The sequence below is a fragment of the Lolium rigidum genome, chromosome 2 (genome assembly GCF_022539505.1).
Source record: "Lolium rigidum isolate FL_2022 chromosome 2, APGP_CSIRO_Lrig_0.1, whole genome shotgun sequence".
Classification (NCBI taxonomy): domain Eukaryota; kingdom Viridiplantae; phylum Streptophyta; class Magnoliopsida; order Poales; family Poaceae; genus Lolium; species Lolium rigidum.
The window spans coordinates 99,883,053-99,955,141 of record NC_061509.1 but is presented as its reverse complement, the minus strand read 5'-3'; the positions used below and the strand labels follow the sequence as shown (position 1 = coordinate 99,955,141).

The 72,089-nt window shown below is 43.4% G+C and overlaps 2 protein-coding genes across 3 annotated transcripts; both read right to left on the bottom strand.

Annotated features, from left to right (window-relative positions):
* Positions 1–50,530: 50,530 nt before the first annotated feature.
* LOC124692129 lies at positions 50,531–54,522 on the bottom strand. 2 transcript variants are annotated; one of them, XM_047225429.1, is made up of 6 exons: positions 54,022–54,522; positions 53,819–53,893; positions 53,051–53,115; positions 52,748–52,950; positions 52,441–52,667; positions 50,531–52,049 (listed from the first exon to the last, which is right to left on the bottom strand). In XM_047225429.1, the coding sequence occupies exons 1-6, from the start codon at positions 54,241–54,243 to the stop codon at positions 50,730–50,732; spliced, it is 2,112 nt and encodes a 703-aa protein (XP_047081385.1). In that variant the 5' UTR covers positions 54,244–54,522; the 3' UTR covers positions 50,531–50,729. The 2 variants fall into 2 exon arrangements, with proteins under 2 accessions (XP_047081385.1, XP_047081386.1); XM_047225430.1 differs by lacking the exon at positions 53,819–53,893.
* Positions 54,523–57,547: 3,025 nt separating this feature from the next.
* LOC124692128 (myosin-6-like) lies at positions 57,548–70,666 on the bottom strand. Its single transcript, XM_047225428.1, has 39 exons — positions 70,567–70,666; positions 70,017–70,145; positions 69,699–69,842; positions 69,421–69,566; positions 69,130–69,286; positions 68,986–69,044; positions 68,734–68,893; positions 68,213–68,362; positions 67,973–68,109; positions 67,748–67,894; positions 67,528–67,629; positions 66,702–66,759; positions 66,493–66,594; positions 65,712–65,749; positions 65,476–65,602; positions 65,233–65,403; positions 64,999–65,130; positions 64,816–64,925; positions 64,661–64,721; positions 63,296–63,473; positions 62,993–63,198; positions 62,590–62,709; positions 62,174–62,272; positions 61,513–61,725; positions 61,186–61,325; positions 60,954–61,068; positions 60,816–60,854; positions 60,645–60,728; positions 60,404–60,574; positions 60,073–60,228; positions 59,796–59,981; positions 59,537–59,665; positions 59,380–59,450; positions 59,203–59,302; positions 59,072–59,128; positions 58,779–58,835; positions 58,578–58,658; positions 58,140–58,222; positions 57,548–58,043 (listed from the first exon to the last, which is right to left on the bottom strand). The coding sequence occupies exons 1-39, from the start codon at positions 70,567–70,569 to the stop codon at positions 57,929–57,931; spliced, it is 4,533 nt and encodes a 1,510-aa protein (XP_047081384.1). The 5' UTR covers positions 70,570–70,666; the 3' UTR covers positions 57,548–57,928.
* Positions 70,667–72,089: the final 1,423 nt, after the last annotated feature.

Here is a 72,089-nt window from a genome sequence, read left to right as displayed (position 1 = left end):
TGGAAGGTCTGTTTGGCAAGGGGGTTAGAGTGCCCACTACCATTCGTTGACAACAACAAACACCTCTCAAAACCTTACTTTTATTGCTCTTTATATGATTTCAAAACTGAAAAGCTCTAGCACATGATTTAATCCCTGCTTCCCTCTGCGAAGGGCCTTTCTTTTACTTTTATGTTGAGTCAGTAAACCTATTTCCCTCCATCTCAAGCAAGCAATTGAGTTGTTGTGATCCAACCATTTATATTATGATCTATTTAATCATGCCTTTTATTCTTCCTTGTTTGGTACAAATTTTATCTGAATGAATATGAATTTGAAGGCTATCAATGATTATGAGGAGATTGTTATGATTAAGGATGTAAGCTCTGCCATATAAGTTCTAATATAAAGGCTTTGCTCGGAAGATAAGTACAATCGTTAATAGTTCTTTGACCAAGAACAAAGTTTGCCATAACCAATTGTGATTTCCTATGCACCTTTATTTGTGATTTCTCTTTACTTATTTCAAGTTGAGTTATATGAGGAAGATGTTTACTAGAATGTCTTGTGTGAATTAATAAATGTGATGCTTCTTGTCCGTATTTTATTTATCAACTCTTCACTCCATAAACATGTGGTCTTGTTTACTGAGCTCAGTTTCGCTTGGGGACAAGCGAGGTCTAAGCTTGGGGGGAGTTGATACGTCCATTTTGCATCACTATTTTATATCATAATTTACTGTTATTCATTGATATATTTCATATTTAGAGATGATACTTATGTTATTTCACTTACTTTGCATGTTTCATGATTATTGGAGAATTATTCACCGGAGTCAGAATTCTGCTGGAAAAAGCACCGTCAGGATACCATATTTCTGAAGATCAACAATTGACGGAAAATACACCGAAGTTCTTATTTTCTTCCCAGATGACGGAGCCAACCAAAAGGAGAGGCTGAGGAGGGCCGCCATGCCCCCCCATAGGCCGGCGCGGGCCCTGCCCTGGCCGCGCCGCCATGTGGGGAGGGGGCCCACGGCCCCCCTCGGCCGTCTCTCTTTCGTGTACTTCATCTACCCGAAAACCTAAGGTGCTGAGAGGCATCGAGAATAGACACAGCCGCCTTTGCGGGGCGGAAAAACACCAGAGAGAAAGAGCTCTCCGGCGGGCAGGAATCCCCCGGGGAAATTCCCTCCCGGAGGGGGAAATCGTCGCCATCGCCACCGTCATCGAGCTGGACTTCATTGGGACCATCATCATCTCCACCATCAACACCGCCATCTCCACCGCTGCACCTCGTCTCCGCTGTAACATCTAGGGTTGAATCTTAGGTATTTCATAGGGGAAACTCTCCCGGTATTGATTACTACTTGTTATTGATGCTATTGAGTGAAACCATTGGATCAAGGTTTATGTTCAGATTGTTATCCATCATCATATCACCTCTGATTATGTTCCATATGATGTCTCGTGAGTAGTTTGTTTAGTTCTTGAGGACATGGGTGAAGTCTAAATGTTAGTAGTGAACTATGTTGAGTAATATTTAATGGTTTGATATTTAAGTTGTGGTGTTATTCTTCTAGTGGTGTCATGTGAACGTCGACTACATGATACTTCACCTTTATGGGCCTAGGGGAATACATCTTGTATTCGTTTGCTAATTGTGGGGTTGCCGGAGTGACGAGCAACCTGAACCCCCGTTGGTATATCGATGCGGGAGGGATAGCGGGATCTCGAGTTTAAGGGCTGTGGTTAGATTTATCTTAATTACTTGCTTGTATTTGCGGATGCTTGCAAGGGGTTTAATCACAAGTATGTATTAGTCCTAGGAAGGGCGGTGCATTAGCATAGGTTCACCCACACAACACTTATCAAAACAATGAAGATTAATCAACTATATGAAGCGAAAGCACTAGACTAAATTCCCGTGTGTCCTCAAGAACGTTTGGTCTTTATAAGTAAACAAACCGGCTTGTACTTTGTCCTAAAAAGGATTGGGCCACTCGCTGCAATTATTACTCTCGCATTTTACTTACTTGTACTTTATTTATCTTTTATATCAAAACCCCCTGAAAACTTGTCTGTGAGCATTTACAGTGAATCCTTCATCGAAACTGCTTGTCAACACCTTCTGCTCCTCGTTGGGTTCGACACTCTTATTTATCGAAAGTACTACGATACACCCCCTATACTTGTGGGTCATCAAGACTATTTTATGGCGCCGTTGCTGGGGAGTGAAGCGCTATTGGTAAGTGGAATTGGTAAGGAAAACTTTTACTGTCCGTGCTGATTTTGTTTCTGCCTGCTGCTATAAGTCATTATGGAGAGATCCTCCCTTGAATTTCTATTTGGGAAATCTACTACTACTGCAAAGGTAGTGGATGAGGCGCCAGGTGAGGAAGTAATTCCGTATAAAATACCTATGAAGATTATCGAACGTGTTGTGGATAACCGCTATGAAGGGGATGGAAGCTGTTCATCCTGGAGATCATTTATTGTTTTTACATGAATTATGCGGGTTATTCAAGTGTGCGGGTATTTCAATGGATGAAGTTAGGAAGAAATTATTCGCTATGTCGCTGTCTGGTAAAGCGGCGCATTGGTATAAACTGCTGAAGGATGGGCCTTCTCTTGATTGGAAGGATATTGTGCCTCTATTTTATTCTAAATTCTATCCTCCAAGTGAAATTCACAAAGACCAAAACCGCATATATAATTTCTGGCATCATGATGGAGAGAGTATTGCCCAAGCATGGGGGAGATTGAAGTCTTTAATGCTCAAATGTCCCATTCATGAGCTTCCTGGTAATATCATCGTTGATAATTTCTATGCAAGACTTTCTTTTCAAGATAAAACCTTGCTGGATACTACTTGTTCTGGATCATTCACACGCAATAAAGAAGAGTTTAAATGGGACCTTCTTGATCGGATCCAAGAAAATGCTGAAGGATGGGAGAAAGACAAAGGTAGAGTGTCAGGTATAAATTTTGATTATGAATGCATTGAAACTTTTATGGATACTGATAAATTTCGTAATATGAGTGCTACATATGGTCTTGACTCTCAAGTTGTTGCAAATTTTTATAAAGCTTTTGCCTCTCATTTTGAATTTCCTAGGAAGAATTTTGATAAGTTTCATGAACCTTATAAAGATAAAACTGATTCACCTATGGGTAAATGTGTTGAAATTAAAACTGTTGATCATATTCTTCCTGAAGCTTATATTGAAAAAACTCTTTTTCCTGCTAAAATGAAGGAGTATTCTGTTATAACTATTGTGGTTAATAAAAGTGCAAAGAAACCTATAGAACCTGAGGAGCAAATAAAGGTTGAACCTGCTATTGCAATAGTTAAAGATCTTGTGACTGAAAATGTAGAAGATGGTTATATCATTTTCTGTGAAGATGCATCTAATATTGTTTCGCATCCTAATAAGTCTAGGAAAGCCAGTGTTCATGTGCTCTCTGTTAGAGTTGGTGATCATTGTTATTATGGTTTATGCGATATTGGTGCAAGTATTAGTGTCATTCCTTATGAGCTTTACACGGAAATCATGCATGAAATTGGTTCTTGTGAACTTGAAGATATTGATGTGGTTATTCAGCTAGCTAATAGAGAAACTATCTCTCCTATTGGTATTGTTCGAGATGTGGAAGTTCTATGTGGTAAGATTAAATATCCTGCTGACTTTTTGGTACTTGGTTCTGCTGCTAGTAAGTCTTGCCCTATTATTTTTGGTAGACCTTTTCTAAATACTTGTGGAGCTGTTATAGATTGCAAGAAGGAGAAAATTGTAACTAAATTTGCTGGTGAATCTTATGAGTTTAATTTCTCTAAATTTGCCAAAACTCCTTATAAAGCTGATTTGCCTAATAATGATTTTAGAGTTGAACAGTGTGCATCTATTGCTCTTGCTCCTAATAATCCTTTGGAGCAACATTTGGAGGATAGTGAGAGTGAAGTCTTTAGGGAAGAAAGGAATGAGCTTGATGAAATTTTCCTTCGTCAACCTATTCTTAAACATGACTTGCCGGTTGAAGATCTAGGTACAACACCACCACCAAAGGAGGATCCTGTTTTTGATTTGAAACCATTACCTGATAATCTTAAGTATGCTTATATTGATGATAAGAAAACATGTCCTGTTATTATTAGTGCTAAGCTTTCAAATTTTGAGGAAGAAAGATTATTGGAAATATTGAAGAAACACGGAGGAGCTATTGGCTACACTCTTGATGACTTGAAGGGGATTTCTCCCTCTATTTGCCAACATGCCATCAACATGGAAGATGATGCAAAGCCTGTTGTTGAACATCAGCGTCGTCTAATTCCTAAGATGAAGGATGTGGTAAGGAATGAGGTATTAAAACTCCTTGAAGCTAGTATTATATATCCTATTGCGAATAGTAGATGGGTTAGTCCTGTACATTGTGTTCCTAAGAAAGGAGGAATAACTGTTGTACCTAATGATAATGATGAGCTCATCCCTCAAAGAGTAGTTGTAGGGTATAGAATGTGCATTGATTATTGAAAAGTTAATAAAGTTACTAAGAAAGATCATTACCCTTTACCATTTATTGATCAAATGCTAGAAAGGTTATCTAAAAATACTCATTTCTGCTTTCTTGATGGTTATTCTGGGTTTTCACAAATTGCTGTTAGAGCTAAAGATCAAGAGAAAACCACTTTCACTTGTCCCTATGGAACTTAGGCGTATGCCTTTAGGTTTATGTAATGCTCCTGCTACTTTTCAAAGATGTATGTATGCTATTTTTCATGGTTTTTGTGAAAAGATTGTAGAGGTTTTCATGGATGATTTTTCTGTCTATGGGAATTATTTTGATAATTGTTTGCGAAACCTTGATAAAGTTTTGCAGAGATGTGAAGAAACTAACCTTGTTCTTAATTGGGAGAAATGCCATTTTATGGTTAATGAAGGAATTGTATTGGGACATAAAATTTCTGAGAGAGGTATTAAAGTTGATAGAGCTAAAGTTGAAGCAATTGAGAAGATGCCCTATCCGAGGGATGTTAAAGGTATTCGTAGTGTTCTTGGTCATGCTGGGTTTTATAGGAGATTTATTAAAGATTTCTCTAAAATTTCAAAGCCTCTTACTAATCTTCTTCAAAAAGATGTACCTTTTGTTTTTGATGATGATTGTAAGGAAGCCTTTGAAACTCTGAAGAAAGCCTTAACAACTGCTCCTGTAGTCGAACCTCCTGATTGGAATTTACCTTTTGAAATTATGTGTGATGCTAGTGATTTTCTTTGTAGGTGTTGTTCTTGGACAGCGAGTAGATAAAAAATTGAATGTTATTCATTATTCTAGTAAGACTCTAGATGTTGCTCAAAGAAATTATGCTACAACTGAAAAAGAGTTATTAGCCGTAGTTTTTGCATGTGACAAGTTTAGACCTTATATTGTTGATTCAAAAGTCACAGTTCATACTGATCATGCTGCAATTAGGTACCTTATGGAAAAGAAAGATGCTAAGCCAAGGCTTATTAGATGGGTGCTTCTTTTGCAAGAATTTGATTTACATATTGTAGATAGGAAAGGTGCTGATAATCCTGTTGCTGATAATTTTTCTAGATTGGAAAATATTACTTATGATCCTGTTCCTGTTAATGATAGTTTTCCAAATGAACAATTAGCTGTAATAAAGGTGAGCTCGCGAGATAGTCCTTGGTATGCTGATTATGCTAACTTTATTGTTTCGAAGTATTTGCCTCCAACCTTTTTAGCTCAGCAAAGGAGGAAATTCTTTTATGACTTGAGACATTATTTTTGGGATGACCCACACTTATATAAAGAAGGAGTGGATGGTATTATGCGAAGATGTGTCCCCAAATATGAACAACAAGATATATTGAGTAAGTGTCATGGTAGTGTTTATGGAGGACATCACGCCGGAGATAGAACCGCACAAAAGGTTCTACAGTCAGGTTTTTATTGGCCAACGCTCTTTAAAGATGCAAGGAAGTTTATCTTATCTTGTGATGAATGTCAAAGAGTTGGTAATATCTCTAGACGCAATGAAATGCCTATGAATTATACTCTTGCTATTGAACCATTTGATTTTTGGGGATTTGACTTCATGGGTCCTTTCCGTTCTTCAGAAGGTAACACTCATATACTTGTCCTTGTTGATTATGTTACTAAATGGGTGGAAGCCATACCTACAAAAAGTGCTGATGGTGAGACCTCTTTAAAAATGCTTTTAGATGTTATTTTTCCTAAATTTGGAGTACCTAGATATATTATGACTGATGGAGGTTCTCACTTTATTCATGGTGGTTTTAGAAAAACTCTTGATAAATATGGTATTAATCATAGAATTGCTTCAGCTTATCATCCTCAAACTAGTGGGCAAGTAGAATTATCAAATAGAGAAATTAAATCTATCTTGGGAAAGACTGTTAATAAATCTCGAAAAAATTGGGCTAGTAAGTTAAAGGAAGCATTGTGGGCTTATAGGACTGCTTATAAAAATCCTATGGGAATGTCTCCTTATAAAATGGTTTATGGAAAAGCTTGTCATTTACCTTTAGAATTAGAGCACAAAGCTTATTGGGCATGTAAGAGAACTTAATAAAGATTTTAAACTTGCCAGGTAAGAAAAGGTTGCTACAATTGAGTTCTTTAGATGAATGGAGAAGTGAAGCTTATGAAAATGCTAAACTTTTTAAGGAGAAAGTTAAGAAATGGCATGATAGAAGAATTATTAAAAGAGAATTTAATGTTGGAGATAAAGTCCTCTTGTATCGGTCTCGTCTCAGATTTTTGGCAGGGAAATTACTCTCAAAATGGGAAGGACCATATGTCATTGAGGAGGTATATCGTTCAGGGGCAATAAAAATTGCTTCGCTGAAAGATGATGCCACACAAGTGGTGAATGGACAAAGACTCAAACATTATATTTCTAGAGATTCTTATAATGAAGATGTTGATGTTATTGAAGTGGTGACTCCGGAAGCTTTCATCAAAGACCAAATTGACAGTTCTGCAGAGTTCGACTTTGAATAGGTAACGGTTTTAGTAGTAAAAAGTCCGCGTTTAACTTTCCGAACAATATTTCTGCTATTTTTGGAAAATATGAAAAATTGCGAGATCGAAATGGAGTGGAGGAGACGCGCGAGGGCACGTCCCCACGTGGGGGCGCGGGCCCCAGCCTGGCCGCGCCGCCCTATGGGGACGGCCCCTCGGCGTCCCGTTTCCACTCGTTTTCGACCTGGTACTTTCCTTTTGTCGTGAAATTTTTTGCTATATAATCCCCCGGACCCTCCGAGATCCGTATATCGTTTTCTCGTCGTGTTTTGTTTCGAGCTGTTTCTGCCAGGATCTGTTTTTGCTCTAGAAGCACCATGGTCTCCAACAACAAGGACAAGGGGCCTTTGGAAGAAGATATTCAAGACCCCGATTTGATAGAAGAAGCTAAGAGCAAGGATGAAGGAGAAGTATAGGAAGATCCGCGAGTATAATAGCGCACCATCGTCGCAAGCATCGGGGTGGTAGAGAATCCATCCAACCTCAAGAGAAGCGCACGGATAAGCACTAGAGGGAAAGTTCCACGTCACTTCCTAGCTCCAAGGACATCTTCTCCAGGCATCAACAACCCTTTCCACACTCTAATTCATAAGAGGCAAATTGAAAGGACTCCTAAGGCAAAATTGCCTAGTAAATGGGATATGGATCGTACTAACAATGCAGGAAAGATGAAACCTGAAGCTGAGGAGTGGGGAAACAACTCTAAGAGTTGGGACTCGCCGTCTGACATACTCATTAACCGCGTCGAGCATAACTCAGAGCTGATCCGCAACCTCACCTACGAGATCGATGAGCTAAAGGAGCTCGTTAAGAAGCTTATCGACAAGAGTTCGCCATCACCACCGAAGGAGTAATTCATCATTGGTATTGGCATCCCCTTGGTTTGTTCCAAGCTTGGGGGAGTGTCGCGGTATCACATCATCACTATCTTTACCTTTTTACTATCAAGTAGTGTCATATCATGAGTAGGGAAGTTATCATATAAGATGGTTTGCAGTGTGGAAGTATCTCTCTCTTAGTTGGTTATCTATGTATCCCTTGGTGTGAGTTATCGTTATGGAATATTAATGAGAAGTCTTATCATTTACTTTTTGCACACCTTATTTTAGTTTGCAATTTCTGTTATATGATTACTCTTGTCATTATTATTGATATCACTTTGGGAGCATCAAGTAAATCTATTTGGTTTTGGCAAACTTAGCATTGGTCAATAGCAACAATACTTTGATGTTTAAGTAGAAAAGAGGGAAGTACATGTAGATATATTATTTCATTATCTTTCTTTCTTGTTAGCTAATGAGTTTAGTATTCTGAAGTTAAAATTGCTTGTGCTTAAAAGGAAGATGCATGATTGTTTCTATCACATGTATATTTGTTTGTTTCCCTCAACTCTTATGCTTGCTAATCAACCTTGCTAGCCAAAGACCTGTGCGAGAGGGAATGCTTCTCGTGCATCCAAAACCTTAAACCAAACCCATGCCATTTGTGTCCACCATAACTACCTACTATGTGGTATTTTGCGCCACTCCAAGTAAATATTTCATGTGTTACCTTTAAACGATTCAAACTCTGTTACTCCTTAATTGTGTCAATGTTTTATAGCTCATGAGGAAGTATGTGGTGTTTTATCTTTCAATCTTGTTGGGCGGATTTTCACCAATGGACTAGTGGCACATCCAGCTTATCCAATAATTTTGCAAAAAGAGCGGCAATGGGGTTCCCGGCCCCAATTAATTAACCTTCACTAATAATTCTCTTCACATGTTTTGCCCTGATTTATCAGTAAGCAACTTAATTTTGCAATAGACACTCCTCCATGGTATGTGAAATGTTGGAAGGCACCCGAGGATTCGGTTAGCCATGGCTTGTGAAAGCAAAGGTTGGGGGAGTGTCATCCATAAATAAAACTAAAATACATGTGTAAACAAAAGAGAAGATGGATGATCTACCTTGCTGGTAGAGATAACATCCTTCATGGGAGCCGCTCTTGGAAGGTCTGTTTGGCAAGGGGGTTAGAGTGCCCACTACCATTCGTTGACAACAACAAACACCTCTCAAAACCTTACTTTTATTGCTCTTTATATGATTTCAAAACTGAAAAGCTCTAGCACATGATTTAATCCACTGCTTCCCTCTGCGAAGGGCCTTTCTTTTACTTTTATGTTGAGTCAGTAAACCTATTTCCCTCCATCTCAAGCAAGCAATTGAGTTGTTGTGATCCAACCATTTATATTATGATCTATTTAATCATGCCTTTTATTCTTCCTTGTTTGGTACAAATTTTATCTGAATGAATATGAATTTGAAGGCTATCAATGATTATGAGGAGATTGTTATGATTAAGGATGTAAGCTCTGCCATATAAGTTCTAATATAAAGGCTTTGCTCGGAAGATAAGTACAATCTGTTAATAGTTCTTTGACCAAGAACAAAGTTTGCCATAACCAATTGTGATTTCCTATGCACCTTTATTTGTGATTTCTCTTTACTTATTTCAAGTTGAGTTATATGAGGAAGATGTTTACTAGAATGTCTTGTGTGAATTAATAAATGTGATGCTTCTTGTCCGTATTTTATTTATCAACTCTTCACTCCATAAACATGTGGTCTTGTTTACTGAGCTCAGTTTCGCTTGGGGACAAGCGAGGTCTAAGCTTGGGGGGGTTGATACGTCCATTTTGCATCACTATTTTATATCATAATTTACTTGTTATTCATTGATATATTTCATATTTAGAGATGATACTTATGTTATTTCACTTACTTTGCATGTTTCATGATTATTGGAGAATTATTCACCGGAGTCGGAATTCTCTTGGAAAAAGCACCGTCGGGATACCATATTTACGAAGATCAACAATTGACGGAAAATACACCGAAGTTCTTATTTTCTTCCCAGATGACGGAGCCAACCAAAAGGAGAGGCTGAGGAGGGCCGCCATGCCCCCCCATAGGCCGGCGCGGGCCCTGCCCTGGCCGCGCCGCCATGTGGGGAGGGGGCCCACGGCCCCCCTCGGCCGTCTCTCTTTCGTGTACTTCATCTACCCGAAAACCTAAGGTGCTGAGAGGCATCGAGAATAGACACAGCCGCCTTTGCGGGGCGGAAAAACACCAGAGAGAAAGAGCTCTCCGGCGGGCAGGAATCCCCCGGGGAAATTCCCTCCCGGAGGGGGAAATCGTCGCCATCGCCACCGTCATCGAGCTGGACTTCATTGGGACCATCATCATCATCATCTCCACCATCAACACCGCCATCTCCACCGCTGCACCTCGTCTCCGCTGTAACATCTAGGGTTGAATCTTGAGTATTTCATAGGGGAAACTCTCCCGGTATTGATTACTACTTATTATTGATGCTATTGAGTGAAACCATTGGATCAAGGTTTATGTTCAGATTGTTATCCATCATCATATCACCTCTGATTATGTTCCATATGATGTCTCGTGAGTAGTTCGTTTAGTTCTTGAGGACATGGGTGAAGTCTAAATGTTAGTAGTGAACTATGTTGAGTAATATTTAATGGTTTGATATTTAAGTTGTGGTGTTATTCTTCTAGTGGTGTCATGTGAACGTCGACTACATGATACTTCACCTTTATGGGCCTAGGGGAATACATCTTGTATTCGTTTGCTAATTGTGGGGTTGCCGGAGTGACAGCAACCTGAACCCTCGTTTGTATATCGATGCAGGAGGGATAGCGGGATCTCGGAGTTTAAGGCTGTGGTTACATTTATCTTAATTACTTTCTTGTATTTGCGGATGCTTGCAAGGGGTTTAATCACAAGTATGTATTAGTCCTAGGAAGGGCGGTGCATTAGCATAGGTTCACCCACACAACACTTATCAAAACAATGAAGATTAATCAACTATATGAAGCGAAAGCACTAGACTAAATTCCCGTGTGTCCTCAAGTACGTTTGGTGTTTATAAGTAAACAAACCGGCTTGTCCTTTGTGCTAAAAAGGATTGGACCACTCGCTGCAATTATTACTCTCGCATTTTACTTACTTGTACTTTATTTATGTTCTATATCAAAACCCCCTGAAAACTTATCTATGAGCATTTACAGTGAATCCTTCATCGAAACTGCTTGTCAACACCTTCTGCTCCTCGTTGGGTTCGACACTCTTATTTATCGAAAGTACTACGATACACCCCCTATACTTGTGGGTCATCAGCGTGTCGCGAACGGTCCATGGGGCATGAAACACGGGTCGTTTGGTAGCCTGTGCGGCCTTTTGCGCGCCGGAGAAGGAAGCCATGCCTCATCGTTTGGTTATCCGTTTCCAGCCCAACTTGCACGCAGGAAAATAGGAATCAGCTGTTTGGTTGCTCAAATCGCAGTTTCATATCCTTACCATAATTCAAATATGGTGAGATTACCATGCCATGGCTTGTTACATACGATCACAGACCACTCAGAAGAACAAGATCTTCACGGTCACCACGATGAGGAAGACGATGATGTAATCTTTTACCCGACTGGTGTACCTCCGGCGGTGCTCCTTTTAGGGCATGTACTTCCTTCGGCGGTAGCTGCGCTAATGGCACTGCCTCATCCATGGCCTGATTCAAATGGGCATATAATTTTGAAAAAAAAACAAAAAAATGAAAACCAAAGCATATAGTATTCTTATGTCATATACAAACGATTTCAGTTGATAAACATGGTATAAATACATTGAGTCGAAAAAATCATGTTTGTGATGTGATATCTCGAAGACTGTGGTATGAAGTCGAGGGTGAAGAGAATGGGTATTTTCTGGTTTTATGAAATGACTCCATATTGGTCAAGGACACTATATTAGTGCACTATATGCTAATCCTAGAGTTTGAGGTCATTTGGAGAAGGTCGAAAAATGCTAAAATTAGAAATGGGGTTGTTTGGGCTATCTTTGGGGTTCTTTTCTAGCTTATTTGGACAACCGGTTGCTTGTTGGAGTTGTTGCCCTAGCAAAAGGGCTAGGATTGTTCACAAAACAACCATAACATCTAGTAAAATGGCATTACATGTCACGGTTAAGCCAAAAGCCTCATTTCAAATATTTCAAATTTATTCAAATTTGGTTCAAATTTATTCAAATTTGGTTCAAATTTGAAAGACATACAAGTTATAGCACACATAGTGCATACATGTTCACATATAGTGCACTAGATGCTAACCCTGTAGTTTAAGGTCATTTGGATGCGGTCGAAAAAATGTTTGGGCTGCCTTTGGGGGCTCTTTTTAGCTCATTTTGAATAATCTGTTGCTTGTTGGAGATGTCTAACCTAGCTAAAGGGCTTGAATTATTACAAATATTGCATAACAACTGATAAATGACTTGGACGTCACTGTTAAGCCAATAGCCGATCAAAATATTTCAAATATTTACAGAATTTCAAATTTTAGTTTTATGAAATGACTCCATATTGATCCATCACAACACCACAACCATGGAATTTATTTTTAATCCAACAATATTTGAGCCAACAAAAAAATATTTGAGCCAAACATGGCATTATTTCGTTTGAATGTGCAAACTTTCAAAGCTAATTTATTCGAATTCGTAACATAGTTTATCTTACAACTCCACAACTCAACAATTCCTTTTCAAGCCTCCGCTCGAAATGGCCGCAATGCTTCAGATTCTTCAAATTTCCCCAATTTCAACACGAACCCTAGATCCAAAGTTAAAAGGGGAAAACGCAATTGAGGCTCAACTCGGGTGGCAATCAGGGCAGCGGGTCAGCTATGCATATCTCGCCGGACGGTGATGCCGCTGAGTCGCCGGAGAATAAGAAGAAAAGGGGGGCCCGAAGAAAAGGTAGGGGACGACGATATGGTAAGCAATGGCGGGCATAGGCTCGTTCAGGCTCCGTCTCCACCAAAGGTGAGATGGACGAGTGATGTGGGGTCCACGCTGAGTTGGATCAGTCGTCGGTCGCATGCTGAGATGGTTAAGTTGTGGATCCCACCTGGACTAATGACCCGTTCTGAGCCTAACGAACGAATGTTGTATATGAGTTATTTCAAGTAGCACATGAATCGCATGGGAGCTATTTCGGCCAACGTCGTTGCATTTCAGTCCATTTCCCTCAACTATGTCGCATAGGAGTTATTCGCCCTAAAATATTTCCATGACTCCTCTATTTGGCGCCCAAACTCAAACACTCCAAAGTCTGCCTTATGGGCCTCTATTATCAAAAATTTACCTATCCTAAAGAGTCATTTCTGTTACCAAATAACTCAAGGAAATATCTCTCTTTGGAGTACTCCTTGGTGTCTAATCATCCAGCAAGCCACATATACATACCTAGCTAAGGTAAACGATCTTTGGTTACCAAACCAGCAGGCTTGGGATGAGAACCTTGTCAATTCCCTCTTCCAACAGCCCATGAAGCAGTGCATCAAGCAAACTCCCATCATCCACTCGCAGGATCGGGACTTATTGTGTTGGAAGCTAACGTAAAATGGTAAATGAAAATTTAAAAGTGCCTACTATGCAAGACGGGTTTCTGCAACAACCACTACTCTTTTGAATCAGGTTTGGAAATCCAATGAAATTTTGCCAAGAATTCAGGCTATTGCTTGGCGCTTTCTTCGCAAGGCTATTCCCACTGGAGCACGTGCAGGGAAATACTCTAAACATATTAGTTAGTATTGTTTTAGGTGTGGCTTGGATGAAGATGATGTCCACCTCTTTTTTACATGCCACTTTTCAAACGTCGCATGGTTCAGCGCTCCTGGTACATCAGAACAGAGATGATTACTCAAAATGCGCACTCTTTAACACAAATTTTACTGTCCATCCATAACATGCCACATCCACACACTTCTCTTCAAAATGTTCTAACCTTTATGTGGTGCATCTACAAATCTAGAAATTGTTTTCTTTTGGTAGGAAAAGGGGAGAGCCATATCAGATTAACATCAATACGCAAGCTTTGCAAAATAACATGGAACTCGTCCAACATTCACAAATGTTTTTGCAGATGATGTCGCGGCAAATAACAAGGAGAACCCTTGATACTGACATGAACATTTCAGGTCTGAAGATATATTCAAATGCCGCATGGAAGAGCAAAAAAAGTACCATGAACTACAGGTACTGAAGCAACAGGAATAGGCCCTTGATACTGACATGTACATTTTAGGTCCGAATATATATTCAAATGTCGCATGGAAGAGCAAAAAGAAGTACCAGGAACTACAGGTACTTAAGCAACATGAATAGGCGTCTTCATGCAATTTTACTACAACGGAAACAACTACAACATCATGATACAAGCTTCTACTTCCTTGGCTTCTTCAGTTTTACAAGAAGGGGCAAAGGCCATGGTCCTAGCAGCTTAGATCTCCGAGGAGCTAAGGATCAACAACCCAACCATGCTCACTCACTAGCAATCAAAAAACTAGACTCTGATCATATAGACCGGAATACTAGGGACACTCTTGCCAAGATCCTCAGCTCCAGATCCTGGTTACAGGCTTGGTGTTCCACATCAAGAGAGACATCAACGGTGTTGCTCATAATTCTACTCATTGGGTGCTTACAAAATCTATAGGTCTACCTATATTAGGTTGTACTTTTACAGCTCATTCTTCCCCTTCGTGCCATGCTATCTCTCTTCTTCAAGACTCTGAGTGGCAAGGCTTTGTAATACATATTGTACAATGTCGTTGAGCTAAATGAATTAAATTGGCGCCCTCGGCGCCTTTCCCTGTTCAAAAAAATGAAACCCATGCAGCCGTCCTCTTCTCATATTTGCTACCCCACCAAAACGTTCCAATAAGGACATTCATATGTTGGAATATGCCCCTTGCCAGTTTAAAGCAAGACATAGAATAGGCTGGCAACACTTAGGCAACCAATATAGTCCAAACCTCCTTGGTTCTCGAAGTTAACTCAAGCTGGCTTCCACTCTCTTCCATACCATGTCCTTGAATATTTAAAAGCACACGTATTTCATCTCCCCACATCCGATGGCATCCTTGAGTATTTCTCATTTAAAGCTTCTAATGGTACATTCAAAACTTCTTTCAGCTCATCTCTTATGACATTTGGGCACTTCTTGTTGTAATAAGCTGACGACTTTGTGAGATTCACTCGTTGACCCGAGGCTAGGCTATAAATTTGGAGTATTAGATTTAATTCTTCTGCAGCCTCTAGGGTTGCTTTTAGGAATATATAGGAAACTATCGTCCGCAAAGAATAGACAGCTCGCAACTGGTGCCGACAGTGCCATCTTCAGTCCCGCGTGATTCACTGCTCCACTTCTATGATTTTGTAAGACATGAGGAACCTTCTACAGCCAAAATAAAAATATATATGGTGATATAGGATCTCCATGTCGGATTACACAAGTCGTTCTAAATTCTTCAAGATGATCTCCATTGAATAGAACTCAGAAAGGTACAGTTACACATTCCATGACTGATGAAACCCAAGCGGGGAAAACCCTAACTTCAACATGATCCTCTCCAAATATTCCCACTCCACCATATCACATGCCTTCATCATGTCCAATGACTTGAAGGCACAACTTATATTCTTATTTGCTTTATTTGTTTTCATAAATTGGAAACCCTCATATGCCAAAATTATGTTATCGGTAATTAACCTTCCTAGCACAAAGGCCGATTGCACCTTCGATATGATTTCAGGCAACACTTTATTCAGCATTTTAGCCAAGACATTCGATGCAATTTTGCACAGAACATTGCACAAGAGGATCGTTCTGTATTGACTCAAATACAAAGGATTAGTAATTTTTGGGATAAAAACCATGAATGTTTTCTTTATTACCTACGCACTATCTTCCACATTTAAGATGTGCAACATTATGCCCATCACGTCCTTCCTGAAAGAAATGAGCTAGGAAGCCATCCGACTCATAAGCTTTTGTTGGAAACATCTGGAATAACACATATGCAATTAATTTCCTCTTCCGAACAGGGTTCAACAAAATCAACATTCATCGCAACTGTGACATGCGACATTATCCCGCACGGCCTCCACATCAACACATCTTTCCGATGTATATATAACTTCAATAATAGCTTTTGGCCATCGACTCCATGTCCCCTATCTTCTGTCATCGAGCCCTCATCACAAGCGAGCTTGGAAATTTTGCTCTTTCTCTTTCTATGTGTTTCTTGAAAGAAGCATGTATACTATCCCCCTCTCTTAGTCAGTGAATCCCCAATCTTTCGCGCCACATCGTCTCCTCCCCGATCTTGCATTTCTATTCTACATAAAATGGACCAGAGCGACTTGGCTCGGCACTGAGTTCCTGTACCTTTCCCTTCAGCTCTTTATATACTAAGTTAAGCTACCAAAAACATCAGGGCTCCAAGCCTCAATCTCCTTGCTCAGCAATGTCATTTTCTCGTGTAGTTCAGAAGAACAGTTATCCGGCTTGCTCTCCCAATTGTTCAGATCTTTTTAGGAAGAAAAAAAATACAGTTTTCGATTTTTTTCTAAACCGAGCTCACTGGAGCTCAGGAGCCAAAAGTGCTTTCGATATAGCTACCATCCAATTTTTGTTCTCAGTGCAAGGTGTGACCAATAAGGCCACATATGAAGCATATTGAAAAATAAGGGCACACCCAGACTCCAGTAGCACTGAAGTAAAAACGAAAGAAAATAACACCATCAAGTATCATACTTACATTTCTTCAAGACACACAACAAAAAGTTATGAACATACATTTCTATTCAAAAAGTACAGAACATACTAACATGTAGTTAAAACTGAAAAGGATATTCTTACCTTTTGTATTGACATATCCATTATTTTATTTTATTTTAAAATGGGCAAAATATTTGTCCTTACATATTAATCAATAACAAGATAATTTTGTAGTTAATTAACAAAAAACAAATAAAATCATACGAAAGTAAACTACTCAGAAAACAAATAAACCCCACGCGGCCACACCCGCATAGTGATCTCATCAAACACTCCCAAAAAGCCACAAACAAAACCCTTGACACTTGACAACACCACGGAGCCCTCGATAAGAATACCTCAACTGAAGGCAATGGGAAACACCAAAGCCAGCAAACGACCCAAACCAAGAGGACAAGCCGAGAAACGAAGATCATCCCTCAATCAGCTTTGGGTGCCTTTCTTATGGCGCCACTTTTCTTGCCTTTGTACCTCAGTGACTTCTCTTTCCTGGTGGAGGTCTCAGGGCAATCACCCACCTTCTTGATTTTGCTCTTGATTGTTGGCCCCATTAGAAGGCAAGCAATCTCCCTTTCACATCGAGGAATAGCAGACTACAAGTTGTTGAGCATGTCACAAAGATCTTTTACAAAGAGAGCATCGGGATTAAGAGCAAGTGGTGGCTGAAGGGGCACAAAAATCACATCTGAGCGCTCGAGTTAGCACAAAGTTGACTACAAGTCCACCTCCACATGACCGACTGACAAAGGCAAAGTAGGACTGCCACAAACACCTGAAGATGATGTATGATCTGCAGCACCAGAGCGGCGACACATAGGGAAAGGTGGACAACGACAACGAAGAGTTGTCCCAAACACGAGGAGAGAAGAATCCATAGATCTCCACTCCCTTATCCATTATTACATTTATATATTTGACCTCGTTGCCAAATCCAAATAGGTTCTGCACTAACTTCAAGCATCACAAGATAAAACTGAGACTTGGCCTATTTAATTTAGATGATTACACACCAAGCCATAAAACTTCACATTTTTCAGATCTGACACGCCATGGAGTTGGCATTATAAATTGATGCAGCAAAATTTAAACTTGGAAGGTCCCTAGATACCCATCTACAAAGCTCCAGGTTCCACTACGCGCACCGAAGTAAGGTTCTTGAGACCTAGGACTCCTCTCATCCACTTCTTGGTATCCAAGCCTTTGTTCTTACAACTTATGTTGAAAAAAATTACTGTTCGTTTGAGGTCCAAAGGGTTCCAACTCAAAAATACGAAAAACATGCAGAGTTAGATACCAAAGAAAGAGGATTTTGTGGGAAATCCTGTAAATTATTTAAATATAATGGTGGTAACTCATGATATTATGCAAATATGTGACTTATTAATATAATTAACTTCAAAGTTTGTACATACGCTTTCTGACATATCAATCACTGACCTGATGGCCCTACCTGAAAGTTTGACGTTTGGGCTGAGCTCGGGCTCCAGTTTTATGCCCTGGAAAACTGGTGAAAATAGGTGTAGTATAATGTATCTTATACTCAACAATTAATTAATATGATGCTTTTAAATAAGAAAATAATACTATATCATTGTTTACGATCCGACAAGATCGAGCTCGGGCTTGGCATTTTTTGTTCAAGCTTTTGACCCGTATATACCTAGCCGTAGTCTAGTCTGTGAGGCACATCTGACCCCAAAATTTACATAGACAGGATAATAATTTGGTGAAAATATCCACTTATGTATCATATGAACTCTAGATTTTTTGTTTTATAGTATCCTAAAATATAAATCTATATTAAAGATATTATACCAATTTATAGATGTCTACCAAGATAGATAAATATATATACACATAAATATGCACTATATTTATGCTACTACACAAATTAATGTTAGAATAAATAGGATTTTACTTTATTATTATCTCACACTTGAAAGTAGTTAGTTTAAATCTCTGTAAGGCTCAATGTATTTAGAACTAATGAAATTTGTATTACATAAAAAGTTTTAAATGTAGCGCAACATGTTGGATGTGTTTGTGACATAAACAAATATAAAAGTTTAGTATAAATATGAACCCAAACAACCTTGCAATGTTTGCTCAACAAAGAATCATATGGTCTTTACTGAGTCCCAATAGTACCACAAGGCAGCCGAGTGCATGGGTAGGAGGATGATGCCCATCCACACGGTCGACAACCTTGCCATTTTTCTTTGCGTTTACTTACCAACCTCACCTTGCCGGCTGATCTCCTTCAACTTGTAAATGCCAAGTGAAAAGAGGTAACCCTCGCTAGGTGGACGGCTCCTCATGAACGCGCTCCACCTCGCCGCCTCAACCATCAGCATCTCCTGTCTCCTCATTTCTTCTTTCACCCGACGTTCTTGTTGTTCAAATGTCGAGCCTAAGTAACCACCTGTCCACCTACTCAACATATCACTTGCACTGGAAAGGGTAAATGATACCTTTGTGCTATGCTCGGAGAAAGCTTGGAGCGCTTTCTCAACAAAGAACCCCCTGATCTTGACAGAGTCCAGAAGTACCAGATAGTTATGAAGCTCATAAGTGCAAAAACCCCGGCGCCACCAACAATAAACTGGACTACCGCCAGCCCCCTTCTAACAGATGTTAGCTTTACCTCTAGCCTAGCAACTTGAATAGTTAAAATGGCCGTTTCACCTTTCAGCGAAATAGAACTGTTGTCGAGAGAATTGAGCCTGACCTCGAGGTTTGTTACCCTTGCTGGAATGTCACTGTTGGAGTTGTCCTTGGATGAGACAAGTGAGCATAACGACCGTCGATGCAGCACATCAATCCCACGTGTGGCCACCATGCCCGTGCCCACCGCGAGCGGGCGCACCCCCGAGTGCATGGGCGGGCCAAGCACGCCTGAATGATGCCCATCCAGATGGTGGACAGCCTTGACCTCCTGGCTGGACATCGGGATGTGGAGGCCGGTGAAGCGAGCCATGGGTGAGGATAGGCTGGCCGAGCTCCGGGGTTCCCTGCCCTTGTTGATCAGCTCGAGATTGGAGCCGTCCTCACTGGCCACACGGTTGGCTTTGAAGACGCAGGCGTTGTGCTCGGCGACGGCCGTCGTGTTCATGAGACGGGCGACCTTGCCGGCGACGATGGGGCGCAGCAGGAAGTGGTCGTTGAAGACAGGGTTGAAGACGTTGTCCTCCTTGGCAGGCTTGCCGGCAACAATGGGGCCTAGCAGGAAGTGGTCATTGAAGACAAGGCCGAAGATGTTGTCCACCTTGGCAGGCTTGCCGGCGACGATGGGGCCGAGAAGGAAGTGGTCGTCGCCCTGGTTGAAGACGAGAACGAAATTTGTTGCCTTGACGATGCGGGCGAAGGCGATGTGCTCCTTGCCCTCGCCGCCGCCGGCGATGGAGACGCAGGCAAAGAGTGTCGCGTTGAGGTTGAGGGCGGTGATGACGTTGGACCCCTCGTCGTCGCGGATCTGCCCATCGAGAAGAGGGCCTTTGCGGCCGACTATCCCAGGGCAGCGACGACGAGTCCAGACATGACGATTTCCGCAACGCGGCCAGACTTGATGTTGGGCACCTCAACGGAGTGCACCCGGCCGGACCGCGGGTGCTCCTTGGGATCGACGGGGGCGACGGACCGAGGATCTTCCATGCCGGAGGGAAGGCGGAGCGGCGGGGCGGGGTGGGGGCGCGGGGCGGGGAATAGGTTTAGGGTTGTTGCTCGCGGAGAGCTAGCGGGGGACTCCACTCGCCTGGTCCGCCTCACCGACCGCATAGGTCACTTGGCGTCGCGTCTCGGTCTCAGTCTCAGTCTCGGTCTCGTCCACCTACTTGCAAGTCTCGTCGGTTTCTCACCATGTGTTAGATTGACGTGGCAGGTTAATTACTAGGCGGGCAGCTAAATGTTCATAAAGGAATAATATCACTCATGACATATGAGTCGATTCGGTCGATTTCCCTACTGCCTCGTCGTGCGTGTGCCATTACGAACGGAGGGGAGGTCGCAGCGGAGCGGCTAAGGCGACGACGCGGCTGGAATTGCTCGCCGAAGGGCGAGGGTTTTTGCGGAGGAGCGGTGGTGGGGAGTAGGGTTTTGGAACCCTACTCCACTCCGCGGCCTGTATAAATACAGGGCGAGCCTCGTGTTTCTCGGGACCTCGAGAAACTTTTACGGGCCAGGCCACCGATTCGGGCTCTGATCGGCGACGCTTTCGGCCCGAACCCGTAAATCTGCCGAAAAAATTCAGTTCCGGCGACATTTATGGGTTCTGTTAGAGTTGCACTAATCCGCATGGGACTCTTACGGGAGATATTCCTAGTAGATGTCGACGTACTATTGAAGATAATAATTGAGATATTGTTATTCAATTTTTTCATGTTTTATCTTTTTCATGCCACTCCAAAAAAAAGCATTCTCTTTTTTCATGTTTTATCTTTGACTAAAAATCAATCTAAGTATATAAAAATATTTAATATAAAATTGGTATCATTAGAAAATATTTTTCTATACGATTCTAACAATATCAATTATGTACTATATACTTGAGATATTGTTATTCAATTTATTCGGTCAAAGTTCACCTTAATGTGCTCGTATGCAATATTCCTAGAAATGAAGGTAGTAGTATACAACACATGATCTAAGGAATGAGCTGAATCGGTGACGCGCATTTTCAGAACACAGGTACTGCTGATCCTGGTTGGAACAATTTTGAATTTGACTATATTTACATTTTTTCATAAGTTACAGAGTTCTGCCTACTAAGTTACATGCCTTTTAGAAACATACTGGATTCCTTCAGATTGTTCATTACAAATTTGTCATTTGTTCCTAATTAAGATACATATTTTTGAATTTCGGTACGTAATTTAGCACACGCACAAATACATGTGTCCTTTACATGCAAATACAAAATTATCCAAACTTTAAGAGACACAAACATGCAGATTTTTGGCCAGCACATTAAATCGGGTCCAGCAGGACCCGGGTGCTGCTGCGTATTTCTGCCGAAATCGGCGGCGGATATGCCTAGATTTGTGATGACTATATGGTGTGACCGGGTCACCCTCTAGCTAGCACGTCAGACGTTGGATTTTGCAAAGACGAAATCGATGCATCTTGGTATTAATTCTCTACTTTATTTTGTCCATGTGATTCGAAAAACAAGCAACTAGGGGGAAAAATGCAGTACACGATTTAGGCATCGATTATGCCATGCGTGTTGAATCGTCATACAATAACGGAGAAAACACATCAGTAAGACGTTCCTCCATATCCAATAGCTGGCTATCACATGACCTTAACAAGTGCAGTTTAGAAAAATAATAATTGAATACAGCAAACAAACTAAGGAATAAATAAATACTATAAGATTTTTTAAAATCTTAATAAAGAGGTGAACCTATGTTATTATTTGGGGAAATTTGAACAGAGCGAAACACAATATTATTTTATAGCATGTTGTCCCCATCATATGATTATTGTTCAGCGTGTCAAATCAGAGGCGGGCATGTGGGGCAATCATATGAGAAAAGCCTTTTTTAGAGGAGCACCAATTTTTCAGGGCTAGCATCTCCATTATATTAAACAAGAAAATCAATTACAATGGTTAATTACATCGGGACCTAGGATAATTATTCGCACATTTACAAAAAAAAGAAACAGAGGATACTTAGAAATAATTCTACGGCATCTAAATCCGCCTACTCTCGTTTGGTCGTCGCCGCATTGCTGGAGATGAGGACCAAGTTTAGGAGAGCACCACTGAAATAGTCATTTATTTTCTTTTTAAAATAAAAATGGATCTGATTGAGTAATCCGCATGGAGTGTATTCCTAGTGTATATCAATGTAGTAGCTATGTTATTCGCAAAAAATGTAGTAATATCCGTCGCGTACAATGGGAACTTTTTTGTGAAACACGGTACAGACGCAGACGCTCACACATCATACATACACTCACCCCTATGAACGCACGCATGCACGCACACCCTACAAATATAAGCATATTCGAGAGACTATCGACGGAACGTCGCCTTTCACTGGAAAAAAAATTCCGCATTTTAAACTCTGGTGGGCTGGAGGTGCCACTGCCCTCTTAACCATCCAACCACTAGTTGGTTTTCCAAGGAAGGGGCCGAATCGGCGGGGGACATGGCCTGATTTGTGATAGTGATTCTTTTTTTGCGGGTAACACACTGGTCGGAGTCGACGACTCAGACTGCGTACGCCCGCGGGTGGAAACAACTTGTACACATGAAATAAAATCGCAAACGAAAAGACCAATAGCCCGACGACCAAACGAACACCATAGAGCATGAGCCCTCGACAACATGGACCTCCTAGCTCCTCCAAGCCACCGATGTGATCGGGTTAAATCCAGGGTGCTATCATTCGAAGCAGTGCCGCCACCGCCATCTAACCATGGCCACTGCAAGGCCAAAACCTAACCTAATTAACTATTGTACGTGCCTAACGTGGTAAACCAGGTTCCTCCTCCTTTTAGTATTCGACAGGTCAGCGAGAGATTTTGGCATGAGGAGATGGTGCCCATCTCAAACGCCGTAAACCAAGTTCCTCCTCCTTTTATTCGGTATGCCAGCGAGAGATTTTGCCATGAGGTGACGGTGCCCATCTCGAGCGGTGTTGTCGCATGTCTCAGCACAATGGTTGCACGCAATGTATTACCAGAAATTAGAGAACAGACTTGCAGCACCCGAGCTCCATCGCTCCGGATATTTGAAAATTTCGAAAAAATATTTTCGAGTTTCATAAAGTCACAAACTTTATTCATGACACAAATGTCTTGGATATTACAGCAAATTTTTGGTAGAAATTGCGTTATATTTTCGGATATAAAATCTGGCTGTATATAGGACTATGAAACTGATTTTTTGTCGGAAATTTGTCCCTTTTGTGTAGCCCAAAATATAATGCTTCCTCCATAAAATGTTGCTAAGAAAGCACCAAGATTAAGGGAATCCCCATAGGCCCTACCCAAAAGTGACTGTTTACGTCCGCGTGACCGAGAAATGGGTCTACCTCCAGCACAGCGACCAGATGCAAACTGACCGGTCTATCCGCGGGGATGCAAACATGGCCCAAATTTGCGCTGCAAATGTTGTCAGCATTGACGCTGCGTGGACAGGCCGCGTGACCGTGTGTTCCTAGCCAGCCCCGCATGCCAAAGACAGCGGAATCGAAGAGCTTTCATCTGTGTCCCCATCCCCTTCTATGAAGCCCTAGGGCGCCGCCGCCATCCCACCGTTGCCCAGCCATACCGTTGTAGTATCCCAGGTCTCTTCGTGTCATGCCTCACCGGAGTACAGACTCAGAGCTAGGGTAGTTGAGAGGACTTGCCCGCAATGCTCGCGTCCATGTTGCCAAGATGCAAGAGGCTGCTAGTAAAGATGTGGAGCGGGCATTTGGTGTGCTCCAAGCTCGATGCTCTATTGTTCGTCACCTAGGTAAAACATGATCTATTCAGACTATGGATGAGGTGTTGACATGCTGTGTGATCATGCACAAGATAATTGTTGAGGTATATCATCACGATGGCCGCAATGAACATGGATGAGACTTCTAGATTGAGTTGGTTGAGCCAAATCCTGAGGAAGGAACATGGGAGGAGTTTCTGAATTTAAATGTTGAAGTCTTTAATATCATCATTTTCAGACGCCTCCAGAAGGATTTGATTGACCGTCAGTGGACATTATTTGGCCATGAAGAGCAGGAGTGGTCAATCTCATCTCATTTGATTTGTTTTTTTGTTTTTTGCGGGGGATCTCATTTGATTTGTTAATTGTGAACTACACACTTATTTGGATGTAATAATAAAGTATTTCAAACTTCTATTTTGGCTCTTTGTATGGTCTATTTGTTTGATATATTGCACTATTTTGCTGGAAAAACTCCAACCCATACTCATCAGAGAAAATATATACGTTGAACCGCTACGGCACCTCTCACGGCATCTCCAACGGGCCGACGCATTTTGGACGTCCAAAATGTCCGATTGTGTCCGTTTGCGTCGGCCCGTGGACGCCATGCGGCCCAGGGTGACTGTTTGCGTCGGGGTACCTCCAGCGATGCGGACGCATTTTTTAGCGGAGACAGCGTCAAGGTCGTTAATGGCATTTTACGTCCCGAAGAGGACTGCCACCAGCGATTAACTGTTCCCACGCGATGACGGTCGTTCCCACGCGTGCCCAATACATTGCAAGTTTTGCCGGTGTTTCGCGCGCTCAGGAAACGACCAGCGCGGCAACACCATTTCCCGCCCCGCCGTGGCTATATATGCTGGACACCGGCGGGGGTGACGGGCACACCTCAAGCTAAACCATAGCATCCATCCATGGCCGAACGCAACCTTAGTTGGGAACAGTTAGTTCAGATGTGCCGCCATGTCCATCCGGAGGAGGATGAGGAGCTAGTCGCCGCCGGCGTTCAGGCCGAGCAACTGGACCTGGAGGCGGCGGCGGAGGAGGCGGAGGTTGCGGAAGTGGCAGAGCGCGCGAAAGGGCTCCTCGCAGCGACCAGGGCAGAGATCGCCAACACCAGGGCCGAGCTCGCCGACGCCAGGGCGGTGCTCGCGGAGGCGCGGGCGGCAATGACGACATCGCGGACGACGACGCCCTCGTACCTGGCCGCTTCGAGTGCGCCGGTGACCAGTTCGTTCTGGTCGCGTACTTCGAGACTCTGGCTGGGGACGCCCTACGTCGTCAGGCTTGGTTGGCGGAGGAGGAAGCCCATAGCTATGTGATCGCCATGGCTCGGGGGTACATGTGCTCCGACCTGGACTCGCTCCAGCGGAGGGGCCCTTCTCCCCCGCGGGTCGAGCAAGAGAACCGGGAGCTGGCGGGCGCCATCGCCGCCAGGGACGAAGCGGTGGCGGAGGCGGCTAGGGACAGGGCCCGCTTCCAAGCCCAGCTGGCGGGGTTGCAGACGGCAGCCCAGACGAACGAGGCGGCGGCGGAGGCGGCGGCGGAGGCGACATCGGCCTAGGCGGCGGAGGTGGAGGCCAACTCTATGGCCAGGACAATCATGTGGGACTCCTCCCTGGCCGAGGCCCTCGGACGCTGCAGGCGGGACGAGGTGACAAATCTGCGGCCTGTGCGGCGTGCGGAGTGTGCGAAGCGCTCGCGGTTCGACGACGGCGTCGGCCCCTCCGGCGGCCAGTAGTAGGCCGCGCGACTGCGAGTAACCGAGGCCGTGGTAGGCCGCGCGACGGCGAGTAGGTACGGCCGTTGTAGTTTTAGCTTAACTCGACTAACTGTCTCTATAAAGATGGTCCTTTTGGCCAATCAATAGTAATAAAAAAATATTTTGCTTACCTAGTCACTACTGACCGGGCCCGGATACACCGAACGCGGACACTTTTCGCGACCGCGCAGCGTCCACGGAGACGCAAACCTGGAGCGTATTTTTGTCAGGTTTGCGTCGCCGCTGACGTCCGGTCGTTTTGTGTCGGCTCGCTCAAGATGGTACCAGACGCATTTTTTAGCCCGACGGACGCAAACAGTCGCTCAGTTGTGTCACGCCGTTGGAGATGCGCTCAGGGCATCTCCAGCGGCGCGACGCAAACGGTTGCGTCCGCTTTGGTCGTAAATGCGTCTGGCACCCTCTCCAGCGGCACGACGCAAAGTGACCGGGCCGTCCGCGGAGACGCAAACCTGGCCCAAATATGCGGCAGGTTTGCGTCTCGGCGGACGCGCAAAGTGTCCGCTGCGGTCTCCACCGGGGCCGCCTGGCAGCGAGCCTGCATGGAGGGCATCGCTTCCTTGGCCATCGCTTCCGCGGTCAGCGCTTCCGCGTCTGCGCCGCAGCCTTCGCCATGAATGCCGCAGCTTCCTGTTTTGCGCGTGCACTGGCGGGCGGCGGCTGGGCTTCTGCGGCGCCTTCAATGGCATCGTATCCCGTGCGCGGCCGCCCTTAAAAGTCCACCGGCCGCGTTGCTCCTTCGCCGCGCAGCTCCACTCGCACCACAACCGCCGCAGCGCCATGGGGAAGAAGAACGACTTCGAGGCCTCCGGCAACGGCAGCAAGAAGGTGCCGCTCCCCGTCACGGTGGGGAGGCTCATGCACGGCAAATGGGTGCCGTGCGACGCCTGGTCCGGCGTGCAGCTGCCTGGCGGCTGGCGGCTCAGCTGCCGCCGGTGCCCATCCCTCTAGTTCCTGCGCGCGAGCCTGAGCGGACCAACGAGATCCGGCGCAGGAGGCGATATCTGCCTGCGGACCTCCGCGCCGATCCGGCGTACGCCATCGACTCCGAGCAATGGCGTACGTACCTGTCCACGGAGACGGACAGTAGACGACGGGTTGGCTTCATGGGCGACAGGGATTATCCCTTCGGCCCTGCACCGCCGGCTCGTCGTCAGCAGGCGCCGACGCGACGTGAGCAGCCGCAGCACAACGACCGCGAGGACGAGGACGACGACAACGAAGCCTACGCCGTGTACGACGACGACGACGACGACTACAGCGAGGCGCTCGCGTACCATAGCGAGGAGGTGAAGGACGACAGCGAGGACTACGTCGGCCTCGTCTTCCACGAATGGCAGCAGGCCATGGCGGAGGGCCGGAACTTCGAGTTCCCCGACAACATGACGGACGACGAGATGGCCAAGCTCGGCCTCCTCGTCTCCGAGTACGACGCGCCAGTGCAGCCGCCGTTGCCCCGCTACGCGACCGTTGTCATGCCGCCGGGCCTGGCCGCGGATGAAGCCCTTCGACAGGCGCTCCTAGACTCGGCGGCGCCTCCTCCACCGCCGCCACAGCCTTGGGCGCCTCCCCCACCGCCGCCACAGCCTTATGGCTGGGCTCCTCATCCGCCGCCACGGCCGCAGCCCTGGGCGCCTCCACCGCCGCCTCAGCCGCAGCCTCCTCAACCTCGAGCACCAGCGGCGCGCCGGCGTACGCTCCCCCGGATGGTTACTGACCGTGGGTCGTACCGGAGCTCATCGTGCTCGACAGCGACGAGGAGCAGCACAGCGACGAGGAGCAGCAGTAGGCATTTAGGTTTTTTATTATGTTTTAAGTATGTAAATTATATTTCATACTTAAAAAAAATGATTCGTCCTAAAAAATGTGTCGTGCCGCTGGAGCCACCCGACGCAAACGGACGCGCGGTCGTTTTCGACCAAATGGGCCGACGAAAACGGACGCGCGCGGATGCTAAAATACGTCGCGCCGCTGGAGATGCCTTAACGTGAATGCTTGCTATATATGCTTCTGAGGGCATGATTGACCGTTTGCTCGTGAGGGCATCTCCAGCAGCGCGACGTATTTTAGCGTGCACGCGTGTCCGTTTGCGTTGGTCCTTTTGGTCGAAATCGACCGCGCGTCCGTTTGCGTCGGGGATGGCTCCAGCGGCACGACGCATTTTTTATGACGAATTATTTTTTTAGCATGAAACATAATTTACATACTTAAAACATAAAAAAAAACCTAAACGCCTACTGCTGCTCATCGTGGTCGTGCTGCTCCTCGTCGCTGTCGAGCACGATGAGCTCCAGTATGACCCACGGCCAGTAGCCATCCGGGGGAGCGTACGCCGGGCGCGCTCGCGGTGCTCGAGGTTGAGGAGGCTGCGGCTGTGGCGGCGGTTGAGGCGCCCAGCCATAAGGTTGTGGCGGCGGTGGAGGAGGCGTCCAGGGATAAGGCTGTGGCGGCAGTGGAGGAGGCGCCGCCGAGTCCAGGAGCGCCTGTCGAAGGGCTTCATCCGCCGACAGGTCCGGCGGCATGACAGCGGTGGCGTAGCGGGGCAGCGGCGGCTGCACAGGCGCGTCGTACACGGAGACGAGGAGGCCGAGCTTCGCCATCTCGTCGTCCGTCATGTTGTCCGGGAACTCGAAGTTCCGGCCCTCCGCCATGGCCTACTGCCATTCGTGGAAGACGACAACGACGTAGTCGTCCTGTCGTCCTTCACCTCCTCGCTATGGTACGCGAGCGCCTAGATGTAGTCGTCGTCGTCGTCGTACGCGGTGTAGGCTTCGTCGTCGTCGTCGTTGATACGTCTCCAACGTATCGATAATTTCTTATGTTCCATGCTACTTTATTGATGATACCTACATGTTTTATGCACATTATATGCCATATTTATGCATTTTCTGGAACTAACCTATTAACAAGATGCCGAAGAGCCGATTCGTTGTTTCTGCTGTTTTTGGTTTCAGAAATCCTAGTAAAGAAATATTCTCGGAATTGGACGAAACTTTCGCCCGGGGTCCTATTTTTGCACGAAGCTTCCGAAGACCGAAGACCTAACGAAGTGGGGCCACGAGGCGGCCAGGAGGGAGGCCGGCGCGGCCCAGGCCCCGGCCGCGCCGACCTACCCCCGGGCCCCTCGTGTGGCCCTCGCGTTGACCCTCCGCCTACTTAAAGCTTCCGTCGCGAAACCCCCAGTACCGAGAGCCACGATACGGAAAACCTTACGGAGACGCCGCCGCCGCGAATCCCATCTCGGGGGATTCCGGAGATCGCCTCCGGCACCCTGCCGGAGAGGGGATTCATCTCCCGGAGGACTCTACACCGCCATGGTCGCCTCCGGAGTGATGAGTGAGTAGTTCACCCCCGGACCATGGGTCCATAGCAGTAGCTAGATGGTCGTCTTCTCCTTGTTGTGCTTCATTGTTGGATCTTGTGAGCTGCCTAACATGATCAAGATCATCTATCCGTAATTCTATATGTTGTGTTTGTCGGGATCCGATGGATAGAGAATACTATGTTATGGTGATTATCAATCTATTGTTTATGTGTTGTTTATGATCTTGCATGCTCTCCGTTACTAGTAGAGGCTCTGGCCAAGTTTTTACTCTTAACTCCAAGAGGGAGTATTTATGCTCGATAGTGGGTTCATGCCTCCATTGAATGCGGGACAAGTGACGGAAAGTTCTAAGGTTGTGGATGTGTTGTTGCCACTAGGGATAAAACATTGATGCTATGTCTAAGGATGTAGTTGTTGATTACATTACGCACCATACTTAATGCAATTGTCTCGTTGCTTTGCAACTTAATACTTGGAGGGGGTTCGGATGATAACTCTGAAGGTGGACTTTTTAGGCATAGATGCAGCTTGGATGGCGGTCTATGTACTTTGTCGTAATGCCCAATTAAATCTCACTATATTTATCATATCATGTATATGCATTGTTATGCCTTTCTCTATTTGTCAATTGCCCGACTGTAATTTGTTCACCCAACATGCTTTTATCTTATGGGAGAGACACCTCTAGTGAACTGTGGACCCCGGTCCTATTCTTTACATAGCATACAATCTACTGCAATTGTGTTTACTGTTTTCTTTGCAAACATCTTCCACTCGATACGTTTAATCCTTTGTTACAGCAAGCCGGTGAGATTGACAACCTCACTGTTTCGTTGGGGCAAAGTACTTGGGTTGTGTTGTGCAGGTTCCGCGTTGGCGCCGGAATCCCTGGTGTTGCGCCGCATCACATTTCGCGACCATCAACCTTCAACGTGCTTCTTGGCTCCTACTGGTTCGATTAAACCTTGGTTTCATACTGAGGGAAACTTGCTTCTATACGCATCATACCTTCCACTTGGGGTTCCCAACGGACGTGTGCATCTACGCGTATCAAGCTAAATTTCTGGCGCCGTTGCCGGGGAGATCAAGACACGCTGCAAGGGGAGTCTCCACTTCTCAATCTCTTTACTTTGTTTTTGTCTTGCTTTATTTTATTTATTACTTTGTTTGCTGCACTAAATCAAAACACAAAAAAATTAGTTGCTAGTTTTACTTTATTTACTATCTTGCTCTCTATATCAAAAACACAAAAAAAATTTAGTTACTTGCATTTATTTTATCTAGTTTGTTTTATTTACTGTTGCTAAAATGGCCAACCATGAAAATACTAAATTGTGTGACTTCACAAATGCAAATAATAATGATTTCCTATGCACACCTATTGCTCCACCTCGCTACTACAGCAGAATTCTTTGAAATTAAACCTGCTTTACTGAATTTGGTTATGAGAGAACAATTTTCTGGTGTTAGTTCTGATGATGCTGCTGCCCATCTCAATAATTTTGTTGAACTTTGTGAAATGCAAAAGTATAAAGATGTAGATGGTGATATTATTAAATTGAAAGTGTTTCCTTTCTCATTAAGAGGAAGAGCAAAAGATTGGTTGTTATCTTTGCCTAAGAATAGTATTGATTCATGGACTAAATGCAAGGATGCTTTTATTGGTAGATATTATCCTCCCGCTAAAATTATATCTTTGAGAAGTAGCATAATGAATTTTAAACAATTAGATACTGAACATGTTGCTCAAGCATGGGAGAGAATGAAAACTTTGGTAAAGAATTGCCCAACCCATGGACTGACTACTTGGATGATTATCCAAACCTTCTATGCAGGACTAAATTTTTCTTCGCGGAATTTATTGGATTCAGCTGCTGGAGGTACCTTTATGTCCATCACATTGGGGGCGGCTACAAAACTTCTTGATGATATGATGATAAATTACTCTGAATGGCACACGGAAAGAGCTCCACAAGGTAAGAAGGTAAATTCCGTTGAAGAAACCTCTTCCTTGAGTGATAAGATTGATGTGATTATGTCTATGCTTGTGAATGGTAGATCTAATGTTGATCCAAATAATGTTCCTTTAGCTTCATTGGTTGCTCAAGAAGAAAATGTTGATGTGAATTTCATTAAAAATAATAATTTCAACAACAATGCTTATAGGAACAACTGCGGTAATAACTATAGGCCATATCCTTCTGCTAATGGTAATGGTTATGGTAATTCTTATGGGAATTCTTACAATAATAATAGGAGTGTACCCTCTGGTCTTGAAGCCATGCTTAAAGAATTTATTAGTACACAAACTGCTTTTAACAAATCTGTTGAGGAAAAGCTTGATAAAATTGATACTATCGCTTCTAGAGTTGATAGACTTGCCTCCGATGTTAATCTTTTAAAATTGAAAGTTATGCCTAATAATGATATTGATAATAAGATTACTACTACAGCAAATGCCATCCAAGTTAGAATTAATGAGAATATAAGATTAATGGCTGAACTGCGTGCTAGGTGGGATAGAGAAGAAAATGAAAAACTAGCTAAAGAGAATAATGTAGCTAAAGTTTGGACTATTACCACCACTAGTAATGCTAATTCTTCACATGTTGCTGCACCTCCTTCTATCAATGGTAAAATAATTGGTGTTGGCAATGTTTCTACTCCTAGTGCAAAGCGTACAAAACTGCCTGAAATTGCTAAAACTGCTGAAACTGCTTGTGATAAAACTGCTGAAATTTTTTCCAACCTTGGGAACAATGATCCCATTGCTGTAGCTCATAATGATTTAGATTTTGATGATTGCCACATCTCTGAAGTTATAAAGTTCTTACAAAAACTTGCTAAAAGTCCTAATGCTAGTGCTATAAATTTAGCCTTTACAAAACATATTACAAATGCTCTCATAAAAGCTAGAGAAGAGAAACTAAAACTTGAAACTTCTATTCCTAGAAAGTTAGAAGATGGTTGGGAGCCCATCATTAAAATGAAATTCAATGACTTTGAATGTAATGCTTTATGTGATCTTGGTGCAAGTATTTCTGTTATGCCTAAAAAGATTTATGATATGCTTGACTTGCCACCATTGAAGAATTGTTATTTGGATGTTAATCTTGCCGATAATGTTAAAAAGAAACCTTTGGGGAGGATTGATAATGTGCACATTACGGTTAACAATAACCTTGTCCCCGTTGATTTTGTTGTCTTGGATATCGAATGCAATGCATCTTGTCCAATTGTGTTGGGAAGACCTTTTCTTCGAACTGTTGGTGCTGTTATTGATATGAGGGAAGGTAATATTAAATATCAATTTCCTCTCAAGAAAGGTATGGAACACTTCCCTAGAAAGAGAATGAAGTTGCCTTTTGATTATATTATTAGAACAAGCTATGATGTTGATGCTTCTACTCTCGATGTTACTTGATTTGCACTTTCTGCGCCTAGCTGAAAGGCGTTAAAGAAAAGCGCTTATGGGAGACAACCCATGTTTTTACCTACAGCAATTTTTTGTTTTGTTGAGTCTTGGAAGTTGTTTACTACTGTAGCAACCTCTCCTTATCATGTTTTTGTGCCAAGTAAAGTTTCTATGTCAAAGTTGATGTTATATTTGGGATTGCTGCGCAGAAACAGCATTGCTGTCTGTCACGAATCTGGGCACAGTTCCCTGTAGAAAATTCGAAAAAATCTGCCAATTTACGAGCGTGATCCTCAGATATGTACGCAACTTTCATTAGTTTTGAGTTTTTCCATTTGAGCAAGTCTGGTGCCATCTCTAAATTCGTCTTTACGGACTGTTCTGTTTTTGACAGATTCTGCCTTTTATTTCGCATTGCCTCTTTTGCTATGTTGGATTTATTTCTTTGATCCATTAATGTCCAGTAGCATTATGCAATGTCCAGAAGTGAAAATAATGATTGTGTCACCTCTGAATGTGTGAATTATTAATTGTGCACTAACCCTCTAATGAGTTTGCTTGAAGTTTGGTGTGAAGGAAGTTTTCAAGGGTCAAGAGAGGAGAATGATATACTATGATCAAGAGGAGTGAAAGCTCTAAGCTTGGGGATGCCCCCGTGGTTCACCCCTGCATATTTTAAGAAGACTCAAGCGTCTAAGCTTGGGGATGCCCAAGGCATCCCCTTCTTCATCGACAACATCATCAGGTTCCTCCCCCGAAACTATATTTTTATTCAATCACATCTTGTGTTCTTTACTTGGAGCGTCGGTTTGTTTTCGTTTTTGTTTTTGTTTGAATAAGATGGATCCTAGCATTCACTTTGTGGGAGAGAGACACGCTCCGCTGTCGCATATGGACACATGTGTCCTTAGGCTTTACTCATAATGTTCAAGGCGAAGTTTCTTCTTCGTTAAATTGTTATATGGTTGGAATTGGAAAATGCTACATGTAGTAATTCTAAAATGTCTTGGATAATGTGATACTTGGCAATTGTTGTGCTCATGTTTAAGCTCTTGCATCATATGCTTTGCACCCATTAATGAAGAAATACATAGAGCTTGCTAAAATTTGATTTGCATATTTGGTTTCTCTAAGGTCTAGATAATATCTAGTATTGAGTTTTGAACAACAAGGAAGACAGTGTAGAGTCTTATAATGTTTACAATATGTCTTTTATGTGAGTCTTGCTGCACTTGTTCATCCTTGAGTTTGCTTCAAATAACCTTGCTAGCCTAAACCTTGTATCGAGAGGGAATACTTCTCATGCATCCAAAATCCTTGAGCCAACTACTATGTCATTTGTGTCCACCATACCTACCTACTACATGGTATTTCTCCGCCATCCCAAAGTAAATTGCTTGAGTGCTACCTTTAAAATTCCATCATTCACCTTTGCAATATATAGCTCATGGGACAAAATAGCCTTAAAAACTATCGTAGTATTGAATATGTACTTATGCACTTTATATTTTATTAAGTTGCTTGTTGTGCGATAACCATGCTTACGGGGAACGCCATCAACTATTGTTGAATATCATGTGAGTTGCTATGCATGTCCGTCTTGTCTGAAGGTCTATCCTTTTAGTGGTTGGAGCATGCAAAATTGTTAGAGAAGAACATTGGGCCGCTAACTAAAGCCATGAACCATGGTTGAAGTTTCAGTTTTGGACATATATCCTCAATCTCATATGAGAATAATAATTGTTGCTACATGCTTATGCATTTAAGAGGAGTCCATTATCTGTTGTCCATGTTGTCCCGGTATGGATGCCTAAGTTGAGAATAATCAAAAGCGAGAAATCCGAAATGCGAGCATTCTCCTTAGACCTTTGTACAGGCGGCATGGAGGTACCCCTTTGAGACACTTGGTTGAAACATGGCATGCGAAGATCCGGTAGTCCAAGTTAAGTAGGACGAGGTGCGGGCACTATTAGTATACTATGCATGAGGCTTGCAACTTGTAAGATATAATTTTCATAACTCATATGCTTTATTACTACCGTTGACAAAATTGTTTCATGTTTTCAAAATAAAAGCTCTAGCACAAATACAGACAATCGATGCTTTCCTCTTGAAGGACCATTCTTTTACTTTTATTGTTGAGTCGGTTTACCTATCTCCTTCCACCTAAGAAGCAAACACTTGTGTGAACTGTGCATTGATTCCTACATACTTGCATATTGCACTTGTTATATTACTTTATGTTGACAATATCCATGAGATATACATGTTATAAGTTGAAAGCAACCGCTGAAACTTAATCTTCCTATGTGTTGCTTCAACACCTTTACTTTGATTTATTGCTTTATGAGTTAACTCTTATGCAAGGCTTATTGATGCTTGTCTTGAAATACTATTCATGAAAAGTCTTTGCTTTATGATTCAGTTGTTTACTCATGTCATTACCTTTGCTTTGATCGCTGCATTCATTACATATGTTTACAAATAGTATGATCAAGATTATGATGGCATGTCACTTCAGAAATTATCTTTGTTATCGTTTTACCCGCTCGGGACGAGCGAGAACTAAGCTTGGGGATGCTTGATACGTCTCCAACGTATCGATAATTTCTTATGTTCCATGCTACTTTATTGATGATACCTACATGTTTTATGCACATTATATGCCATATTTATGCATTTTCCGGAACTAACCTATTAACAAGATGCCGAAGAGCCGATTGTCGTTTTCTCGCTGTTTTTGGTTTCAGAAATCCTAGTAAAGAAATATTCTCGGAATTGGACGAAACTTTCGCCCGGGGTCCTATTTTTGCACGAAGCTTCCGGAAGACCGAAGACCTAACGAAGTGGGGCCACGAGGCGGCCAGGAGGGAGGCCGGCGCGGCCCGTGCCCCGGCCGCGCCGACCTACCCCCGGGCCCCTCGTGTGGCCCCTCGCGTTGACCCTCCGCCTACTTAAAGCTTCCGTCGCGAAACCCCCGCACCGAGAGCCACGATACGGAAAACCTTACAGAGACGCCGCCGCCGCGAATCCCATCTCGGGGGATTCTGGAGATCGCCTCCGGCACCCTGTCGGAGAGGGGATTCATCTCCCGGAGGACTCTACACCGCCATGGTCGCCTCCGGAGTGATGAGTGAGTAGTTCACCCCTGGACCATGGGTCCATAGCAGTAGCTAGATGGTCGTCTTCTCCTTGTTGTGCTTCATTGTTGGATCTTGTGAGCTGCCTAACATGATCAAGATCATCTATCTGTAATTCTATATGTTGTGTTTGTCGGGATCCGATGGATAGAGAATACTATGTTATGGTGATTATCAATCTATTGTTTATGTGTTGTTTATGATCTTGCATGCTCTCCGTTACTAGTAGAGGCTCTGGCCAAGTTTTTACTCTTAACTCCAAGAGGGAGTATTTATGCTCGATAGTGGGTTCATGCCTCCATTGAATCTGGGACAGGTGACAGAAAGTTCTAAGGTTGTGGATGTGCTGTTGCCACTAGGGATAAAACATTGATGCTATGTCTAAGGATGTAGTTGTTGATTACATTACGCACCATACTTAATGCAATTGTCTGTTGCTTTGCAACTTAATACCGGAGGGGTTCGGATGATAACCTCGAAGGTGGACTTTTTAGGCATAGATGCGGTTGGATGGCGGTCTATGTACTTTGTCGTAATGCCCAATTAAATCTCACTATATTTATCATATCATGTATATGCATTGTTATGCCTTTCTCTATTTGTCAATTGCCCGACTGTAATTTGTTCACCCAACATGCTTTTATCTTATGGGAGAGACACCTCTAGTGAACTGTGGACCCCGGTCCTATTCTTTACATAGCATACAATCTACTGCAATTGTGTTTACTGTTTTCTTTGCAAACATCTTCCACTCGATACGTTTAATCCTTTGTTACAGACAAGCCGGTGAGATTGACAACCTCACCGTTTCGTTGGGGCAAAGTACTTGGGTTGTGTTGTGCAGGTTCCGCGTTGGCGCCGGAATCCCTGGTGTTGCGCCGCATCACATTTCGCGACCATCAACCTTCAACGTGCTTCTTGGCTCCTACTGGTTCGATTAAACCTTGGTTTCATACTGAGGGAAACTTGCTTCTATACGCATCATACCTTCCACTTGGGGTTCCCAACGGACGTGTGCATCTACGCGTATCAGTCGTCCTCGCGGTCGTTGTGCTGCGTCTGCTGACGACGCATCGGCGCCTGCTGACGACGAGCCGGCGGTGCAGGGCCGAAGGATAATCTCTATCGCCCATGAAGCCAGCCCTTCGTCTCCTGTCCGTCTCCGTGGACAGGTACGTACGCCAAAGCTCCGAGTCGATGGCGTACGCCGGATCGGCGCGGAGGTCCGCCGGCAGATACCGCCTCCGGCGCCGGATCTCCGCGGTCCGATCAGGCTCGCGCGTAGGTACTGGAGGGATGGGCACCCGGCGGCAGCTGAGCCGCCAGCCGCCAGGCAGCTTCACGCCGGACCAGGCATCGTCGCACGGCAACCATTTGTCGTGCATGAGCCTCCCCACCGTGACGGGGAGCGGCACCTTCTTGCTGCCCCTGCCGGAGGCCTCGAAGTCGTTCTTCTTCCCCATGCGCAGCGGCGGTTGTGGTGCGAGTGGAGCTGTGGGCGAACGAGCAACGCGGCCGGTGGACTTTTAAATGCGGCCGCGCGCGGGATACGATGCCATTAAAGGCGGCGCAGAAGCCCAGCCGCCGCCCGCCAGTGCACGCGCAGAACAGGCAGCCGCGGCATTGATGGCGAAGGCTGCGGCGCAGACACGGAAGCGATGGCCGCCGAAGCGATGCCCTCGTTGCAGGCTCGCTGCCAGGCGGGCCCGATGGAGACGCGAGCGGACACTTTGTGTGTCCGCGCAGCGTCCACAGAGACGCAAACCTGGCGCATATTTGGGCCAGGTTTGCGTCTCCGCGGACGGCCCGATCATTTTACGTCGTGTCGCTGGAGAGGGTGCTAGACGCATTTACGGTCAAAGCGGACGCAAACGGTCGTTGCGCTGGAGATGCCCTTATGGGATGCACCGTCGCAAGGAGATCCGAGGGGATAATTGCTATTGTTAACGAATAAGTTATTTTATACTCCGTACTAGAGTATATTCCATGCCTAGTTTACTGGCCTCGTAATCATACGAACCCAAATTGACGGCATGAAAAAGAACCATGTAAGTTACACGAAATTCCATTATGAGACTCAACATAGAAGTGCAAACAATTTTGGATCACGGAAAAAGTAGGCAATAGTGTCTACTAGGGGAAACCATTCTATCTTTGAGGCCCCTTTTCTGGCTAATTTTATAGCAGCAAATTGAACTTTAATTGATGACATATGGATTTTGCAAAAACAAAATCGATGCATCTTGGCATTAGCTTTGTAGTTTATCCTGTTCACGTGTGATTCCAAATATGCATATATCGGAAAGAAAAGGCACAAGATCAAGATTTGGATCATGCAATATTGAATCATACAATAATGGAAAACACATGAGTAAGACATTCGCCGAATATAATTATTTTATAATACACACAAAAAAAAACTAAAACTTGTTGCTGACCCAATTATTGGAAGCTTGGAAGGCCTCAGCGGCTTTCTATAACTTATTCCTTTTAATCGGACGGAGTAAGGGCATGTAACCATGTACAATGTTGATATCTTAGTAGTGTCATGTAGGATAGACGCTGAGGAGGATGAAAGAAAGAAGATGAAAAAATATTTTGCCTTCTCTTAGTTAAGAGATGATCTCTTAGCACAATCTCTCTCACCACATATCTAGGATGTCTCATTACTAAAGACAAGACTAAAAAATAACCCATTGTACATCATATTTTATTGTTATATCTAGATTACATAGGAGGGTTAAGATAAGACGGTCTAGATTACATGTGCAATGGTGGATAAGACTGTCTAATCTTAGTGTCGCCACATAATCTAGATAAAGCAACAAAACATGATGTACAATTGATTATTTTTGGTCTTATCTTTATTAATAAGGTATCCTAAACTTGTGGTGAGAACTAAGAAATCATCTCTTAATTAAGTGAAGGAAAAGCCTTTTTTTCAACATTCTCTCTCCTCCACCTCGACGTTTATCCTACGTGACACTGCTAAGATATTACCATTGTACATACCGATATTGTTAACACATGGTCGAATTTGCTCAAAATACGTGGCGGCGTGCTATCAGCACAGTACATGTACATAATTGAATGTCTAGACGCGCGCACTTGTACTAATAGAAGTAATGCATTTGAGCATCTCCAGCCGTTGGGGCTCCCCAGGCCGAAATCCAGCGCTATTTAGCGCTGGATGGATGTAAAGTTTGGCTTCGGGAGGCCCATTTTTCCAGCGGCGAGCCTAGGATGGATGAATTTTTTTGACAAATGTAGGCGAATTCAGAAAAAACCAAACAAAATACGTTCAAACATAGGTGAAATTTAGAGATATTTAGCATATATAGGTGAGTTCGTACACATATAGGCCGAATATTGTGCATATACTACTATATAGCATGCCATATAGTACTACCTCCAATCCAGAAAAACAAAGCATGAATTTTTAGTCAAAAGTATTTTGGCCGGACATATGCACAAAAGTATCAAAATTCATAACAGTTGGTAAATACACTAACATAATACATCGTATCCCGGATTTATTGATATAGATTTGGTAATGTAGACATTTTTCATTTAAAAAAAACTTAGTCAAACCTAGAAAATGTGCAATTCTAACTAAACTTATGTCTTATTTTATGGAATGGAGTTAGTACATAGAGTAATACTAATACTACCTCTATTTTGGTGAATAAAGCTTATATTATTTTTTTAAAGCTAAAACATGTAAAGTTTGGCCAATGTTTTGCAAAAAAAAACATGTGAAATAAAAAAATCAATATTATTAGATGGATCATGAAATATATTTTCATATGATATTTAGTTTTCTAAAGAGAGAATTCCCAATTTGACACTGGTTAAAGTTTCAGTTCCTTATTTGGCCCTAAAAAACTTTTTCTTCCCTATTTGACATCCTAATTTCATTTTCTTCCCTATATGACATTCTAGTGCATTTTGAGCCATAACAGTGTTAGCTAGGGACCTAAGATGACATTTTTGCCCCTGATTCAATATGTGACCAATTATTTTACACATGCCAAAATTGGCAGTACCGTGATATATTTGAAGCAATCATTTGGATTTTGATACAGAACATACAGAAATAACTCATCTACCTAGATGTGACAGGATAAACAAAATTGCTCAGCAACCGGTGCTAGCTGTTTCTCACACAATACATGGATGAAAAACCAATCTCGGTCTGTGTCGATCTTGCCAGCCCCGTCGCTAACAGCAGCAAGAATAATAAGAGCTCCCAGCCACGTACGAGCCCGAGGTTGAGCTCGCATCCGTGCCCAAACCTGCAGCCATGCCCCCTGCTGAGCTCGCCGACGGAAGCACCACAACGGCGGCTTATCCCTGCGCTGCAGTGCCATTCGCTGCCGTGCCCGAGTCACCGTCCGGTTCCCTGACTTGACCGCGCTCCGCCGCCGTGTCCAGTCCGACCTGCACATCCCCTCCGCCCCTGCTGCGACCAGGTGGACTCCTGTAGCTAGAGCCCCTGCCACCCAATGCTAGGATTAGCGCCGCCGCTTCTGTTTGGTCGGGACTGAGAGGGAGATGAGCGGGAGGGGGAGGGGTCCGTCTGGGAGAGGGACAGGTCGGCCACTCGGCCTAGGACCTTGTAATTTTGGCCCCTTTTTTCCCGGCTTGTGTTGATTGAGGCAGGGGCACTTGAGTCCAATAAAAACTAGATGATTCCCCGCGCGTTGCAGCGGGATAGAAAAATACATCATTAGATTAAATATTGTTGATCATAGTAAGGTTGAAATATGAATTACGTTCTGATATGGACCTGTTGATTTTCCGATGCAGTTACGCATGCTTACGACTTCACTTTAGAATCATATGATATATCCCTACACAAATAAAATAATGCCATATACTTTTCCTTTGGCATGATAAAATAGCAATATAGAATCTCCTGTTCACTAAGAAAACTTTCTTACATATTACGGCACAACATCACGATTTGTAAGCGGTTGCAAAATTGTATTGTGCTTGCTACAATATAAAATTTACCACCTCTCTATAAAAACAACACATTCCAAGGTTTGAAGTCGGAGAGAGGGGATGTGATGATTGATGTTTCAAATAAGACGACGTTTGCATTTTAAATTGAGCTCTTTTTCGTATTTGAAAATAGTGAAAAATGAAATAAGACACGTGAAGCTTTTTTATCATTCTGACATGAAGTTATTTTGCCGCAGAAGGTACCATTACAATTGAGCATAGCAATCAACAAAAAAGAACGATGTTTACATGTGCATGCATAATCGAAATCAATACGCTGCCTGATCATCCCTAGGAATAGTAGTCTGGCTAATCTGCAAGATAGACCAAAACAAAGTATTAGAATCACAAAATATGTTGCGATCAAAGGAAATATAATCCCTGTACAGAATTGAAGAAATAAATTTGGGGAGCTAACTACTGATGATAAGATGGTATTGATAGGCCGGTAGCTGTAGCGATGAACAAAAAACTGAATCCTTCACGTACGTGCCTTTCAAATCCACTCTCATTTTGGCACTGTATCAATCTCGAGTCTCGGGCCTTGTAGGAAATGAAGGTCGTTATTTTCGTCAGCTATCTGTGCTTTCTACCCGTGGTTGCATTACCACGGTGACTGGTGGGAACATAAAAGGCCGTCAGCATATAAGGTAGAACAAATATAGTAGTAGTTTAATCTGGAGGCTCGACATACCATGGTGAGATGCGAAGATGGAACCACTTCCTTCAGGTGGTAGCACCACTAAAGAATAGAAAGATCAGACTATTTGGTGCTCGTGAGAAGAAAGGAATCACGCTAATACTCCCCACGCTAGTAGAGACATCTGAGAAAGGCCAAGTAAAATCAATCTACAAAAGGACACAAAAAGCAACATCGACGGCTGTGTGTGGTCGGGAAGCACCTTTGCTGAGGTAGAGGCTGCATGATTTCCTGGAGAAGCCGAGGCTGCGACCATGAAAAAGAAAAGAATATCTATGGTCTGCTGAATTGTGTTCGTACTCAGGAAGATTCGTGCCGACTGCCGACTCTTCCTCCAAATTCGCCCTCTCCAGCGTGGCGATGGTAAATTCGTGTGGCAATACCAGAAGGCAAGGGGCTTCGACGGCGGCTCTAAGGGCCACTTCTTTTAGGCTTATAGAGCTGCTTCTGGGTGCCAAACGGCTCAAGCCCAAAAGAACTCTCTGGCTTAAACGTGGCTTATTTCTACCGAGAAGCCAAGGTGTAGTGCAATCCCAGAAACTGGCCCAGGCCAGTTTCCCGAGCTTCTGCCTCAGAAAACCGAAGCGGTACATCAATCTACCTCTCTAGTTCGGTAAATTTTACGGGATATGCCACTCCAGCCTCAGCCAACGAAAAAAAAGGAAAACGCTTCGCACTCCTCTCCCGCATCGAGCGATAGACGCAAGGGTTCGTCACAGCTGCCGTCGCTCCGCCACAGCCTACTTCTCCGACGCCGCTGGCCTGTCGTTCGCAGCCTCCCCCGCCCTCTCCGTTACCGCCCCCGACCCTCCACTTCCCGTGGCCATCTATCCACCCGCAGATCGGACTGGCGCCGCTTCGGATGACTGGTTCTTCGATCCGCCGCCGCCGCTGACTATTTCTTCGATCCGCCGCAGCCACTGATTATTTCTTTGATCCGCCGCCGCCAGTTGAGCCGCGCGGCCGCTGTATGACGACCAGGCAGCCTGGCCACGGTGTAGCCCTCTCGAATCCTTCCAATTTCTAACATCTAGTAGCATCCCCTGTATGACGACCCAGCAGCCACGCCCCACGGTAACCAGCTTGGATCCGTCCAATTTCTAACAGCTAGATTAGTAGTATGATATGATGAAAGTGCGGATTAGATCCGTGTAGTCTGTGTACTCTTGTACAAATCATGGTAAATTGGCTGGATAATGAGCACAGTTCTTGCTATTCTGTAATTTTATTGGCTTTAGTTGTTCTTTTGATATGCTCTAACGATGGTTTGTTATACTCAGATGTGTTCAGATGCTTGATTGGACTAGCATGCCATGGGAATAGCATAACAAGAAGAAATAGTGCTATGAACTAGTGTTTGCTTATTTGTTTTGAATTTGTATTTTGGAATATAGACCGAATTGTACTATGACACCATGTTTTAGTTGTTATTAGACTTTCCATAATTTTTTGATTCATTTATATCTCCTTTTTCACTAAAAACTAGCATACATATGGTATAGTCACTTGTTTAAAACACATATCCAATTTAGGGACATGATAGACATTTCACAACTTAACACATGAAAGAAGCCAAATTTTCGGAAGCCCAAAAGAATAGGAGAAACTAGCTTCTAGGAGCTTCTTCCCACCTCAGTTTCTCCCCACCATTTTCTATAATCCGGCTTATGCATAAGCAGAAGCCCAAAAGAAGTGGCCCTAAAGCAGGGACATGGATACCCAGTCTGTTAGCCAATATTTACTTGAACACATGCATTAGACGGAAGATAACCAATAAATTTGTGCTCAAGTAATGTATATTATAAATTAAGAGGAGGAGATTACAGTACACGTACCAATGGAAGAATGCGGTGGACTCTGTGGATGATGAACAGGCCGAGAAATCAATCAACAGATCAACATCCAACGGGAAGACTGATAAGTCGATCAATCACACAGAATCCGAAATAAATCCCAAGAAATCCACGGCATGTGGTAGCAGCGGAAATCCGAAGACGCGACAAAATCTGTAGCCAGGGATGAACCTGCCAGGTTGGTAAGGTGGACTGAGGGATTCAGGGATTCTAGAAAAGGAAGGTGGAGGTACGATGGTGAGCGGGCAGTTACCGGCGTCGAAGCTGCTGCCCGTGCTGGCGGCGAGAGTAGGTTGCCCTGATGGGTGTGGAGGCGGACAGCACCATCCCGTGCCTTTTAAGGTTGTTAAAACGGCGGAGGGCGGATGAACTTCGTAGAGCAGTTTCTACTCACTTAAAGGTCCGATTTATTAGGTTGAATGCTCGGATTTATCCACCGGGGAGTCGCAGGGAGGAGCAGTCGTCGTGAGGGAGGAGGCGATAGCTCAGGAAGAGGAACGGAGCAGGCTTTTGTTTAGACGAACGTGGAGGACGTCTACCCAGAAGTATCGGTCAATGTACCCAGCCCATGTCGTTTAGAATCACCTGTTCTGGCCCAAATCCGCCCTAACCATCTGGTTGAGCCCACCAACAATCTATTTAAAGCCCACGTCGGTCTTAGCGAGAGAGACTGCCTAGCGAGAGTGTGCAAAATCAGAGTGTGGGGAATATGGGGTGACGTGGCCTCATGTGAGGTTAGGAAAATGGGTCCATCTATTTAGAAAGAGAAGATGAAGTTAACGACAGGGCTAACGGAATTGACGGCAATGTCATATAGGGCAGAAAATGAAATTAGAATGTCAAATAGGGAAGAAAAAGTTCTGCAGGGCCAAATAAGGAACTGAAACTTTACCTAGTGTCAAATAAGGAATTCTCTCTTTTCTAAAAGCAATTATCAAACTTTTATTGGCTTTAGTTTTCAAAGAAAAAAACTTAGGCTCCTTGTATTTGGATGAAATGTGGAGAAAAAGTAGGAGAGAAGGGTTAGGAAATTTTCCAAAAGTGCTATTGTTCCCTCCTTTGATTCATAGGAGTTGTGGAAAGGAAAATCAAAGAAACTATTCCTTTGGGGCTTAGTACCAAGCCAAATCATGCGGAAAAGGAAAATCCACTAAGAGCATCTCCACCGTCGCGCCCCATAGCGGCCCCGATAGCAATTTGGGGGACGGCGTGGTTTTTAGGCTCGCACCGGTGCGTCCCAAACGGCACCGGCTAGTTTTTGATCCCAATAGAATCGCCGGCATCCTCGTGTCGGCCCCTTCGCGTATGGCGCGAATCGGGTGCGTCGGCGCCTCGCGGCACGTCAGAAAACGAGCGTGGGCTCCTCCTAGCAGCCACACACACTGATTTCCCACCTCCTACCCACGCCCGAGCCGACTCCCACCCCTCTAGATCGCCACCGTCGCCGTCTCCGCCGCGCCCCCTGCTTGCAATAGACACCGCCGCCTATTTAGGAACCGTCGTCCATCGACACGGCCGCCACCCCCTCGACCGGCGGCCGTTGTTTCGCCCAGAACAGAGCTCGTTGCCACCGCGGCACAACCTCCCCGCCCACAAGGTGTTCGTCCGATTGCCGCGATGGACAGCGACGACGAGATGATGGTGCAGCTTTTCACTTGAGGAGCAGAACGCTGAGGCTGTCCGACGGCAACAACAGCAGCTGATTCTGACGAGCATGTTGCACGTTCGTCAGCCTTTCTTCGTCGTGCCTCGGCGTGGCAGCTCAAAGCCATGCAAGAGGAGGAACATCAACCGGCGTCGTCAAGCCGGCGCAATGCTGCTTGATGCCGACTACTTAAACAACGACGCGACTCACTCGCCAAACGAATTTCAGCGCCGGTTTAGGATGAACAAGGAGCTATTCTTGAAGATTGTCTACGGCACTAGGGAGTACGACAACTACTTCATTGCCAACCAAGATTGCACAGGTTTTTGGGGCTTCACCTCAATTCAGAAGTGCACTGTTGCAATGCGCTGTCTTTCATACGGAGCTCCTCCAGATACAGCCAATGACTACCTATGGATGACAGAGTCGACATGTACAGACACTCTCTACAGGTTTTGCCGAGCCGTCATAGCGATGTTTGCTAAAGACTATTTGAGAGCACCAAGAGAAGATGATACAGCTCGAATCCTGCAAAAAATGCAGCAAAAGGGTTTCTTGGGATGCTCTGAAGCATTAATTGTATGCAATGGGGCTGGAAGAATTGCCCTTTTCCTTGGCAGAGGATCTACAAGGGGCATACATGTGAGTGCAATGTCATTCTTGAGGCGGTGGCAGACCATGATCTTTGGATCTGGCATGCATTTTTTGGCATGGCAGGAACAAACAATGATATCAACATGTTGCAGCGCTCTCCGGTGTTTGCCAGGCTAGCTGAGGGACAAGCTCTTGCCGTGAACTTTGAGGTAAACTGCCACGCATACAACAAGGGGTACTATCTAGCTGATGGTATCTACCCGATGTATGCTACATTTGTGAAGACAATTCCCTTTCCAGCAAACGAGATGGAAGCTTATTTTGCAACATGCCAGGAAGCAGCACGCAAGGATGTTGAGCGTGCTTTTGGGGTGCTTCAGCAGCATTCCGCCATTGTCAGGTACCCTGCTCTCACTTGGTCTGAGTCTCAGATGTGGGATGTGATGAACGCCTGTGTGATCATGCACAACATGATCATGAGAGCGAGCGCGATGAACCTATGCAGGATGATCAACCATTTTATTATCAAGGGCCACTTGCTGAGGTAGAGCATGTATCCCAAGAATTTGCCGTTTTTCTTCATATGCACAATGAAATTCGAGATGCAGATGTGCATGCACACCTTAAGGCGGATCTAGCTGCGCATTTGTGAACGAGGAGAGGAGCCACCAACAATGCATGATTTTATTTCTATTTGTTTGGTTGTTTGAATAATTTAAGTACTATTTGTTTGATTGGTTGATTATATGAATAATTTAAGTACTATTTATTTGATTGCATGAATAATTTAAGTACTATTTGTGTGATTGTATGAATTATTGAATATAGTATGAATAAAATGTGATTGATATTTTGTTTCAAACTATTGTAAAAAGAAAAGAAAAAATTAGGAGCCGCCGTATGGGAGGCGCCGGTGTGGGAACAACCTCCCGAAATAGAAGATGCACTGCCGGCGGCCCCATACAGCAGTGTCGGCGATCTTGCCGGTGACTATTTAAGGGGCGCCGGTATAGATGCTCTAACAACTCATTCTTCAATTCTATGCACAAGGAACGAGTCATCCTTTTCTATTTCCATGTCTACCATATTCCTTTGATTTCCCTATGTGAATGAAGTGAAAGAAGGCCCTATTAATTGGAACCGAGCGAGAGTATTCCGCACCACACAGGTATTAGTACAGTAGGTGTGTCCATGGAAGAGAATCTTTAAAGTGATCTACTCCAAGCTCCCATCGAATTGAGTGTCATGCCGTCTAGTAGCTAGCCATTGCTCGCCATCCCTCCATCCTTCCGGTCTCTCTCGTACTCCCTCCGTCCATAAATAACTGGACGTGCGGGATTTTCAAGGTAGATTAGTAAAAGGAGAGAAAAATTACATTGGGAAGATGCAACTAACATCTCTCTCTTCTTTAATTATCTCACCTTCAATAGGTTTAATTATCTCACCTTCAATAAGCTAAGTGCATGTATAAATTAAGATAATATGTGCTGAATATTATTGGGTTTGATTTCCGTCACTAGTGGAGAACAGGCCTTTCGTCCCAAGGCCCTGGGAGCAAATGTCCCCGTTTTGAACCAAACCGGGACTAATGGGGGGCATTGGTCCCGGTTCATTATGAAAACCCTTTAGTCCCGGTTCGTTTGGACCCTTTAGTCCCGGTTGGTAATACAAACCGGAACTAAAGGGCTGGTCTCTGGGCAAAACCCTTTAGTCCCGGTTCGTATTACCAACCAGGTCCCGGTTCGTATTACCAACCAGGACTAAATGTCTACCATTTAGTCCCGGTTCGTATTACCAACCGGGACTAAAGGGATTTTGGGTTTTTTTTGCTCCTTCAATCCCCCCTCCCCCCTCCCGTGGATCGCCTTTTTTAACACTGTAAAATATAAAAGAAAATGATAGAAAATTCAAAAAATAAAATCTTTTCAGATTCTTGTATATTATGGAACCTACTATTATGGAAAATTAATAAATTTGAATTTTTACTTTTTTTGCAAAAAAAGGTTAGAAAAATGGTAAAACTACATTAACTTTTGCATACGACGTCGAAAAAAAACGTATAATATATCAAAATGATCGTGGGAAAAAGTTACATCCGAATGAAAATATGAAAGCAGGATTTTCAAAGTTTGGCAAAAAAATATTAAAAAAAATAATATTAAAAAACAATTATAATACAAATTAAAAAATAATATTTATAAAAAAATATAATTATAACATGTTATTACGTCATTAATTTTGTTTATTAAAATAATTATTTGGAATTCGAACAATAAATAAGTGTGACATCGACCAACATGTTAATAGGATTGACATGATACCAGTATCACAACATGCGCGCGAAGCACTTGGAAGTGGGATGGAAAAGGAACTTGGAAGTTAAGCGTGCTACTGCTGGAGTAGTGGGAGGATGGGTGACCGAGCGGGAAGTTGGACCACGAGTAAGTAATTTGACTAGAGATTATAAGCGTAGTTAGAGATTAAGTGTAGTTAGAGACTAAACTAGTTAAATAACTGAAATACTAGAAATTCGGGAAAAAAAAGAGGAGCGAAAAATAATTGAGCATAACAAAATGGATTTAAAAAATTAACAAATTTCATTTAGTCCCGGTTGGTGTTACAAACCGGGACTAAAGGTCATTTTCTCGACGCGCACCAGCAGCCCACGTGGCGGGACCTTTAGTCCCGGTTTGTTTTACAACCGGAACTAAAGGGAAGGGCCTTTAGTCCCGGATGGTTAGTCCCGGTTCCAAAACCGGGACTAAAGGCCCTTATAAACCGGGATTATAGGCCCTTTTTCTACTAGTGCGTGCGACAGAGAGAAACATTTTTTCTAATTTAAAATGCATTGGAAACATAGAAGTACACTTATTCATGGACAAAGTTTGAGGCTAGATGTCCACTAATTTGAGGACGGAGGGAGTAGAGCAGAGGTGTGGGCAATCTTTCACCAAATCACGGGCGGGATTGACCACGCGCGCAGCACGAGGACACTGCGGCAGCTGAACCGGAGGTAGGACTGATCGATGCCAACGTCAAACCCTCCGCGACTGTGTGGCTTGTTTTTCTTTTCTTTTTTTGCGGAATGGAGGAGATAATATTAAATCAGTGATCTTACAGATAAACCTAGAAGAAACTGAAAATTACAATAAGGCCCTTCTTCTAGATCTCGATGGGGACGCCGCACGGAAGCCGTCGGTGCGCGCCGCTGCTGCTGCTCCGCTTCACGCCTTGGATATGAGTCAGCCCTTGGCGTATTTTTTTAACTTTTTTGCGTTCTTTTCGTTTTCATTTTTTCCTTTTTCAAACTTCCTTTCATTCTCTTAGATTTGCTTTTCCATTATTTTCACTTTATTTTTTATTCCCCTCTTTTTTCTAGTTTTAATCCTTGTGGGGCAAATATATGACTTAAGAATTAAACGAACATATATTCAGACATGCATCAATAATATTTTAAAATTATATGAGCATTTCTATCAATATGCATGAACGTTAATTTTGTTGTACACGAAATTCATTTTGATTTTATTTAATATATGTATTATAATATATTAACTTTCATTATTTTTATAAATATATGAGTATTTTGAATATTATTCTTGAACATTTATTTTCTTAGACGAGAACACTTATTTTGGCACACCTGAATAATTATGTTCTGTAGCACATACATTTTTCTTATAATAAATATATAGCACATATGAATTGAAAGATTCATAAGAAAATATGTTCATTTCAAGGAGCGGTGCCAGATCGGGTTCATGTTGAAACCCTTCAGACATCAGAGCCTCTGACTTGGGATTTGGGAAACACTTGTTTGATGCCTTAAGCTTCAAACAGGGCTTCGACGCCTAAAGGTTACAACATCGCTGCATTTGGTGCAGCTCATTGACGGATAAGATATATTATTTCTTACAAATCTCGAAATTAATATATTTAAAAGGATGTCCGTGACAATAACTGTCCATGTGTTTAAAATACTTGTTTAGGCACCTCAAAGTAGATGTTCATGCTTTCTATAACGTATAATAATATTTACATGCATATATTTTTAAAATAGACAGAAAGAGCGTAAAATATATAGTAAGATAACATCAAATTGATAAAGAAAAAAAATATAAAATTAAATATAAAATAAGTAGAAAAAAGGTAATTTGTGATACTAGGGGTTAGCCCAATGAACAATTATTTTGAAACATGTGAGCATTTACTTTACCAAACATGAAGCAGCTCTTCCAGATATGTTTTAATTGCTTATTATATTTTATGTACTCGCTCCGTCCTTAAAAAAATTATGTCATAATGTTAAATTTCGGATGTATCTAAACACTAACTCCAAATTTAGATAAAAATGTTGCATATAGGAAACCAATCTTTTTTATTCAACGGACAAAAATGTTGCATCCCAGAGTTTTAAAATTTTACTTAAAATTTAAAAAATTGCATCTACGGAAAAATATAAAAAAAGATGGAAAAAACCATTAAATGAAACATATTATGAAAGGAAAAATATATAACGAAAAAATCCAACTAATTCCTATCTAAAACTAGAAGCAACGCATACCTACGAATGAGAAAATGATGAACGAAAAAACGCCCGAACCATATCGAACAAAGACACGCGAATACTTATCAATTTTTCTCAGATCTAACGTCTGAAAACATGGATAAAGAAAGACGGTACACTCTTTCAAGCAACATCACAGTTCCAGCACGGTGCTAGCCACCACTTGTCTTTCGTTCACACCCTGGTCCGAATCCCTGGTCCACAAGATTCAATTCCTCTTTTTAGCTCATGTGCTTCCTAGGTGGGCCGGCCCACAACTGCAAATGCCCACGTGAAAACAGATGACGGAAATAAGGCCCAGTAGACAAAAGTCCAAGCGAGGCACGACTACCAAGCCAAAAATGAGAAACCCCACAGAACACTAATCGCAAAGCAGATACAATCGGACAGTTTAACATTCTACTGAGCTCTAGCTTAATTCTCGGTATACTGAGAATTAGCAAAACCGTTATAAAAATACACAAACATGTGTTTCAATATACATGAGCACTTTGTGTCCAATACATGAAACTTTACTCGTTAAATTGATTATGTGAAATTAGTGCACAAGGAATGTTTGGTTCAGCTGTCTGATAGCGTCTCTTCAGACGAAGCACCTGTGTTGCTCGCAGTAGCACCGTTCAGCCCTGCTGCCATAGCAGCGGCCCTCTGGTTCAGATCCATGGTGTCACCGCCGGTCTGGAAAACCTTCTTGTCCAGACTGTGCAACTCCACTTTCCTCTTCAGAGTGCGCTTCAAGGGTGGATCAGGCATGACATGCGGTTTCTTTTCGTCAGGGAACAGAAATGCAGCAGCTCTCAGGCTATCATTCAGCGAATCAGCCGCGGAATGACATGGCGCTTGCGTGTTCGGCCACATCTCCGGGTTAAGCCAGCTTGTACTAGTCTTGACATCCTTCGTAAGCCACTGAGGAAGGCTGTTGATTGGCTGTTGGTTCATGGGAAAGACCTGAGACATTCTGTCGGGTACTTCTTGGCACCAGTGTGACCTGTTGTCATAGTACGACTTGTGGAGCTTCGATGTCTTCCTACGCCTGGTGCCACTTTTTCCGTGTGAGGAAGAACCCACAGGGAAGCTTCCCAGAGACGAATTCCTCAGCCCGTTATCAATTCCATGAAGGTTGTATCTGCCCAGATTTGATAAATGATGCTGGCCTCTATCTGAAGCACGAGCATTCCGAAGGTACACATCACCCATGGAAAGGTTCGTTTGGGCTGCAAGAAATGGAGACTTTGAGCATCCAGAGCATGAACTGTTCCCAACATAATCTTCCGCTATATGCAGAGGTGGTGCAGATCCTAGAGCAGATGTTCTAATTGATTGATGTAGATCTACACCTAGAAGCTTCTTTTGCTCCTTGTCCCATTGCTTAGCAAGATCCTCGGGCACTCTCGAGCTTGAGAATTGTAGTCGTGTATCCCTCATCATTGCATTCCAGTTATTCGTTCCATACCTTCTCACTCCAATCCATAGAAAATCTAACTCTTCTTCCGACCAGGGAGCCTGGCGTCTTTTGTAGGAGTATGTACCGAGTCTTTCGGTCAGTAAATGTGATCCACTAGACTTGCCTCCATGAAACAGCTTGTTGTGCCCCAGGGTAGACATGCCGCTGTCCTGGAAACCATCCAAGCTGAGATCTAAACTGAACTCAGGAACCTTATCCATTATTCCGAATTTCAGTTCTGAAGGCATGTTCTTTGGTTCCTTGGAACTTCCAGCTTTCCGTGACGGAGTTGGATCAAAAAAGTTTGAATACAGGGTATGCAATGTTGAGGTTCCCTCTTGATGTTTCTCTTTAGCATGGATGGTATCTTTCTCCTTTGTAAAGAACAACCTTTCAATTGGTTGAGAAACGTGTTTCTGTTCAGTAGCAAAATGATCCTGTAGGTAGCACAAAATGTTTAACCCATAGATAGATAAGGCGGTATAATACAAGTATCAAGATTGTAAACAATACGGTGACGGCAAAATAAAATGTTCAGTTTAGAAAACCACCCACAGATCAGTGAAGTGTGAAGAAAAAATAACAAACTAATTTGAATGAAGGGTACAACTATGTTCAGTTAATCCACTTCACAAGTGGATTGGTGGGGAATTGGGGGATTTTGACTTAGATGGGATTTAATCACCCTCAATCCATGCCAATCCCATTCAATCCTTGAGAAACCAAACAAGGCCTAAGTGGGTGAAACATAGGGATACTTAGCGCGCGCCAAACAACCAATGAAGCAGTTCCTAAAAGATGGTACAAGTATGACTCTACCATTCTCACCTGATTCCTTTGAACTGATGAGTCATTCAGATCGAGAGGACTTTCTTCAGGTGATTCAACACAATTCAGGTTGATCTTCCCTGAAGTAAATTCGCCTTTCTTATTCTCCTGGACCACTTGATCAGAAACCTTTGGATTTTCCTGCAGTTTACCCCTCTCATCATTATCACCGTCCAAGACAATGACTGGAATATGTTTTGTTGAACCTTCAGATTCTAGAGGACCATCTGTAAACAGATACACTGGTTAGTTTCAACCTATTTAAATTTATTTATTCTGCCTTGCTGCCTATGAAGAAACCCATTACCATGTAACTCCTTCATTTCAACAACATCTGGTGCTTCAGTAACATGATGTAGAGTTTTTCTCAAGTCCTCTGCTCTTACATCTTGCTTACTGATCTCTGGCACACTAGTAAATTCTGACACTAATGTACCATTACGTTCTGAAGTTAAGCTTTGGTTTACATCTTCAGCATTCTGTTGGGAAACCGTATGCTGCATGTATGAACTACAAAAGGAGTATTGAATTAGTTATTCCCACATGTGTATCTACCAATAACATCACTCCAATGTCAAATGAAAGTGCTTAACAAGCACAAGTACGTTACCTTTTTTGTTCAAGTAAGCCTTGAGATGGTACCTTTAGTCCAGTACTTGTTCCTGTTATAGTCATCTGCACATAAAATGTGTCATACGGTTAATGATACATGTGTAATTTTGGATCCCTTTAGCACTGCTACATGCATTTCCAATAATATAAGGTGCAAACAGCTGTTCTACAGCTTCCATAACCTTTTAGCACTTCTACAACTTCTTTCTTGTTAAGTACTTAAGTATAAATATGATTCATTGTTGCTGATGAGTTTATCTTATATAGCGAAATAAATCAGGCAATGTCAACTTGTTTAGTATATAGTTTATACATATTTCTCTTTTATTGATTCATTTCACCTTTTTTCGCATCTATGCATGTATGTCATAATTAGTTACAGATCTCTAGCATGACATATAAATAAACTAATGGATGGATTATTCTTGTTTCTAAGCTAGCCTAAAATTGTAGGAAGCCCTTTTTACACAGAAAAGAACATATAATATGTATACACGAGGTAGACGAATATACATTTTCAAAATTATCACGATGGCTTGGTAACATCATATTTCACACAGAAATAAATAGAAACCAGAAACAAGTATGGACAGCATTGCCATCTGGCTATTTCACACAAGGACTTCCATAAAATTTGAACTTCAAATTTTCACTTTGTTACTATTTTCTTATATCCAAATCCAGGTTCTCAAGAAAATAACAATAAAGGGCAACTCGGTGCACAAAGCTCCCACTTTGCACAGGTTCGGGGAAGTGTCGGACACACCTTGGGGTCTCTGTACGCAGCCTTTCCTTGCATTTTTTGCAAGAGGCTGTTTCCACGACTCGAACCCGTGACCTCCTGGTCACAAGGCAACAGCGTTACCGCTTAAGCAAATAACAATGTACAAGAAAAACAATTATACTACCATGAATATGAGGACAGATGTTAAGGAGTGCAGGAGAGATAGGATAAGGGAGACAACATACCTTATATGCAGTATCCAAAGAGTTGCCACCGGTTTCTTTGAGCAAGGGTGCATCACTAACTAAGAAACTTGGTGGGCTGCATGTCAGTGTTGAGCACCTTTTTCCATCATCTTTTGAATAATCTTCCTCTGCTGATTCATCCAAATTAATTTTCCTTTTGACACGCCTACGGAAGGTGAGCAGAGGACTAAATCTGTCCTTACACTGACTATGTCTGGCCATATCATCTGGCGATTGATGATAACTTATTCTTGCAGGGGCAGAGTTATTAGAATCTTCTGCCTGGTTATTTGTCCCGTCATCATGCCTAAGATCGCATGCATAAGTCGGAGAAGGAATTGGATTAAATGCATCTTTAGTGCATTGTAATTTATCATTGGATGCCTCTGCTATTGGGAGACTGCTGGCACAGCAAATCTCAGGTCGCTCTGTTTGTGCCAATGATCCGCTCAACTGAATTTCCTTTTGTTCTTTCTCCGATGGATGCGCGCATGGCTCAGCTGTTTCTTTTTCAGCGCTTTGTTGCATCGACTTGGAGGCATCATGCTGCTTGGTAAAGGTAGACTGCCAATTTTCCAGAGCAAAAGCATAAGATAAAAAAGAAGGTAGACGGGCAACATAAGGGTATACAGCCATATGCCTATAGTACCGAATTTATGGCATAATATAATCCAGGGAATATGTTTATAACCTCCTTATCATAACAAATATAGTGTCCTGATAACATGCAACTATTGACATTTCAGATACAAAGGTATGCATCATATTGGTACATACAATTTTGAAGCACAAACGTTACAGTTCTTGAAAACATGGAGCAGTTCATACTGTACTGGAAAGGTCATGGAATTATTAGCGGTTCTATTGCCATCTTAGGAAAGGCGGAGAAACCAGTAGCGCCAGACCTAATGCGGACAACCGGATGCAGTAAAAATAAACATTAAATATCGAAACTCTACAATTAAGGAAAGAGACAAGCCAGGGTTCTCCATTTTAAACGAGTCGTTATCGGCACCCACCTCATGTTTCGAAGCTTCGCCGTTGGCAACCTCGCCGCCAGAAACGGGAGGAGGCTCGGGAACCACGCCGTCAGCCGCCTGGGCCTTCGATGCGCCGCGCTTCCTCTTGTAGGTTACCGTGATCTTGGCGCTCATCTCGGACCACGCTGAGCTCTGCTCGAATCACCTGCGTAGCGGAACAAAATGATGACCGTTAGGCGTAAATAGTCGCATAGGCTCACTGGAATTACGAAGCGGGCTTTGCACGCGGACTAGAAGGTATCTCCATCATGCTAGTAGGATATAATTAGGATAAGGGCGGCCTCGATCTATCGTTTGCATATGGACAACACATTCGAAGACTAATGTTATTATAACAAAAAAAAAAATCCATCATGTTCCCAACTTCCCATCAGTAAAGCTAACACAACACTCGCCCATCCGTCGCGCAGTAGAGTAAGTAAAATTCCCCGACCGAAACAGGGGTAAACTACGATGCCATGCATCAGAGCTGAAATGCACACGACACTACCATCTATAATCCTGTTTACCCCCTAAGCAACCTTGAACACTGCAACTAGTACCGAACCACCATAACTCCGAGCTCCAAATCACATTGCCCCCCTCACCGGATCATGAAAAATCAATACCGCTAGAGCGAACGATTAGAACTGGCGCCTTGAGGCTCCTCCCCACTTCCTTTCCCCAGTTCATCCGCTCCAACAAAAACTAAATCGCCAAAACACCAGCCGCCACTCGCGCACGCGCGGAGGCCAGGTTTAGAGAATCGGGAGAGCGAGGAGGAACCATTTACCTCGATCGATCCGGAGGTGGCGGCCGCGGCGGCGGAATTTGGGGCGAATGAATTCCGGAGGGAGAGCGGGCGGGGGACGGGATAGGGACAGGCGGGCAGGCAGGAAAGTGTTTTTTCCCTTGCCTTGCTCCTCCTTTTTCTTCTTCAATTCAATGCCTAGGAGAGGTTGGAGCAGCGGCCGCATTCATTCCTCCCTCCGCTGATGTCATTGGACCGGATTGCCCTCTAGAAGCTGCGCGTGCGCGTGCGCCGCAGGTGCCCAAGTGACGCTATCCCGGCGAAGGGTAGATTCGGAACCGGGAGTGTCAGGAGCGGTGCGGGTCATTCTTTTTTTTTTTTTGCTTTTTGTGGAATGTTTCCCTCCGGCGAGTACCGGGCGGTGTTGGCGCGAGAGTGCTCCGAATTCTACCTTTCGCGTGGTCCAAACGCAGGATGAACCTTGCGATGTGTCCACTGTAATTTACAACACAAGTTTGAAATACCATCTCTAAGAGCATCTCCAGTCGCGTCCCCCAAAGCGTCCCCCAAAGGGATTTGGGGCGCGCCGGACAAAAAGCGTTCAGACCGCGTCCCCCAAAGCCCATTTTTGTCCGGCGCGGCCCGATACGGTGTCCGGCGCCCGAGCCCGTCCCCGTCCCACGGGGGACGCTCGGGGACGCCGGACACAACGGTAAGCGAGGCGGGCTCCCACATGTCGGCGACTATTTGCATAAACCGTTGGTTCGCGCCTCTTTTCTCGTCGCTCCTTCCTTCCCGCGCCTCCCACCCCACCGCCGCCGCCGGATTTCCCGGTCGTTTGGGCGTCCGATCTCCGCCGAGAGTCGGCACCGTTGTCGCGGCTGGGGCTCCCGCCGGTCGTGCGCCGCCGCCGCGTCGCCGGCGCGTCCCGTAACGCGCCGTCAAATCCGCCCCACCTCCGCGCACAGAAGGTGTTCGACGACTTGCCAGGTAGGCGCGATTGGTCGCTGTTTGTTGCGTCGTCTGCCTCGGCGCAATTTTAACCATTGATTTTGCTTTAGCCATGGACAGCGACGATGAGATGGCACCTTGATGTAGCATCTAGCCCTATTTATTATATTTGATTACTTGTTTTATTGTTTGTTGTAATTTAATTTGAAAACAATCCTCGCAAACATTTTTTTTCATATGCTACATTTGATATAAATGGTTTATGTGTTAAAAAAATTATTTTAAATGTTTGGGGCGGCGTTTGGGGACGCGGGCGGGAGCGACGTCCCCCAAACGCGGCACGAACAAAACACGTCCCCCAAACGCTCAATCCGGCGCGGTTTGGGGGACGCGACTGGAGATGCTCTAATAAAAAGATGAACTGTTTTTTGAGTTGGTGATTATTATTTTCTATATACTTGTAGATAGGTTTTAGTTTTGCGTTAAAAAGTGTTAGCAATAACAGCACTTAGATAGTGGCTAACAGCCTAAGACTCCTTCAGTGAATATTCTGTTCATACTAGGAATATACTGAAGCAAAATGCCAGGCTATTGTCACACCACTGAAGAAAGTTATATAAAACATACTGTCATTTTCAACACTCCAGACATAAGTTAAACTCAAAGCAACATTTTCTGTCAAAACTTTACCCATCAGGCACAGTCAGCATCGCCACACACACACAAATCGGAAGTCCGAACCAAGATCATGAAGTATCACACATTATTTAGCACACAATAGACAACCAAACAAATACGTGGCAAGTCGCACAATGTTATCTGGTATATAGATTTCTTTCTGCTTGCTCTGTTGATTTACACTGTAAATTTGTACAATCTATAACTGAGGGTGGGAAAAGGCTGCTAACACATTTGCTTCTCCCAACGACCCCTGCCCCGGGGTAAAAGACAGGCTGGCTTCAAACTTGCCCTACAAAGAATGATTCGCCTCGCTTTAAAAAAGGTGTGGCTTTTTTTCTACTATCAAGGGAGGAAATCCCATCCCAACCCTAGTGGCTACCTATAATATAGCTGGTGAAAATGTAACCCAAAGGAGGCACGCACGCAGCGGAAAAGGGGAGAGAAAAAATGTACAACAAATGAAGATATAATCTGACGAGGTATATTAGCTCGAGATTTCACGGCCCTAATCCTGTAAAAACTGGAAGGCGGGGTTCTCGACCAGCTCCTCGGCAGGTTTCACGTCCGAGAAGTCCTTCTCCTGTATCGCGTTGGTGATATCCTCCACTGAGAATGGGATGCTGGATTGCAAAAGAAAATTGTTAAGGTATGTGGTCCCAAGCACCAACTGGGCAGTATTATATCAACACCATTAGATAAAATGGTACCCATGTTACCTTGAATTATCATCCAACAGAAATGAACTACTTTCTGCATTGTTGGAATCCTCTGTCATTAGGACCCGCATGTTACTAAGAACCTGAAATATTAGGGAGTCCAGTTATTTTTGTCCTTCAATATAGTGTGCAAAGTAGTACTCCATCCATCCCATGACATAAGATGTTATTACAACAATATACTCATATATTGGTTGTAATAACATCTTATATTATGGGACGGGGGAAATACATGCATCCTATAGCTACAACATTAATCAGGAATTCACATTTAGTAGTGATCATAAAGGTTCTGCAACACAGTATCTCGATTGATTCCGAGCAACAACAAAATTGTGGAACTTGTGTACTTTTGGAGCCAAGAGATGGAAATAGCTCATTGATAAAAATGCACAATTGCAAATAAAGCAGTGAAGTTCTTAAAGAAATGGAGCTCACATCTGACGATACGCTTTGCGTATTGTACTTGTCGTCCCAGTATTGTGTACAAATTCTGTATAATTGTTGGACACTCAAGATCTACAAATGCAAAGAATTGTAGCATTGATTAGACCAGGACGCTTTCATACTTTGCAAAAGAAAACATAAACCAAAAAAGCATGAGAAAATAAACAAAATCAAAAAGTTCTGAGATTTTACCGGACATAGATCATGGACTATCTCATCGTAAGATATTCTGAACTTTTGGAATATAACCTGAAAAGAGTATCAAAAATGTATCAGTACTTGCAAGTTACAATCCACAACTGGGCAATATCAATTCAAATTCAAACCAAAACTGCTCTTGCTTTGTTCATCCAAATTTATGAATTGTGAATCTTACTGAATCCAACGACAAATATGGCAAAGTTATTGGATGATAGCAAGACAGATATACACGAAGCGCATGTTGAAATTCTATACATGTAACAGGATAGAATAGAGCAACGTACCAAAAAGCCAACAGCCTGTCTGATGTGCCTGATTTCGTCCCATGATGATGCTGCATACTGTAACCAAGAAACTTCAGTAATTTGAATCATATACAAAAAGAAACTACGGAATCACACAGCGGGCATATCACCTCGGCTGTTGCCTTTGCACACCACAATTCCAACTCAGCTAGGCCAGCCTTGACGTACTCGCCATTGCTGAAGGAGCAACACTCACGACGAAGGAGGAGACTGCAAAACAAACAATGATCATCTACTACACAAGCTTCCACACATACAAAAATCAAAACTCCAGAAAATAAGCTCACCTATTGAATAGCTGTACATTAATGTATGAGAATATCTGGGTGAAAATTTTCTGAGCCAAGACCGGGGGTACCTGGGAACAAACAAAACGACAGTCAAACATACATCCAGCTGAAGCGAATCACATATAAACAAAGAGTCAAAGAGAGAGATGCAGACATGATTATCTTGTAGAACTTTTAGAAGGACATTCAAATTCTCGATAATTTTCTGCCAATGGTTGCTCTGAGGTTGACCAGATGACCTTCCAGAAATTCGCAGCATGCTAGCTTTCATTGTTCTTGGAGCCTTGTGATTAACAAGAGCATAGTTAATAATAAATCAAAAATATGTTTATGCGTATGTACCAACTAGCAACTTATAGGGCCTAATGCCTACTAGCAATAAAGAGCAAAAAACCGAAGGGAGGATATTTTACCTGGATGCATAGAGAAATCAAAGATGACAATTCCTTTTTAATATTATCACGGATGATTCCATATATCTTCTCCACGTAAGCAGTTAACTGCTGCTTGAAAAGTAGGGCAGGATACTTGGCCTCAACTTGGCGCACAACATCTGTCGCCTCAACGTGCATGTTGGCAAAAGATGCAGAGCGCAAGCCCTAGACAAACAAATTGACAACAACATAATCCAATTATCAGATTTGTCAGTCCCCCCTTTTAATTATGACCATGAAAAGGAAAATGACATACTTGAGCCATTCGACCAAACAATGATGTTGGCTGAGGAGGCTTCTTTCGAGAAACACTCCCAGGTGCACCAGCAGCTTTGAGGCTTCTTTGCAGAAGGAAAAGTAAGCTAGACGTATTTGAGAGCCAGTAAGCAAGGTTGTCATTGTCGTCCTCATTCTGCATCAAGTACGGATTCGAAATGTAAGCTGACTTTGACACATTCAAAATTTAAAAGAACATCAAATTTATTTACACTTATTGGTGAATGTAATATCCAATTTCACTTAAAAGATGACCGGCCTACACAATAGTTATGCATTGATCTAAGGCCACAGTTCAGGTTCCAGATTACCTCTATTGCAGATCCTATTAACTGAATAAGACGGTCAAAAACACTGGTCTTCTCAGCCTCAAAAGATTTCCAGTGAAGGAGACATTTATATATGGTAAAAGCAGCAACAGGCTTCCCCTCACAGTAGCCAAGATTTTTCGCTACACAGTCAATTAGTGCATCAACGTTTTCCTACAGAGAAAGTAGTGTTAAGTAACCATGTTTACAGAAGCAGATTAAAAAATAAATATTGTTAACTTACCAGTTGCTTCTCAGCCGAAGATTTCCTTAATTTTGGGTCACCATTAGCATAATCCTTAAGAACAGGAGGTGCACTTTGGGGTTCCTGAAAAGGATAATCAATTGCCTTAAGATTATGGTCACAATGGTTATTGAGAGACTAAATAGAAATATGGAAGTGTAAAATCCAAACCTTTGGCTCTTCAACCTCATGATAGCCATTCTCCAGGTTCTGAATAATAGAGAACGAAGCAGAAGAGGTGAGTAAAGAAACATGAACGTTTTAACAGGGGGAGGAACAAGGAACACCATTTTAAGCCATAAATTCTACCTTCGGAACAATTGGAATCGACAAATGTTCAGACATGCTCCTGACTGGCGTGCTCAACAATGCTTGTCTTTGTACTTTCTCATCAGATTCCATGTTGGATATTTTTTCTTGAAGCCTAAAGCAGAATATCAAAACAAATAAGACAATCAACATACTAATCATGGTTTTCTCACCAATCAACATATGTGCAGAGATACTTATACTATCAAATCGGTTTAGGACAAAGAATAACCTTAGCATGGCCATGTTTAAATCATCAATTTTCGACTCAGCATCCATTGCCTTCTTTAGTCTTTCCTCGCTGATTTTGTTTGTTTCATCATATTTCTTTTCAGTGTCATCAATCTTCTTTTCAAGAGAGCTGACCAGAGTCTGTAGTCATGAAAGCGAAGTGTTAAGTATAACAACTAGCAAATAAATGCAAAAAAAATATAAGAACGTGCTGAATAGTAGAATGAAAGAGATCTCTTAGAAAGGCATAAAGCAAACAATAGCAGTTCCTTAAATTTATAGTAGAAGCACCAAAAGAAGCAAGTCCTTGTCAGTGCAGAGGTCTCACCTTAAGTGTGTCATTTTCGTCCCTAAGCTTATTCATCAGCTCTGTATCTATAACAGGAACTTCTTTAATAACTGGAGCTATCTCTGCGACCATCTTGGCTGCCTCTCTCTCCTTCACTAGTGTGTCTTTTGTTTCTTTGTACTGTTGTTGCACTTCTTGCAAGGCAGCTTGCAACTTTGCATTCTCTTGTGATTTAGATTCCTCGAGATCAGCCTACAGCAAACAACCATGAATTAAGCAATAATACAATATCCACAGATAAGCTAATCAAGTATCCACAATTCCACATTGTCCTTCCATTGAAGAACAAGGCAACTCTTTCATACACAAAGAAAAATCTCTGATCCAAATTCCAAAATGTTTGTGATGACTCATATGGTGATGATACACAAAACCATGTAAGTTCACTTAGATCACTTTTTGATAAAATGATGTAATTATTGAATGTGTGTATCAGATAAAATACATTACACATCTTACAAAATGCACTTTTTAGAGTAAGTCCAACCAAACAGTAGGCTGAACCATTGGCAACATATTTGTGTATGTTAAATCGAACATGAAGTACATAAATTGGTGTAAATAAACCCAGATAATGTTTGGCATGCAGTAATTCTTAAAGTAACAATGACATGGAGAAACTTCGTAACGAAAAACTCACTCGCATTCGCTTCTCCAACTGTAGCCGCCATGTGAGCTCTTCAACTTGCTTTTCCAGTTTATTTTTGGCAGCTTGCAAAGCGCCAGTTTCCCGTGCAGCCTGGTAAGCAATGAAAATGAGTAAGAAAGGCTGAACCTGACATGGGAGAGTATATTTCCACTATTCATCGAAGTTTTCAGACAAGCAGTTCATTATACGAATGCCTATAGAAATCTTGCACCATAAGGTATATCAGAAACCAGCAAATGCAGCATTGTATGATATCCTATAATACCAAATTACCGGTGGTTGCAGAAGTGGAAAAGGAAGCCTGTTGACAGGTTTTACTCAAACAAAATTTCCAGTGCCCACCTTGGCATATATTTGTGAAAATATTGTAGATGGAGCATAACAAGTGACAGGTACACACAACATACCATTTTGAGTTTCCGAAGCTCCTTTCTAGCAACTTTTCCTCTCCAGATGCATTGTGTAGTAATAGCAGCTTTTCTTGTTCTTGAATAATCCAACCTCGCCAAGAATTGACGGCACCGACTCTGAAACACAAATAAGTATAATAAATATGAAGTTTAAAGAATATTTTGATCAGAGCGAGCAATTTGGATTTAGTGGTACACTTCGTAGACAGCTAATGTGCGGAAGAGAAGTGGCAATGAAGTTGTAGGGTTACATCAAGGTAACATAGATCCGAGATATGCGGCATGTTTAGAAAGAGATTAAAAAAATAGTTGATTTATCTATAGTCCAGAACACAAATGTTGTCCATTTGCTTGTATTCACAAATGTACAGAATACAAGCTATTTTAAATTTTATGCTACCTGAATAATGATAGCAGCTCTTGTTTGTCGTCTGAAGTGGATCTCTTTACGTGCAGCCATCCCACGTAAGGATGATTGAATGATAAGCGCGGAAGCAGAAAGTGCAGTGTATGCCTTTCTTGCATTATGCATGCGGTAACTAGTCTGGATTTTGAGTGAAGCAGCTTCTCTGCGGAGACTGCGGTAAACGCTTCTCGCAAGTTCTCCTTCAAATATTAAAACAAAAGCCATGTCAGAAAATAATTGCATGAATAAAGTTAATCAAGTAGGGCCAAACAGACTTCAAAAGAACATAAATCTCACCCCGACAAACTGTCTGTATTTGTACAGCTGATCTTCGTAGTGCGATGAAACTCTTCTTGGCCAAAAATGACCGGGCTTTCCTCTGAATCATGCTAGCTGAACGCCCTAGCACTTCATTTCTACGAGCATCAAGTTCAGCCATCTGACCAGCGCGAAGAAAAACCTTTGTCTTGCCCACCTAAATAATCACATTCGCAAAATGCACATACAGTTTAGTCCACGCATCCAGGAAGGAGTTCTGTTCTTGAGAGAAATGTCTATGTTATGCGATTTACCTACTCACTACAAAGCAAACTTGCAGCACACATATATTGCACACTGTTTTGAACATCTCGACTCTAGTCTATACAAGTAAACATGATGTAGGAGAGAACATATCTTTCGTGCATATCAACATAGATATTATTATAGACATGGTTTTTGAGTCGCCGAGTCAAGTCAAGCCGCCGAGGCTGCGGCTCGTGACTTGGTGACTTGACTCAGCGACTAGGGCTTGATTAGTCGCCCCAAGTCGCCATGGCCCAGGCCTGCATAGTTGGCAGTCAAAAATCTGAATTCGGCATGTCATCTATCACACCCAGGCCTGCGAGGCCCAGCCCAGCCCAACTAACAGCTCCCAGTCCCAGCCTAACCCCTCGTCAGCCTCCTCCTAGCGCCAGCCGCCATCCAGCCTCGAGCCTCCTCCTAGCGCCGCCAACCTCCTCCTAGCGCCGCCAGCCTCCTCCTCCCAGCCGCCAGCCTCGAGCCTCCTCCTAGCGCCGCCAACCTCCTCCTAGCGCCGCCAGCCTCCTCCTCCCAGCCGCCAGCCTCGAGCCTCCTCCTAGCGCCGCCAACCTCCTCCTAGCGCCGGCAGCCTCTGCGCTGCCGGTGAGGAGCGGCGACTGGAGGCGGACGGAGGCAGCCAGCCTCGCAGCCTCGCCGCGCGACCCTCTCCCTTCCTCCTAGCGCCGCCGGCCTCGCAACCTCCGGTGGCGGCTCGAGCCTCTTCTCCTGAGCCGCTGTATAGTCGCAGGAAGTCGCCGTTGAGCCAGTGACGTGGCGCGACTTGCTCCGTGAGTCAAGTCGCCTGCGCGACCCAGCCACGCCGCGACGACTCGGCGATTAGTCGGCGACTAATCGGCGATTAGTCGGCGACTCAAAAACCATTTATAGACAAAAAGATCGTGAATTTTTTTTAACTAGCATCACACCCATATGTACCAGCTAGTATCAAATGCATTAACCATAGAAGGTTACATATGAAAAGCCTATATCAGTTCACATTAAATAACAATGGTGTTCCTAAACAGAAATGTATAATCATTAAAGTATCAAATACCACATATCAATAATGCTAAAATGATAGTTTCTCTTCAATGACCATACCTGGTAACCTTGTAGATCTACCTTCTCTAAGAGCCTTCTTACAGCAGTGATCTCATCAGAACTTGTATCAATGAACACAAACCAAGATCAGTAAAAGGCTCAACTAACTAAATCAAGAAGCGAGAACAGTTATCCATTGATAAGTAATTGAATACCTTCCACTCAAAACACTCGGTGCAAGAATACCGAAACGATCGATGAACTCAAGGAATGTTCTTCTAGTTGGATACCCAGCACAGCTTATCCTAATTGCTTCCATAACCCCCTGAGGAAGCCAATATTAGGACTGCTGTTGGAAGTCTGAAGCACGAAAAATGCCAACAACAAGAAAATCTTACTCCACATCTGAGCTGCTGAAGAACATTCTGGTTCTCAAAAATTGCTGGCTTCAATAAACTATTAGGCTTTACACAACGGATATAGTGGGGCTCGGTTGCACTCAATGTTTCCAAGAGAGATTGCAATTGTTGCTGCAGTTTACATATGAAGTGCAAATATTACAAGTGTGAAGAATTGAAGAGACTAGAATTACAGTTGAATCGATAAAATAATAAAAGCAACTGATTCTGCACCTTGAACCTGGAACCAATCGATGAAAATTTTGACGATTTTGAGGAGTCCTCGGAGAGAGGAGGGAAAAGGCACGAAACAAACGAACATCCTGAAGCACCCAAGAGAGCCTGATGCTCAGCAATCACATAATCCTTGTTCTTGTCCAAAAATAAGTCAGTTTGATACGTGACCTACAAATCAACTTATTATTAGATTTATTCAAAAAAAAAATATCTAACAAAGCAAAGGCAGTTCATACTTACATCGCCAGCATAATGACATATTGTAAAGTCTGACCGAGATAACTTTGGCTTCACAAAGCGCTTGTGATTTTTGAAAGTTTGGTACAACTTCTGAGCAAATGTCTCATGTGTTGATCTTGGCAACATACTTTAAGACAAAAACATATGTGAACAGGTTAATCTATTTGTAAGATTAATTTTTTCTATGCTACAAAAATAACAGGTGAACACAATGAGATGATATGACTGATCCATACCAAGCTTCATCTAGAAGGGCAATAATTCCACCAGGTTTCTGAAATGGTATGGAATGAATGCTTAGATGGAACATGGCAAGACAGTAAAGCAACATAACATACCAGCGTGTTACAGCAATGTCAAAGCTAGTACATAAGTTATGTCTAACTAGCAATTGGGGCTAAGTATCAAAGTGGTTAGCAAGTATGTCTAACTAGGTACGTTCTGCATTGACAGGATTTCTTTTGTTTCATGTATTCTTCCTCATCCCTGCATCAGATGAATGTCTGAGATAGTAGAGAATTATTGTTTGGTAGTTGTCTGTAATATAGGATCGGTGGCCCTATGTATGGCATGGACACAATATAAATAACACAACATAATAAACTAGTACTGAAGCGGTTATTGTAATTAATCCACAATGAACCCACTATTGGTCATTAGTAACCAATGCTAGTAGTGGTTATTTGACATTGCTTATCACAAATCACTAATCATGGATAATTACTACTCTCTCCGTCTAAAAATAGGTGTCTCACTTTTGTCTAGATACGGATGTATCTAGATGCATTTTAGTTAGAGATACATCCGTATCTAGATAAAGTTGAGACATCTATTTGACTATTTTTAGACGGAGGGAGTACTAACAGTGTACGATTAAATTGGACCTCATGAACTCATGCAAACATGGGTTATCACATTTCACCATTCGGTATCTCGGGGGAGTATAACAATATGCACAGACCCTTATTTGAATGAGCTTGTTTATTTTAGGCAAGAAAACAAGCTGTGTGCAAATACCTTATCAATGAGATCAAGAATATCCTGGTTGTCAACGAACTCAATGTAGCTCCAGTCAATTTCTTCTTTAGTATACTCTTCCTGCTCCATCTTAAAAACATGCTGCAGAAAACCAAAACTTCAGAGTTAACAATTTCTCTATAGATACAAGAACTCCATAACACTGAAGCTGTTGGCTGAGGACCCAACTAAGAAAGCTAAAAACTTGCCTGATTGAAGTGTTGCTGGAGTTTTTCATTTGTCAGGTTGATACAGAACTGCTCAAAGCTATCAAGACCCAAAAAAATGTATCAGATCTGAGAACTACACATAATAAATCCATAATATGTTAAGGGAATCAGTGAGAAAAAAGAACTCGTGAAAATATAATAAATAACTAGACAAAAATAGAACTAAGGAAAAGAAACCTTAAACACCATCACTACACATAAGTACATATACAAGCAGACCTGCACACACCGACTGTTCAACTAACATCACCCAACTGATGATGTGATCATGATCACCGGAACAAAAAACACAAGTTCACATCAAACATGCAAAAAATAATCCCAACGTTCATAAAAGAAAAGAAAAAGCAACACAAAATGTTCTATACAAAGTGTTATATTTCTGTCATATACTACAGGCAATATATATGATCTTGCAGAAAACCAACCCCTAATGAACCTTTAGCATGTAATCAGAGGTACTCCCTCCTATCCATAATAAGTGTCGTAGTTTTAGTTCTAACTTAGTATGGATCGGAGGGAGTAGTAAGAAAGGCCTAACACTGTGGCACCTTTCATCAGTGGATAGAGTTCAGTTATTCAGAAAAGGAAACAAATGGAGCTCCGCTATGAACAAGAACTTCAACAGGGAGAAATAGCTAGTAATCATGACATGATTACCAAAAGGCATGCAGTCAAATAGACACTCTTTTAACAAGAATTAAAGCAGGCCCAAACAAACCAACAGTTTTCTCTCAATGTCAATCAAATTGACAAAGACACATCCAACACACATTAAATCTACAAAAGCGTACCAGTTAAGCACCTGTTTGTCTTGAAGCTCTCAAACCCGTAGATATCCAGCACTCCAATTAAGCATTTTGAATTTGGATCTTGACCAATAGAGCTGTTTATCTTATTCACAAGCCTAGTATCAAAAGGTCATTTGTCGTATAAGAACCAAAATGAAGCATTTGTGAAACAGTAATGCAGCTGCTTTTGAACTGGAATACCAATCAGTGCGTATAACTTCAAAATAAACTCACCAGTCAAACAACCGTGAGTACACAGTCTTAGCAAGTGCATCTCTACTACCTTTGGCAGCCTCGGGATCCAAAGTTTTTACTATGTTCTCATCACGGGTCACAATAATGCGTTGGCACAGTGAATCTTTTAGTGCTTTCTCATCGCACCTACAGGACAAAATTTTGAGATTTTGTCAGATGCATAAGATCTTGACAGTTTCTAAAAAGAAGCCACAGAGCACGTACATGAAGAGCTCAGCAGCTGTCCTTAAATGGAACATAGATTTCTCATTTTTAGGTTTCGACGAATCTACATCATCCCCTTCTGCGAACTCAACATTTCCCAAGTGGAGAATGGCAGCCACAATCCGGAAAATTGCTTCCTGAAGTAACGTACAGGTATGAGGTAAAGCTCAACAAGGGCAAATAAGCTTCAACTGATCAAAAAAGGAGTAACAGGAGAACATTGCAGAACCAAACACGTACCTGCTCTTCAGAACTGATTCCGCATATATCCATGGCCTGTCTAGTTTCAAGATACTCCTTTGATTCATCTAGGCCATCAATCTTATAGCAGTTAGACTGATTAAGATAGTGGAACGTACTGGGATCTCCTAGTTTGTACCTCTCACGTTCCTAACATGAAAAATAGCATAATTTAACCACACACCGCTTGCTAGTATGACATGCAGTATTTTAAACAGTACAGGGATATCATGTTCAGTGTCTTGATATACAGTGAGCGTAGAAAGTTGGTAGCCACAGCCCACATGGGCATTACTATTGAATAACTTTCATGTATAGAGCATTGATTCACACAGGCGCTGATATTCCCATTATGAGAGTAACAAAAAATTAGAAGAGAAAAATAATGTCGCGGGAGAGGGACTAGAACTCTTGAATTTTAATAAAATAGTGCATGCCACAAAAAAATGGTAAGTGCGTATATGGTTATATAAATTTGTCTGATAGAAAACAGACATAAATAGACAGGTTAGGGGCAGCACCTCAGGTGAGCCAGCACAAATCATGTAGAAACAGTGGTAATTTCTCTCTGCTTCAGATGTTTGACAGACACGAGATCTCTCGAGAAGATAAGTTCTGACAGCAGCACCTGATATTCTCCCATTCTGATCAAACTGGATCTCGACAAATTTACCAAAGCGACTGAGGTCATAACAGCCAAAACGAAATTGGTTGAGTGAGGCGATAGTTACCATAATACTAACTGCAACGACCATATACAGCATGTTTCTTACCTTGAATTATTATTTCTCACAGTCTTTGCATTTCCAAATGCTTCAAGAACAGGATTAGACTGCATGAGGCATTCGAATTAATCAGGCAAACAATAACACCAGATGGTCAAAGAAGTCGAGACTAGGAGTCCAGAAATTAACTACCTGAAGAACTTGCTTCTCCACAGTTCGGCCTTCAGAGGCAGCCTTCCCACCCATGTACGCAAGATACCGCATGATCATTTTAGTGCTCTCTGTTTTACCAGCGCCACTTTCTCCACTAACAAGGATCGACTGACTTACTCCTTCATTTAGCATCAATCTACAACAACAGTAAAGTAATCGAGATTTCTCATCAAGTCAAATGGAAAGAGAGAGAAAAGCACATATTTCTTTCCTATTTTTGTAAGTACCGACTTAAATTAGAACAAGCTAGTGATCTCAACATGGACCTACCTATATGCAGCATCTGCGACAGCGAAAGGATGGGGGCTTAATTCACCGAAATCTGCCCCTTTATACTGTTCCATCATCTGAACATCGTACAGATGAGGAAGTCTTCGGAAAGGATTTACAGCAATCAGAATACTTCCGGTATACGTCTGGTTTCAAAACAAAGAAATAGCCAAGGTGTTTATGAGAAGAATGAATGACATTTCTTTGAATAACATTACTGGAAAAGTATATAGGTAAGACTAAATTAATTTAATTTACATAAAGAGATCCTAACTTACATAAATTTCGTTCATGTCATATCTAGCTTTCAGATTTTGAAGAACCCCGGGTTCGTGCAGATAGGCGAGCTTCGTCATGTCATCTACTCCGCACGGTGATTCCTCGGGATCCTTGGCGTGGACATGAGATGCCTTCGCTTTAACCTGAAAAAGAAGGGACCAAATTTGAAAATGGTACAATCGCCCTTTTTTAAGTAATTTTGTTTTTATGGAGGGTCAACTTAACATTTTATCCCTACACAGTTTACAGCTATTACAAGTCCACACTAATAAACTTGTCATGGCCGAATCCTAGCAATACCGACAAAAAAAACTTACCGTCTTCCCATTGGAGCACTTGATGGTGACCGTGTCCCCGAGGACGTTTACGACCTCCCCATCAATCCAGGCCTCATCGGGATCCTCGGCCCAGACCTGCAATCCCGCCGCGATGGAAGCTTGAGCCGCCTGCACGAATACAGCTTGACATTAAACACTAGCCACATATTGCTTACCCCGACAATACACGTATTTCCTAAAATGTTGCCCCTCATGCATTCGGCGTTGATCACCGAAGCGCTAGTACCGAAACAAACGCGGGCACACACAGAGAACTCAACCATTTTCTGGCGCGAACAGGACCGGTACGCCGGACCTGACATTCAGAAGGTTGGCAGCAAGCAAGTCAACGCCTGTACCGCCAGAATCCGTCAGAACCATTTCTCATCCTTGGCCTGAATCTCCAGGGGCATGGTGATTCAGTACGATGGCGAATCCCTCCGAAATTTCAGGGGGGCGAACTGCTACTCGTGGTACTAGTCTAGGGTATACAGAACACGCGAGCTCAGAGCAGCAATCCGAAGCAAGCTAGGGGTGAGGGCTCCCTTACCATCGATCAGAAGTTGATAGCAGCGGGATCTCCGGTCCACGCCAGTCCAAGCTCAGCGCAGGGGGCCGAGGAGAAACCGCGACGGGGTGTTGACTCCGCGAGGAAAACCGGGGGAGGAGGACGACGCGACGGACCCGGAGGACGACGGCGAGATCCTGGGATGGCTGGCGCGGCGCGGCGGCCCCGAGCCCGCGCGAGATCCAATCACCGCCGCGAGCAGGAGAGGGCCAATGGAACGCCGAGATCGGAGCGCCGACGAAGCAGCCGCGAGTTCGCTCGAGTCCTCACGGCTTCCTCTGGTCCGGAATCACTCGGACGAAATGCGGCGCCGCCCACCTCCACCTCCACCTCCACACGCCGCCGCCGCCGCCCACCTTCACGTGCTGGCTTTATTGGAGGCGTGCGTGCGTGCGCGCGCGTTGCGGCGGCGGTGGGTGGTGGCGGTGGCTTTGCTCCTCGGCGTGCGGCTGTCTCCCCCGAAAATCCCTTGACGACTGACTCCCTCTCTGTTGCTGGAGTTTTGTTTTCGCTTTGGCGGAGGAAGGGAAGGGAAGGGAATGGAGGCGGACAGGGGAGAGGGGCTATACTCGGTTTTGATTTCTTCGTCTCGGGTTTTCCGTTTACTTGCCGAGTCTGACCGCGGCCATTTCTTTTTCTCTTCCGGGTCCTTTGGGTTCCCCCCCTTTGCCCTGCTAGAATCATGCGGCTAACGGGTTTGTGGATATGCTTCATGGAGTGGGAACATGTAGGGCTTATTTTTGTGCATGCAGTCGTCAGCGAACGGTTTTTGCCCCTCCTCTCTCTAACGCGGTAGGCGGCCAGATCCCATCTCCAACGGGGGAGCTTTTGGCCCCTCTCCCTCCGCTTGCCGCTCTGGCGGCAGGAGGGGGAGGGGATCTCGTTCCTCTCTCTGTAGTTAGGGTTTGCCTGCTTTGGTGAGTTGTTGGGGTGGCGGGAGCGGCGGTCGGGCAAATAAATTTGCCTCAACTCCACTCTCACAACGGCGGCGGCGTCTCAGAGTTGTTAGCAACGTGTGCTTGTCGATCTTTAAAATCGGCGGCTTGGTCTTCTCGTCGCTCTTCAGATCTAGCGAGATCTGTTTTTCCACGTGTTGTTGGCATTTGTCGTTGTCCACGACGACGCTGGGGACCGGGGTGAGGTGGATGCTCTGGAGCAAGGATACTGGTCTGGAGGTGGTGGATGTGTCGCTATTCCTCGACTTCGTCGATGGGATGCGGTGGACCTTGGTCCAAGATAGCGCGGGGACATCCCTCGGTCGACGTGCCACATCGACACATGCCTCGTTGCTTGCAGCAAGCATGTTTATCGACTCACAAAGCCTCGTTGGCAATGGTGCTCTTTTGGATCTGAAAATGGTGGAGGCTCGGCGTCTCTTCCAACGCGCGTCTAGGCGGCGTTGGAGTTTGGCGGCAGCCTCTGGCTTCGACGAGTGCAGGAAACCCTAGGGATAGTTTTGTATATTTCTGTCCTTTCGGGTTTTCTCTGAAAATTTTCAGGACAAT

Bases quoted from the DNA above. Each gene is read 5' to 3' on its own strand.
- LOC124692129 (XM_047225429.1), bottom strand. From the start codon at position 54,243: ATGGCCAGACATAGTCAGTGTAAGGACAGATTTAGTCCTCTGCTCACC. The intron at 53,894-54,021 runs GTATGTTGTCTC...CCTTGTGACCAG, and splicing joins CTTTGGATACTGCATATAAG to GAGGTCACGGGTTCGAGTCG. The intron at 52,050-52,440 runs GTGAGAATGGTA...TGCTACCTACAG, and splicing joins CATCAGTTCAAAGGAATCAG to GATCATTTTGCTACTGAACA.
- LOC124692128 (XM_047225428.1), bottom strand. The intron at 66,595-66,701 runs GCAAGTTTTTAG...GGTTTTCTGCAG, and splicing joins TCCAGCAACACTTCAATCAG to CATGTTTTTAAGATGGAGCA. The intron at 65,404-65,475 runs GTAAGTATGAAC...GTTGATTTGTAG, and splicing joins TATGTCATTATGCTGGCGAT to GTCACGTATCAAACTGACTT.